Raw genomic sequence first — 72,089 nt, 5'->3', positions numbered from 1 at the left:
TTCAATTTTTACAACCTATTGTTACAATTTTTAAAAGCCTAAAAGAACAGCAAGCTTTACAATTTCAACAAAAGTATAATTCTAATAACTCACGGTTTGCGCCTAGAAGCCCAGCCCGCATGAGCTTCAAACTGTGACGCACTGACCTGCATATCAGACATTATGATGTTCAAAACCCAAAAGAAGATTGATGTGACAATAGCAAGCACTGAAAACCTTATGAATGTACCTCGCTATTGCAGCAGTGACAGAATATTCCATTCCCTGTTTTATAACCTTCAAGTATTCTCTGTTTTGACAACCAAAAAAATTATACAAACTATCACTGTTATAAATTAATGACAATATAAAATAACAGACAAACCTGTCCACGTGCATAATAAGCTACTTCAGTTCCATCTGGAAGCCCATCTTTAGAGAAGACCAACTTATGAAGTCCCAAGTCCCTAAGTCAATAGAAACTGGAGTGTAAACAAGACTTCTGAACTATAACCAGAAACATTCTGGATTAAGAGCAGTAAGTATATTCAACCAAAGAATAAAATACCAACTTCTTTGTAACCCTTCCTTGAGTAGCCTTTTTTGGTTGAGGGGTATGCTTTGAGGTATTGGCAGGGGTTTTGGGTATCAGGACTGGCTTTGACAACCTGTCATTTTCCACACACAAGATAATGAAGAGATATATAAGCAAATGTCCAGAGAGAGATGAATGTACATTAGAACAATAAGCATAAGAAGCAATTCAGTTTTGCTGTTCTTATAGGCTAAATATATTAAATGTTTTGTCACCAATAAAAGTTGAAAAATACTAGACCTAAATAAACAGACGCACTAAACTATAATGATATTGGGGACAAAATGATAGTTTTGCAGGATCACCCTCACAGCAATTTTCCTAGGACTAGTAAAAATAGAAGAGACTCCCTAGGCTTCGCAAAGAAATCAAAGCTACCAGACTATAGTCAGTTCAGACAATGGTTAACACCAAAAGCAAACTGACAGCAGAATTCCTATTGGGTTCGGATGACACTGAAAAGTCCTTAAAAACCGAATATCTAAGTTTTATTTAAATCAATGTTGTAAAAAGCAGACCTAACTGGCGGGTTCAGCGGGGTTAAACCAGAACCAGACTCCTTTCCAGTTCTTGTTTAGGCAAAAACCGGATTTACCTTAAAATCGGATGGATCCAGTCCGACCGTAAGTGAGACCAGTTGAATTGGGTCCGGTTCAATCATCAGTGGAAGAGACTAAAAACAATTATTGTAGAGGGAGGATTCAAAGTGGAGACCAGACACTTGCATGTAAGACGTCATACTAGCTTACCAAACTATTGGATTGTGTCAAAAACTAATGAATAGATAACAAATTTAATGGTAGTATCCCAATTAGATCCAACCTATGGTTGAACCCGGTCTAACCCAATTAGATAAAACCTGCCATCCTACCAATTTGATGGCCGATTCAATTTTAATATCAATAATTTAAATATTATACCACCATAGTACTTCTAAGTTCTAAAACATTTGAGTTGCTTCAATTCAAAGTTATATTATGACATCCCATATTACAAATTGATTTACTGGATAAACATAGTTCAATGCAACCATGATTTGTTGGGTGGATATCACCATACATCACACCTCTAAAAGAAGGAAGTTATGAAAGAGATAAACAACATACCCAACCAAACTGCTACTAACACGAATTGGGGTTGCTTCTGGTCGCTCCGATCCCAAGCATCTACAGCAAATTGGCATGGATGTTATAGCCTCTGACAGCTTAATGTACTCTACATTGACACAAATAAAGAGATTAGAGAACATGTCATAAGATGATAAAAAACATTATCAAAAACCCATAAACGATACAAAAGCAGATGATGGTTTCCCTTGTATAACATCACAAAGACAAGCAAAGTGGACCTCACATTAGTCAAAAAATTGACTATGGTCATGAGGCCGTCCCCACATTTTTGCCTTCACAACCTCATCACCATGCATTCTACAGTCTGCTTTCCTATCATACTAGGTTCATATTTTGTTGGACATTCCACATGATCTATTTGAGCAAAAGATTCAAGTTCCCACAAAAATATTCTTACCTTTGCAACTTTGACATTTTTTCATTCGTTCAATAGAGGTGGAACTGATGGCTCCTTGGATCGTTGCCTCCAACATGTCCAATGGTGCATTACTACACACATTTAGTATATCTCGAATGGTTCTTCCATTTTCCAAATAAATATATTCCGCTGAACGTTTTTTTAAGCTGCCAGCATGCTTCTCAAATTGGTATGGAGAAATTACCTACAAGCCGACAACAAAAAAGAGACTCACCCTTACATTAACAAACAAAAAATATGCAAAAACAAATTTCACAAATATGGTGAAAGTAATGCTCACTTTCATCCCGTTGCATGCACTACAAGCACACAGTATCCCACAACCTTGTATTGTGCCAGAGAGCCCTCCATTCTACGTAAGAATGAAAAAAAAAAAAAAAAGCATAAAAAACAAGCACGGACAGAAACTACATATACAAAGTCAAATAGCTTCAAAGTAGATATACCTTATCAAGGTACTTGACAGGTAAACCCTCGAGCAGACCTGTAGCAAGCAACTCTTTTATAGTGGACGGAAATTTGTCTAAGACAATCTTTTTGGACATCTTTAATTCAAGCTTCTTTGAAGTTGCTGAGTTTATCTGGTTGCTCTCATCCCTAAGTCTCAATTCACCTGTTTCACTCGCCCCTTCACTCTTGGAGGAATCCAGAAGAGAAGAATCTTCGCCCAAGCCATTTGGCACTGGCTCAACGGGCTTGGCCTTGTCTTTTGGCATTGACCGAGTAAATCTCCTCTGATATACGGTATGCATAGGAGTCTGCAGCAGTGACTTGTGATCAGCAGGACTCATTTTATGGGCATCATCACCGCCACTAATGACCATGCCAGTCCCAGCAGCTTTCTCATCTGAAGACGCCTGAGCTGCTTCAGCATTTCCTTCCGCTTTACCTCTCTTATCACCAATACTATCCACATTTGACATAGTTGAAGAAACCTGAGCAGCTGCAGCATCCTCGCACGCCCCACCTGCTACCACATCTTCAGCATTCTTAGGAAAAAACACTTCAACGACAGAATTTTCCTCGGTCTGGTCGCTAAACTGAGATTCAACTATTGCCGTCGCTGCTGTCCTGTTTCCAGCTGCTTCTGTCACGTCACTGGTCTTACAAATAATTTCTGTTTCCACAGTGAAGCTTGCTACCGGAGAATTATTTTCAACTATTGCTGCTTCCACAGGCTCTTCTTCAACAGTTTCTATCTGCGCAAGCTTCTCAGGTGAAGCAACCAGCGCAACAGAACCATCTTCAGTTCTGCAAATACCGTTTTCAACAATTAGAGTCTCAGTCGAATTATCCGACGGAGAAATCAAGACAGCACAATCATTTTCCATTCTATCAATGTCAAATCCGGCGGAAGTCTCCACACCACTCTCCAGCACAGAAGCCTCAACCTCCATCATTACTTTGTCCATCTTCTCCCCGCCGTCAACTTCCAAACCACGCACGAATTCCTGCACAACGGTGTGCCTGACATCAAGATCCGCCTCCGACTTCCTCTCACACGCTTCGATCCTAGCGGCGACTTCAGTCAGGGGCGCACGATCCACATCATTCGTGTCGGCATCATCGACGAAAATGGGGGTTTCAAGGGGGAGGGCCTCTTTGGTTAACCGCTTCGGCGATATTCTTAGGCGCTTCTTCCCCGACCTCGTCCGCCCCATCGAATCCGAGAACTGAGAATGGGACTTGAGGGCGAAGGCGAACTCGCGCTTCAGACCGGACCGGGGACCCGACCGAAGCACGAACTCCTCCGATTTCGAAGTGCCGTTCGCCATTGACGACATAAGTCCGCCGGATCTGTCAAAGGGGATGCATATGGAAGTGGAATACCTACCCTAGAAGACCAAAAACCCTAACTCTTTTTCCGGCAAAAAGAGAAATTGCTAGGGTTTTCTGAGCGTGAATTATCGAAGGCCAGGCAACCAGAGACAAAGGAAACGGAAGGTCCACGCCGCTACAGATTTTGTTTGAGAGAGAAAATAGAAACAGGAAAGGAGACGGAAGAGATAAAAGAGAGAAACGCAGGGTCAGGGCAAATCACGTAAATTCGGGAAATTTTCGAAATCCCTGTTTACCCCTCGAGGTCTCTCGCACCCCTTTATCCTCCCCACTCCCCAGGGTACTCTCTCGCGCGCGCTTGTGCACGCACCCATACACACACAGATCCTCCCATTGACGTCTATTTTGATTTAGCCCTTTGGATAATGGGGCAGTGTAAACAAAACTGGTATCAAATGACCGTTGAAAGCTTGAAAAAGAGGCGGGAGAAGCAAAATGTTTTTGAATTTTGATGAAATCGTCGGGCCAACATTTTTATGTCCTCAAAGGTGAGGGTGTAAAGCAGACTCGACGCCTTTGTTTTCTTTTTATTATATTCTCCTTCTTATTAAATTGAGTATAAATTTATTTTACCTTTATAAAAAAAAATTAATCTTTGGCATAATTTTTATTATATAGTATATATTAAAATTTTAGAATAGCTATCAAACTCCAATTTTAAGATATACAAGAGCATGGGAGCTTTAGTGCATTTGATTTTTTAAACCATGTTAATCGATGCATTGAAATATTTTTAGACTTGCAAAACCCCTTAATCAAGTTATCATCATGTTTAAAAACTTAATGTGTTCATTATGGCATATCGCATGATTGATCATACTCGTGGCATGATCGATCATACGCACACAACTAGTCCCATAAAACATGTGGATCAACCTACTTGGATTGATCAATCAACAAGCCATTTTTTAGAAGTCGGAAATTCAACTAATCAATCAACAAGTTAAGGGAACTTAAAAATATAGTCGTTACACATGGTTGATCTATCATACATTTCCAGGGATCAATCAACACTTTTTACAATATTTTAAAAACGGTTAGTTTGGCTGAAAAACTTATAAATATCCCTCCACTCTAGGACGGTAATGTGAGCATTTATTGGCAGTTTATTGTATTCAATAACTATTTTACTTAAAATTCCTTCACAAATCCATTTGAAAGAAATAGAATTATACTCTTGCAAAAACATATGTTCTCTCTCAAAATCATTGTGCATCCTAGCATTTCAAACTCCAACAAGTCTTCTCTTGTGCATTACAAGATTGGGAACTTGAAAATCACTAGGAGAAAGGTATCTCTCCATATTCAAATGGTGTAAGTTTTCTTTTGCTTGTTGTATTTTTTTTTTTTATCAAGGTTGTTCTAGAACCTGGATTCTAGAAAGAGAAGCTTACTAGAGTTATAATATGGTTTTATCATCTTGAGGGGAGATTGGTATTTGAGTACTTGAGCATTACATGTACCTTAAAAGAAAGTCGAAATCTCTTTAGTGGAATTTTCTAGAGTATGGGTTCTTGTGTGATTACCATTAGGGAGACATCAATGAACAAAAATTTGTCTTCTATTTGTGATGTGTACTTTTATTAATTATTTTATTTTAGTTTTGGTATAAGCACCAAAGTTTAAATTTTATATCTCAATTTATCCCTCTTGAGAAACCACGTGGGCCAACAAGTATTAATTGAATACATTAGGTATCTATTTATAATAAGATAAATTCATATAATAAAAGTTGAATTAATCTACTCATATCCCGTTATAGCTAAACTAAAACTCCAAAGTAAAACAACAATTGGAAAAATTAAAAGAATTGAAAAACGTTTAAACTAAAACACTTCATAAACTTTGTCATTTTAATTCCTCTTCTGTAAGATCTCTTACCATGAGATTTATGTAAGACTCTTTCATATATGTTATTCAATAATCTCCTTCAAATAGAGTTTGTTAACTTTAGGTTACAAAAAAAAAGTTATTGATCTTCATCTTCTTGTAAAAAGATGCAAGGTCTTCATCTCTAGTTCTTCGCTTTACTCGGATATTCCTAATTATTGGTTGCAAAAAAAAAAAATTATCACAATATTGAAAACTCTTCATTATAGGTTGTATCAAATACCATAAAATACCTTTTTCTTGCTCTTTATTCTTCTATTTTTTCCCTCAAGTTAGGGATTGAAAAGACATAAAACCCTATTTGGACAAAACAAGTATTGAAGAAAAAGATCACTTATAGTCAAGCGATAAAACTTCATACACCAGTCAAAACTACCTAAGTTTAAAAAATACTTTGCTCAATTTCAGAGGTGAAAAAATAACCCCAATTTGAAGACATTGAAAAAGAAGTTACTCACTTTTTCAATGGCAGCTAAAAAAATTATCAATTGAGTGCTTAAAAAGACTTTACTCATGTCGGATGTTAAGCACACTCAAGTTTAATACAAATAGTAGGTATATAGACATTACTTTGTATTGAATAGTAGATACAAAGGAGTCTTACATGACTCTCGTAAGTTGAATTCTCACAATGGAATAATTAATATGGTGGAGTCTTATTGGAATCTCATAGGAAAGAGCCTCACCCAAGAGGTCTATCAATGTTATTAATCTTTTATTTATATTACAATTGTTTACTTATCGTTGGATTTAAATCCATGAGATATACATTGGGTGTAATTGAGACATGAGTAATTTAAATAGTACTCAGTTTAACACAATCAAATAATTATTTTCTTCTCATAAAATCCCAGCATGGTATCAAAGTTTGTTTAGCTTTGTAAATTTACATGATGTCAATTTATTGAGACAATGTTTGTCTTTCCATAAATATTGTGTCTTTTTATAATGTCTATTTCTTCTACTGTTTTTTCTTATTAGCCTTTCTATTGTGTGTTAGACAACTTTTTTGTTTTATTTTGTTATCATGAAGGTCTTAACATAATATTTCCAAAATAGAGCAGCAACAAAATCTTCTTTGTTCACATTGGAAACATCTCCAATGATGGTTGTTTTCTCTTCCACAACCCGAAGATTCTTGAGCATGATGTGATTGCACCTAGTTTATTCATCCTTGCATCCTATTTGATCTTTCACAAGACAAGAGACGAGTGCCCTTCACCACATCCATGTCTTGTCATCATGTCTTATGCATTGTGGGCATGTAGGGCTTCGATGCTAAAGGCGTTCTTTGTTCAATCAGGTGGTAACCCACATGGTTTTGTCACTTGGGACAAGGACTCAATTGGATGTCGCTCAACCCTGAGTCAGCTAGTTGAGTCGCATATATCTTTTTATATGGTGACTTGGCAAAAAAAATGTTAAACTATTAGTTAAAAAAATCATTGTGATATATAATATGTTATATATAATTATCTAAACATTATAATTTTAATACAATGTTTAATGTAATGCAGTCCATCATGAGTTAGGACTAAGTACTTGTTTTGGCCAAAACAAAGGGTCAAGTCCTTCTCTATGACCCAAATAATTCAATCCAAAATTTGTTTCAACTCAAGCAAGTTAACTCAAAGACTCAAAAAACCATAAATATAACCCTCCAGCTCTTGAGTCGACCGTATCCTCCAACAATTTTGATTCTTAATTCCCTTGGTCCTCCCCATATAAGAAAATATGCTATTATTAATAGTACATTAATAGTTTACTCTAATATTAACAATTAATGCCTATATTATAATTATTATTAAATAATTAATGCAATCAAATTTATTACTTTATGATCTATTATTTATTATTTAATTCATTAATTATTTTTTCCCATTTTTGTTATTATTATTTTATGTAATGTTTAAGTTTAAGAGCATTCTTCATCATAAATGTTTAAGTAAAACATACTACTATATGAATTAATTAAATTGATATTATTTTATTAATTATTTAACAAATAAAGTAACTATATGATTACAATTGACACATTAAACAAATATAAACATAATTTGTTATTCATATTCATTACTTATAGTTAAAATAATTTTCAAAAAATATAAAAAAATTTAAAAGTTTATAAAATGTATAAAATTTGGTTTATAATATGTATGCAATTATATAAATATAATAACTATTTTGAGACATAACTTAGTGTATTTTGGGGACTAAGTAACTATATTCGTTGATAGATGTCTGTTGTATCAAAAGAGAGAAAAGAATAGTAGAACTAGAACTGTTTGGCTTCGATTAGACCTCTGCATTTCCTATTTATTTTATACTCTTCCTAAACCACAAATAGATTCTTATTAAGTATTCTCTTCAATTTAGACATTATGAGTGGTAGAAGTACTAGGAATGTGAAAATTTCACAATTAGTTGAATATAATGTTCAATAAAAATTAAACGATTGGACAATTCTGTCCATCAAACCTACTTCCATTTACAAAAAGGGAACTTTTGCCCTTACAAGTAGGATCTAAAAAATAAAATAGACAAAAAACAAAAAAATTATTCAAAGATTATGAATATCTTAGCTTTGAAAGTCATCAATTTACCAGATTAAGGTAAAATAGTTTTAATAGAAACTGATTTAATGAGTGCAAAAGTTGTCATTCCTAGAATGATAAATTGGAACAAAATTCGATCTCCAAAAAGGACTATTCCTCAGACAGTCCCCCCTACATTGATAATGGAGGACAAGTATAAAGAACCTCAATAATAGAGGTGTGTTGTTAGTTTTTGATTCGTGGGCTTGTAAGAAGATTGTATTCCACCTTTATCTTTATCTTTTTCTCTGTCTATATAAGGAGAAGTTTGTGTGTTTGTAAAACATCATTTGGAATTTGTTTGAAGTTGTCTCTAAGGTTGATTGCTCATGTTCTTGGTCTTGTAAGTTCTCCTCTATTCTATATATGTCTTTTAAATAAATTATTTGTTTTCGTCTATTTTATTTTTAAGTTCCTATAATTTATTAGTATAAAAGCCATGATTGGCTAAATTAGGGATGCTTATATAAGTATCTTTGAGATTTTAAGATTTCTATATTGTAGCCAGAGATGCATATGTTTTAACCTTCTATTCTAGTTCTGTTGTTCTTCTTCTATTTCTTGAGAAAGTATGGGATGTCACCCAAGTCACGTAGGTAGTAGGCCATGTTGCCAAGGATGACATTGAAGGTCGTGAATACCCGTAAGTCGACAGACATGTACTGTATCAGACAAAGAAAAGAATAGTAGAACCATAACTGTTTGGTTTCGGTTAGACCTTTGCATATCATGTTTAATTTATACTCTTCCTAAACCATGAATAAATTTTTACATAGCTTTCTCTTCATTTTAGACCCTATGAGTGGTAGAAGTACTAGGAATATAAAAAATTCACAATTAGTTGAATATAATGTTCAACAAAAATTAAATGATTGGACAATTCCGTCCATCAAACCCACTTCCATTTACAAAAAAAATGAATTTTTGCTCTTATAAGCACCATGGGATTTAAAACCATGAAACAAATCATTAATCTTGAAGCACGAGATTCCACTCTAAAATTGCTATAGTTAAAAGATATAAATAAATATATTACACAATACTGATAAACATAAATATATTCATATTGGATGCATACAAATTGCATTAAAATCTTTAACTTTGTTAGGCATAAATACATGTCTACAAACAATCCTTAGAGACGACACGTGTTTAGATTGGAAATTGTCACTAATGAGGGTGAAATATTATGCAGTACCATAATCTTATATTATGAGAGTTTTACGTTGAAAATAAAGCCATTCTCATTCTAAGACTATGGCCCTATTAGTGCCTTCTTTTCCTAGAAAAGCAAAAAAAAAAAACATTTTTAGGAAGAAAGGCATTTCTTGGATTCATTAGTGCCCTTTTTTTTTCCTAGGAAATGAATATCTGCCTGGAAACCTTACTTGGAAAATCGAATATTTTTCCAAGTAAGATTTTGTAGCCATCAGACTTCGGAAAGCTACTTGCTAGAAAAACATCAAGTTCTCCTCTCCAGCATTCTCTCTTGCTCTTAACACTCTCTTTCGTTCTCGATCTACATGTACTCTCTCTCCTCTATCTTCACCCCTCCCTCTCTCTCTCCTCTTCACCAGTTCCCCCCTCTTCCGTCCCTCTCCTCTCCCTTCCCTATTCTCTACCCAAGTTCCACCCCCTTTTCATGACGTTATTGCACCTTAAACGGCTAGTCTTTTCGGGTTGTACTCTCGCCTAGGACTTTGAAATGGTATCAGAGCTAGGCACGCCACGGCCCGCGTTCGTATCCCGTGAGAAGCGGCTCCAGAATGGGCGGGGTGGGTGTCAGAGTGGTTCCGTCCACTCTTGTTAGAGTTCGTGGTCTGAGTTAGGTACTTGGCTTTTCACACGGACGGAACCACTCTGACACCCACCCTGCCCATTCTGGAGCCGCTTATCATGGGATACGAACGCGGGCCGTGGCGTGCCGAGCTCTGATACCATGTCAAAGTCCTAGGCAAGAGTACTTCCCAGGAGGTCACCCATCTTAAAATTACTCTCGCCCAGGCTTGCTTAACTACGAAGTTCTGAGTCAGATACCTAGCCAATACAACCCGAAAAGACTAACCGTTTAAGGTGTGGAAAGCCAAGTACCTAACTCAGACCACGAACTCTAACAAGAGTGGACGGAACCACTCTGACATTACCAACCCATTCAGATTCGTCTTTCCCCATCTTCATTCAATTTCTCTCTTTCCTCCATAAATTGCACCTCATTTACTAATTCATATTTTCAATATATTTTTATCTTGATATGGTGATAGAATGCTTATATTTTTTAATGTATTTTTTTTCTTCTTGATGTGGTGATAGAATGCTTAAAGTTTAATGTTTATTTCAGTGCTCATATGAAATATGAATTCCATTAGTGATAGCAAAGACCAATCCATATTGTAGAATTTTTCTTCCTCTTCAAACTTTTTTAATGCTTTGTTTGTTGTTCCTTTGTAGAAATTCTTTATTTGAAGATCTATTCACACGCAAGAGACATTATTTAACTTCTCTATTTTGGATTTTGAATGACTTGGACAAAGAGAATTTTATAGCTAATTACACTTTAACCATCTATCTACAAAGAATAGTGAACAAGACGAGATACAATCTCCCTTTATCCAAACCTAACTCTCTTTATGTCTTTTAAGTTTGGACATTAAATTTTTTGTTTAAAACATTTATTTGTTTCCATTTGTAGCTCTTCCCCTATCATTAAATACTAGTCTTTCCACACTATTTGAACCAATTTACTTTCAAAACACCCACCAATTGTAATTTCTTTTACCAATAGTAGTGTCATTTACTCCTCTTTTGTCATATACACCAACATGGATTCATAAAGAATCACTCAAATTTTGGTTGCTATATATCACTCTAACACGCCTTATAATTTGCATATGTAATCATGTTCACCAAGCTAACTAGAAATGTTTATTGATCTCCATTTAATTAACTATGTACCCTTTTCCTTATGATACAAGAGGGGATTTCAAGAGGAGCTGCGAGCTTAAATACACAAGTAGTCATGTTTTGACTAAAGAAAAAAAGGGCTCACTTTTTACGAAATGTTTAATGGTAATTAACTAGCTAGACAACGTACAACAAACATTGGCAAAGACCAAACCCAAGGGGAAAAGAAGAACAAGAAAAGAACATTAGTTGGTTGTTAATAATCACTTGCCATGTTGTTTCAGCAAAAAGGGTATAAAACCTCCTCATTGATTTTGTTTCCTGCAAACTCAAACCAAAAGCTACATAAGCATTAAAGTTCTTTTTTTTTTCTCAATCCTGTTAATTGCTCAAAGCAAAAGGGCATGCATTGGTTTTCTTCTGACTGATTTTCTAGCATTTGGGATGATTTTTTTTTTTTTGCTTCAATTTATGATCCTTCTAAATTTTGAAATAGATAGAAATATCAGATCCTTGACCATTTACCCCTTTTACAATCACCATGTTAGTTGTTATTCATATACTTTTTTTGTTTGTTTATTATGTGTTGAAATTTGTAGAGAAGAGAAATATTTCACGAACTTAATGTTATTTAAGTACAATGAGCCTCTATTTATAATAGAGGAAACAAGCAAAATCCACTTACGACTAAACTACCCTTATGCTAGTTACACCTAAAGTTAAACACAAAAAGATAAGTCCTAGCATAATAAAACAATTGAACATAAATAGAAGACTAACATAATTAAATACCTTTAAGTGAGACTATTCTTTGAGACCTCCTTTTGTGAGATTCCTGTAAGGCTTCACCAGATTAATTATGATTTTGTGAAACTTCTTACTGTGAAAGTCATGTAAAACTCTTCCATATATGCTCTTCAACATTGTGTAAATTTAAATTCAATAAATAATTTTATTTTATTTTTTACAAATTATTTAGAATTCCTCTTTATAAATTTTTTAGTTAATCCTCAGATTCATCGAATTATGTCAAGAAGTTCTATTGATGTTCTGTTTTTTTAATGAGATAAGGATTGAGAACAGGAGATTTTGGAACTTAACATTGTTGCCATATTTTTTTGTTAATCCTTAGATTCATTTATTATTTTATTTTATTTTCCTGTACCCTATCCAACTAATGTTGTCTTTTTATCTATAAAAGAGTGCAACCATCAACTCTATTAATGGTTGGAGACGATGGCAAATTAGCCAATGTTTGTATCCATAGTTGGTCAATTTAATTCTTCATGTATTGACATTGAAAGTCCACAATGTTTTGAGGAAGATTTGATCATCATCCGCACAAAACATCCTTAGAAAGGCTAAAATGCTGCAAATGACTGCAATAGTTTCTTTCCATTTTTCAGTATTACCATCTTCCTCTATTAGCCATTTGTAGTGTGATTTTTGTTTCATTTATCTCTACTCTTGAATCATAATGGACTCATAATCTGTACAATGCAATAGACATTGTTTCTCTTCATTTTTTGTTGTTCTCGTTTCCACAACCACTTCCAATTCCTGACTTTTTGTGACGAGTGACTTCTTTGGCACAACAACACTTATTTTTTTTTTTTTTTTAAGAATTTACTCTTTACAACAAACTTTTTTATGGGAGATAAACTTGATCCTATAGGTATCTCAGAGCTAAAGAAGTCCTATAAAAGGTTTATCATGCAACCAAACCATCTGAAATAGGAAAGGTGAAGGGCTCCATTGTATCCCTTCACGATCAAGGAAAAAAAGATGGTGATACGAGGATGAGTAGGGAAGAAGTCTCCGATAAAATTGGAGGCGATTGTTCCAAGTGAATCGAGCTTCTCCTGTAGCTATTTTGCCAAATTAGTCTCCTATGGAACTCGAGAAGCCTCTCATTGATGCTGTAATATTTTCAATACAAGATAATTTTTCATGATAATTTTGTATTTAATATTTTTATTAAAAAAATTAGATAAATATGATAATGTATGAGATTGATTATTAATTTTTATTTATTTCTTTAGAAAATATACTAACAAGTCCATTTAATTCTCCTTAGAAAATTTTAAATTTTTCTAAGTAATTTCCTAGTAAGATACTAATAAAATTTTATCCGAAGGTTTTTATAAAATATATATCCTAAGAAAAATATTTTCAGCTTTTCCTATAATATAAATCTCTTCCCAAGGTCACTAACGGGCTCGTGTGAATAACAAATATACAATATGTGATATATGAACTATATTTAATCCGTAAAATTTGCCATAATGAAGAGAAACCCGTGCCGTGAGCTAACAGGCAGACAGCTGACACGTAAGAGTTGGACTCGAAAGTCAAAATAATGCGGCGTTATAAATCTCTCTCACCTGTCTTCGTCTTCTCCTACTTCTGCTTCCTCCTTGGTTTGAACAGGCAGTCTGCGCCGGCGACATAGGGCCACGGACTACTGACCTCTTTTAAAACACCAAGCCATTGGCAGATCAGGAGCTGTGAGGTAGACGCATGACCAGTCTTCTAATTTCTGTTGCTCTAGTTATTTTCAGTTCCCCTCTTCCCCTTTGATTTCATCTTTTATTTCTTTCCATTCTCCCGTTGCTGCGTGCAATGCCTGCATTAAGCTTCTTGCTGGCTAAATTAAGACATCTAGCCGAACGAGGTCGGGCTAGGGGGTACTTCTATAAGAAACTAGCAGCTCAGGTAGAGGGTCGTTTTTCCAGTCTTGGGGCCAAGTTAATTGTACCGTCTTTCGTGCACGTGAGAGAAAGTTAATGCTAAATTTTTTTTTTTTATGATCTGGTTTGGGTAGATGAAGTAGAAATTGGGTGCTTGCATTTGCAATTGTAGAGGCGGTGCGGCATTTTCTTGATGAGCTGGAACCTTCAGAGCTTTCTGTTATTTAAATTATGTCAGGTTTTTCTCACTGTCAAGTTAGGGCCTCATTATGATTAATTTACGTGAGGTTAAATCTTTTGGTGAGTGAGATGAGTGATAGCCTTTTCAAACAAAAGGTGAGTGATAGAAAGAAGAGTGAAGCGAGAAGGTGTATCTGAGAGTGGAGGAAAGCTTAATTCACGAGTCCCTCGTAACTTGTTCACAAAAAAACATAAGTGCCCGAAATCCCCTCCAAACTCTAACTAGTTCTGAGGGTAATTAAGTAAATACAAGATAGCAATAAGGCAAAGAAATATTACATAACATAAGCTCTCTAACATTCCCCTTGAAGCTAGCGGGAGAACATAAAAAAAACATCTCATTTTCAAAAATAGAATAAAATAAATGAAAAAATACCCAGCTTGGAACATGCATCAGTTTGGACTAGACTGTTTTGCTGAAGATATCGACAAGTTATTTCTTGGATGGAAGAAACTTGATGCTAACAATTCTTGCTATCACTTTTTCCCTAGCAAAAGGATAAGTGCTTGTGTTTAGTGCGCTTATGGAAAACTGGATTGTGTACAATATGGATCACAACTTGATTATCACAATGGAGCTCCATAAGATCTGTCATAGGAAATCCCAACTTCTCTAACAAGGACTTTTATCGTAGCTACCATACTACATCAACCAAGCCTGATATTCTACCTTTGTACTAGACTTGGCCTCAATGCTATGCTTCTTACTTCTCCGTGTAACAAGGTTCCCTCCAACAAAAGGGGGAATTGCCTCAATGTTTCTTTTTATCATCTGATCTTACCTAGTCAACATTTGCATTGCCATCTATGATCACATGACCATGGGACTTATAAAACAGCCTTTGTCGGAAAGATTTCTTGAAATAGCTTTAAAATTCTCTAACGTATGCTAATAAGAAAGCTATGGTTTGTGCATGAATTCACTAATAATGCAGAAAGGGAATGCAAATCTGTGGCCTTGTTAAAGTGGGATAGATCAACTTACCAACCAATCACCGAAATTTCTTTGGATCAACATCCTTACGACAAAACACTTCCAGATTCGGGTCCATAGGATGCTCCATTGGCTGACACTGAGCATCCCTGTCTTCCATAAGAGGTTTAAGACAATGCTTGCTTTGGGACGAGATCCCATGACAAGACTGTAGTACCCCAACCCCAAGAAAATACTTCAATAAGCCTAGGTTCTCAGTTTGAAAATTTATAAAAAAACCAGCCTTCATTTTCTATGTTTCTTCTTATATCTGCCATTGAGAATAATGGTATCGACATAGACAGCCATAAGCACCACTCTACCTCTCATCCTCTTAACAATGACAAAATGGTCCATGACACTCCTTTTCAAACCAAATTTAAAGCAACTAACTTGAACTACTCAAACCATACATGCGAGGATTGCTTTAACCCATGGATATACTTCTTTAGCTTACACACATTCTTCCCATCTACCACAAAACTAGGTAGTTGGCTTGTATACCTCCTCAATCAGATCACCATACAAAAAAACATTGATAACATCAAGTTGACGAAGAACCCAATGAAAATACGCAGCCATAGTGATGAGAACTCTTTTACCAAATTCAGCTTTGCCATTGGAGAAAACTTCTCATAATCAATATTGTACAATAATCTATAGGCTTTAAGCTACCAAACGAGCTTTAAGGAGAGTCACAGTGCAATTAGAATTATGTTTCATTTTAAAGACTCATCGACATTTGACACCCTACTTGTCAGGAAGTAGTGTAGTCAAAATCCCATCTTTGATTGTCATAGTTGGAAACCTTTTTTCTTCCATGGTAACACGCCACTTCGGATGATTCAACACTTATGTTATGTTTGGGAAATTAAAACATAGGACAATGTCTGCAGTAAATGTACAACAACTTAGACACAAGCGGTGAGTGGAAATAAATTAGTCGGATGAGAAGTACTTGCTTTCTTTTGAACATAAGAGCATAGTTGCTTCTGTAAGGCAAGGAGTTTGTCATCAAAGGAGGGACCATAAAAAAACATTAGAGGGGGGAGAAATACTTATCTCTGGAGATGCCAAAATGACATTGGTGATGGATCGGGCTATCGAATAACAGTGTTTGGCTTGGGCATTGATGTGGGCATCTCTAACGATTTGATCAAGTGGTACAACTGGTTTGGGTATACGCCAAACAATGTCTTGTTTTTTTTCTGGTTTTAATGAATTTGTCTCTTTCAAAAAAAAAAAAAACTGGTTTGGGTATATACCTGGAGATGCAATAAAATTTGGAGGAGAAAACTTTGAAATAAAAAGGTGAACCTCAAAGTAGGTAACATCTGTATAAGTGAAGAATTCTTTTAAGGTGGGATGATAACAAATGTATCTGTTTGATTACATGAGTATCCCAAAAAGATGCATTTCAAAGAGACAAGTATCAAACTTATTTCATCCTAATGACAAACTGTGACCAAAACAAGTACATCCAAATACACTTCGGGCCAACTAAGGTATGGTTAAGGACATTGGAAGACATGCGACTAATAAGAACAACATATGGCCGATAGAATTGGGGAATATGCATAGATAGTAACAAAGCATGTGCCACTTCCAATAGGTGCCTATTTTTTTGTTCAGTCACACCATATTGTTGAGGTGTGTAAACACAAGAAGCTTGATGCACTTTGACATGCTTACTACAAAAAGATTGATATTGGAAGGAGAGATATTCCCCAACATTATTGGATAAAAAGACTTCAATTTTGGGATTGAATTGAGTATCGATCATGTCACAAAAGGATTTTAAGATAGAAAAAACTTCAAAATGATCTCCTTATTTAATAAAGTCAAATGACACATGTACAATCATCCACAAAAGTAACAAAAATATTGGATTGAGTAACATTAGACAAAATTATTAGCCCCTAAACATAAGATTGAACTAGACAAAACAGACTATTCCTCCTGTCCCAAGTACGTGGAGGAAAGGTGATCTTATAATGTTTACCTAACTCAAAAAAATCACAATTTAAAACTAAAACTGATTGTGAAGAGGGAATTAAATCATCCAAAGCTTTTGAGTACGAGTGTCCAATTCAATTGTGCTAATGGAAGGCTACATTATCAAATGAAGCCACAATTGTAACCACCTGACTATCCAGAAAAATGAAGACCACTATCCCTATGGTTGTCACCAATAACCTGTTCGGTTTGCAATAAGAAGAGAAAAAGGTGACACAACATTGAAGCTTTTGATTCAATTGGCTAAGCGGACGTAAGACTTCATTGGAAAGTGGGAAATGTGCTGTAGGATAGAAGACCCAGTTGCATGAACTCAAGTTTGGGAGCCATCGACCATAGACATTATAAAAGAGTGAACTTTAGGGTTTTGGAGAGAGAGAGAGAAAGTGAGAAAAAATGGTAGAATTCAGAGCGCTAGAAAGGCTCTAGTTGGGGGTGGAGCTTGACGTCCAGGCTTGTTTTTAAAGTTTTGAAATAAAAATTATAAAAATGCCCCTTCACTTAAAACCACTTAAACCCTTATATCTTTTTACATGTTCAAATTACATGAAAATTGAACTAGAGATAAAATTAAACACCTAGAACAAGGTAGTGTAACTGCTAGACTGTATGGTGAGCGCAAAATGATGATATTGCCTTCAATACATTTTTTAACACCCCCCTTAAGTTGGGGCCCAGCTTGCTACAAAATACCCCGAGTTCACTTCTACCAAGTGCTTTAGTAAACATATTTTTAATTTGATCACCTGATTGCACATAGGGAGTTAAAACTTCATTTTTCATCATAACATCTCGAATAAAGTGACAAACTACTTCAATATGTTTAGTCATTTCATGGAATATTGGGTTTCTAGCAATGAATATAGCAATTGATTGTCACAGTACATGGTCATAGGTCTCTCCTGTTATAGGTTCAATTCTCTGATTACAGATCTTACCCACATAAACTCATTGACTATATGAGCCACTGCTGTATACTCAATTTCAGCATTGAGACGAGCTACACTATTTTGTTTCTTGCTTTCCCAGTTTATCATATTACCTCCCAAACAGACATAATAACCTGTGGTAGACTTTCGATCAAGCTTAGACCCGACATAATCGGCACTTGAGAAGGCCTCTATCTTCATGTGATTATAAGGCTGAAAGAATATTCCTTTTTGGGTGACCCTTTCAGATATCTCAAGATCCAATTGGTAGCTTTCATGTGAACCTTGCGAGGACACTGTTAAGTTCTAATATCATTGAGGTGCTCGATCGCTGTTGTGGCACTTACTCCCTTGGAATTAAATTGAGAGACAAAGGATTGGGGAGCATTTGGTGCCTTGTGGGTGTGTATGGTCCTACTAGACATCATGAGAGACATCCTGGAATGACCTTGTGAGTACTTGCAGAGGTGGCCCATTCCTCTGATGCTTGCGGGAGACTTCAATGTTACCCGCTTCTGCCATGAGAAATCCCCGCCCTCTCGGAGAATCACTACCTCCATGAGGTTATTTGTAGACTTTATTGGCAGCTGGGATGTTGATGAGGTTACCCTATCTGGGAAGACCTTCACTTGGTCAAACGGCAGACAACCCCCAGTCCTCTCCAAGCTTGACCGCTTCTTAGCCAACAACGATTGATTTTAGTTATACAGCAATGCCACAAGCAAAGTCCTCAATAGGGTTGTTTTCGACCATTAGCCGATTATGGTAGATACCCACTTCAGCAGTTCCCCTTCCCCCCCCTTTTAGATTCAACAATGCTTGAGGGCGGACCCCTCTTTTGTCTCCTCTATCTAGTCCTTCTGGGAGAGGATGGTGGTGGCGGGCCCGATTGGGTGGAATTTCCCAGCCAAGCTCAAGATGCTGAAGTTGTTGCTGCGATCATGGGCCTCTACGAGAAAAGGCCTCTTCTCAGTCAAGAGAGCCGCTGTCCTTTCTCAGATTTTCACTCTTGACTTTGAAGAGGAATCTAGAAAACTCTCTTCGTCAAAAGTTACTTAGAGATACGCCCTCCAAGGGCAAATGCAGTCCTTTGCTCATAGTGAACTCGTGCACTGGAAGCAGCGTGCAAGATTTAAATGGCTCATTGAGGGGGATGCCAATACTAAATTCTTCCGTGCAGTTGCCTCTGCTCAGAGAAGAGCCAACCGCATCACCACGCTCAGCGTCAATGGTGAGAGTACCTTGGATCGATCCCTTATTTCAGACTCACTAGTGAACTTTTTTGCAGAATTATACTCTGGTGGCCAGCTAGTTCGTCCTTTCTTCGAAAGGGTTCATCTCTAGGCTATTCCTTCGACCGCAGCTAGACTCATTGAGCTCCCTTTCACCAGTAAGGAAATTGAAAAAGCAGCATTGGGTCTTCCTTTAGATTGTGCTCCGGGCCCGGATGGTTTCAATGGGGAATTCTATTGCAGATGCTGGCCCTGCATCATAGACAATATTGCCTGCATAGTCCACTCGTTCTATCAGCATGGCATCAGTTATAGGAGCATCAGAGCTTCATTTATTACCCTCATCCCTAAAAAAGAAGGGGCAGAAATTCCTTCTGACTTTCGATTGATCAGCCTCACCACCAGTGCCTACAAGGTGCTTGTGTGCCTCCTTGCCAATCGCCTCAAGGCGGTTCTCCCTATTGCCATTCATCATGGCCAGAGTGCTTTTATCATGGGAAAAAATATATTAGACTCGGCCATGGCATGTCAGGTGCTCATCCACCATTTCAAGGCTTTAAAACTTCCCAAATTCATCCTAAAGCTTGATTTTGAGAAAGCCTTTGACAGAGTTAACTGGAAGCTTTTGGACATTCTCCTGGGAAAGATGGGATTCGGGGAAAAATGGCGATTCTGGATTCAAAGTTGCATCTTCTCTGCAAGCTACTTCGTTCTTCTCAATGGAACGACCTGTGGTTATTTTAAGGGACCGGAGGAATTAGACAGGGAGACCCCCTTTCCCCTTTGCTCTTCAATGTGGTAGCGAAATACCTATCATCTTTGATCTATTCGGCCAAAAATCTAGGTTGACTCCTCCCCACAACGGACTGTGCAACCTTTGATGTGCCGATCCTTCAGTTTGCATACGATACAATTTGCTTTGGGGTTGGTACTATGGATCAAATCCGAAAACTGCGTATTATATTGGGACTATTTGAACTCGTTTCTGGTCAGAATATTAACTGGAAGAAAACCACCCTCCTAGGCTTATCATATCGACTCACCGGTGCTTCAGGGTATGATTGACTATTTGGGGTGCTCAGTGGGAAATTTGCCAGCTACATATCTTGGACTACCACTCTTTGACTCTCGGCCTTCGGCGACGCTTTGGTCCCCCCTCATTGAGAAATTTGAGAAGAGGCTAGCTACTTGGAGGGGCAAACTTTTATCTACTACTGGGCAACTCACTTTCCTCAAGTCTTGTTTGGCAAGATTGCCAAACTATTTATTATCATTCATGCATTGTCCGGCCTCCGTTTGCAACAGGATTGACGCCATCCGTTGACGTATCCTTTGGAGAGGATCAGAGGACACCTTCAGATATCATTTGGTGAGTTGGAAGGATATTTGCAAGCCCCGCAATCGGGGTGGTTTAGGCATTTGACCTACGAAGGAGATGAACAATGCCCTTTTGCTCAAATGGATTTGGAACTTCAACATCAAGCATAGCAGCCTATGGGGCGATATGGTCAAGTTCTATCTTCAACCTTTGGGTGCCTGGTGGAGGGAGGATGGTGCTTCTCGCCTTCTATCCCCGATATGGAAATCAATTCAAAAGCTCCTCCCAATATTCAGAGATGCAACTTCATTTCACACAGGCAACGGAAGGACCCTCTTTTGGTCGGATGAATGGTGCGGCCCTCGCCCCCTCTCCGAGGATTTCCCTGGGTTCTTTAGGGTGGTGAGGGACCTCTCTTGCTCAGTGGCTGATTCTTGGAGAGATCGCTCATGGAGTCTCACGTTTCGTCGGGGATTAAATGATGAGGAAACTACAACTTTTTGCTCTCTCCTCTCCAGACTCTGCAACACTACTATTCGTGAGTATGCAGTTGATAAACTGACATGGAAGCCCGACATTAATGGTCGATTCACAGTTGCATCCACCTACTCCCAAATTAGAAAACAAGATTATAACATGCATGAGTACAAGGCAAACCTGACATGGAAGCTCTCAACGCCTAGTAAAATCAAATTCTTCGTGTGGACGACCATCAGGGAACAAATCTTCACCTCTGACAACCTCCATAAAAGAGGTTACACTGCCCTCGATCGCACTTGTCCCCTTTGTGGTGTGTGCGACGAGACAGTCCAGCATGTTCTCTTACATTGCGACTTTTCTTGGCAAGTCTGGATGAAGATATTTCAGAAGATTGGTCTCCAAATGGGACTTCACTAGGACCTTTTCGGAACCTTTGAGATGGTTATGGGGATATGCCTTCCTAAGTTGGGCAAGATAATTCTCTTGGCATGCCTTGCGCATGTCCCATGGTGTATATGGCTCAAGCAAAACAACCGGAGATTCAACTCCAAGGCTAGCAACCCGGATAATATAGCTTCTCAGGTAGTGGGCCTTATCTCGAGTTGGCTACATTCTAGGAAGGAGTTTGCTTCTCTATCGGGCGTCTCCCTTCGAGAAAATTGGGGCTTGATCGCGCACATGGCGGGCCCCTGTAGGAATCCAGTTATGGCCACCTGGGATCTTCCCCATTACGACTGCACCAAACTCAATTTTGATGGCAGTGTTTTAGGCTGTCCTGGGCCGGCTGGAGCTGGTGGTGTTTTCAGAGACAGCAATGGAGACCCTATTCTATCCTATGCAAGGCCGGTGGGTATTGTTAATTCAAATACTGCTGAAGTGAGTGCTCTTTTATTTGGCGTCCAAATCTTTAAAGAGCGACTTCATGGCAAGTTCATTATTGAAGGTGACTCAAAGACTGTCATCAGCTGGTGTTCAAAAGATAGCTCCCCTCCTTGGCGCCACTGGCCAATCACTGATTGTATTGCTGATATTGTGTCATCCATTCATTGTAATTGGAACCTCATTCCTAGATTAGCCAATTATTTGGCTGATAACTTGGCTAAATTCGGAACCTCCTAGCAATCTCTCATTGTTTGGGAAGGCTTCTCCTCTTGTAATATGCTTGTTTGAGCTCTCATAATAAAATTCAGCATCATTTAAAAAAAAAAAGTTGTGGGGCCTAATTAACGCCTTATGTTGAGTCGGTACACGGATCGACCTTCGTGGTAAGGTCCCTGTGGGGGTTGGAGCCTCCGAAAGGTCCACGATATATTGGCTGTTGTTTCATTAAGGGTAGTTTGGGGATTTCACACTTGTAATTTGGTTTCCTTAGTTTTCTCTTTATATTTGGGGGCGCCGTTGTTAGGGTTTATTGTTAGAGGAGCATCATTAGTTGCAGTTGAGAGAGGTTAGAGAAAAAAACACGAGTACGTGCGATTTCTCTTGTAAACTACTTCATCATCATAGTGAAATATTGCAGCGACAGAAGATAGGACGTAGTCTCACCTTGAGGTGAACCTGTATAAATCTTGTGTTTTTCGTGCATGATTATTTTTTCTTCTGTGACTCGTCAGTATTGAATTAGGGCATCTAATTTCTAATAGACATTCCATGAACTAACTAACAACACTGATAGCAAAGGATATGTCATGACGAGTTCCAGTAGCATATATGAGTTTTCCATCTAACTGACATTATATTGTGTCATTGCGATGTTCATCACTCTGTTCATCACTCTATTCATCACTCTGTTCATCACTCTGTTCATCATGAAGGTCATGTCCAACCTCCATATGAGTTTCAACAGGCTTAGCACCCAACAATCCATACTCATGTAACATGTTTGTGATATATTTCCTTTGAGACAGTACCAAACCGGCGTTGCTTCTAGCTACTTCAATACCCAAAAAGTATTTTAGTGACCCTATGTCTTTAGTCTGAAATGCTTTGCCAAATGTGCTTTTACCTCTTCAATGCATGTTACATCATTGCTAGATAATATAATATTGTCTACATATACTAGTAGTATCACAATACCAGATGATCTCCTCATGACAAAGAGTGAGTAGTCATAGTGGCTTTTGACGAATCCAATAGACATGACCACTTGACTAAATTTCTCAAACCATATTCGGGGACTTTGTTTGAGACCGTATATTACTTTTTTTAGTCGGCATACTTTGTTAGTCTCCCTTTGAACAACATACCTAAGAGGTTGCTTTGATAGACTTCCTCAACTAACTCACCATACTAAAAGGCATTTTTAATATCAAGCTGACACAACAACTACCCCTGGTTGACTGCAACAAACATCAAGATCCAAATTGAAGTAGACGGGCAATACGGAAAAATGGTCTCAAACACATCAATCCCATATGTTTGTGTGTAGCCCTTGGTTACCAATCGAGTCTTGTGCTGTTCAACAAATTCGTCGGCTTATACTTCATAGTATATACCCATCTACAACACACAATTGTAGCACTAGCGGGTAGGTTACACAACCAGCAGGTGCCCTATCCAATAGTGTTTCCATCTCAACATCCATAGCTGTCTTTCATTGAGAACAAGAAAGTGTAGCTTGCACAGACGAAGGAATAGTACAAGAGGACAAAGACAACAAATTGTCTGTATCGGTCAAACAGAGAATTAAGCGATACAAAGTGAGACGAAGATACTGAGTACCTTTTCTAACAACTTCCAAAGGGCTAGGGGCATGTGTAGATCACTTACCTCAGGATCAGTAGATAAAGTGGGTTCTTGTTCCGGTGTGAGAGAGGGAACAACTTTATCTTGAGTCACTTTTTGTCTGTGATATACTTGTAGCGGCTTCTTTGCAATAGCATCAAGAATCGAAATAGGAATATCTTCCATAGGAATAGGGGCAATGTTGAAGATGTGATGTAATTAAAGTGTCATTGATGTAATTAGTTTATGTTTCTTGTCTCTTCTTCACTCTTACTAGGGTGAAGGGTATAATTGTAATATTGTACTTTTATCATTTTTTTTTTTTTAAATGAACTTTTATCATTTATAAATTGAGTTTAAGGGGGAGGGTTTGGACCAAGTCCATAACTCCATTCTTCCTCCTCTTTTCTCTCCAACGTGTGTTCTCTTCTTTACCAAAGATGTAATCCATGGAGTCTTGAAAATCAACATGGTATCAAAGCTTTGATTTTCAGGACTCCTAGCTATGATTTTGTAGAATTTGGCATGAAGGAACTGCATGACAAAGATAAGTTTATCTCTTGTTCTTGATTCTGAAGTAGTTGATACTTCATGCTTTAGTTTTATAACTGCTTATTACTTCTAATCGGATGCTAATGTGCTCGGTATATGAGTATTGTATGTTTATAATACGCCAACCATTGAAAAATTGATTTGCCTGTTGAGACTCTATCAGCTCATCGCTGAATGTTGAGAGCTTAAGCACATCAAAGCCTAAGCACTTAAGGACTGCTTATTCATGTCTTGGAGAATGTTCTTTGTAATCTCGGAGAGCTGGAGACTGACTTTAAAATGCAACATAGGCTATTCCTTTTGAAGCCATTTTGTCTCAATTCCAGAATGCTTGATCAAGGAGTCCTGGTACCCGTTTTACTGGTTGCTTCACCTTCACTTCTGCACTTCTGCTCATGAAATGTTTCGGAACAAGATACGGAGGACTCTTCGGAACTCATCACTTGTACATTCCGGTCTGAAAACAGGGCATTCAATTCAATACCAGCATAGAGAGAACTTACGACTGTGAATTTTTTCCCAGCACCAGAGCATGCGGAAGTTGCTGGACTTGGCAGCAAGATTTGGTTGGTTGGCATATTGGCATATTTTGCTGGACAAAAAACTCTGCTCACTTGACTTGGAAAGATAACCAATCCAACAGAAATTCCATATTCGTAACTCTGATCGGCTAGTTGGCTTATCTATATCGTATTCTGCTGGAAATCTTCCAGCTGATAGCATACCTGGAGGGAATATTTGCTGCAATCTCGTATCTTTTTGGTATTGCCGTCGGAAGTCGACTTCGTTACTATGCTGGCAAGTTGAGATTATTTTTGGAAAATTGTTGGCATTTCTCCCTTCTGGAAGTCATATTGCTCTGTTGCTGTTTATCCAGCTGTTGACTGCTGCAAATTCGTGTCCAATTTCCATCCTGAGCCAACTCCCCAGTATTGCTCTCTGCTTCGTTGGCGCTATTCTATTTTTGGAAGAGTGCGGGTGCCTTATCTTCCAGCTGGTGGCTTACTATCTGGTGCTGAGTTATTTGCCGGAGTTATCTCTGCTTGATAGCCATTTATCTTCGGAAGTTATCCAACAACTTATACGCTTATAGGAGATTAACACTAGGGAGATTGTGACAATGCTCTTACTCAAATCAGAGACAATTTATGCAGCACAGAAAATAGGAGTTCATGGCATGAACATAAGTAATGTTCATAATAGGCGATGCAACAAAGACACAGCTAAAAAAAATAAAAAATTCTTTGCAAGTGGTGTACATGGAACAGGAAGCAAGCAAACCAGAGCAAATTTATGCGGTAGGAAGCAAGCAATGGTGAAGCCCTGTAAAAAAACGAGACTCACATGGGAAGTAGACACAGCAGTAGTAGTACGACCTATCCCATGTATACAAACAAGCAAGACACTTATCTTTTTTGACAAATGGTCTTGCAACTATCCATGGTTGAGCAATTTGCGTATGGGATTTGGAGTGATTTGGAGATTTTGGATATGCAGTTACATTGCTTCTACCTCCTACTCCCTTCTCCTTAACGACACAGTTTGCGGCTATTTTAAGGGATCTAGAGCATCAGACAGGGTGATCCATTATCCCCCCTTCTCTTTAACGTCATTGTTGAGTATTTATCCTCTTTGGTCTATTCGGCAAAAGGAGTAGAGTGGCTTAGTGAGATTGCCAGCCACGAGGAATTCGACATACCCCTGTTGCCATTTGCTGATGACACCATATGTTTTGGCATGGGCACCCTTGTGCAAGTCTTGCGGATCAAGGCTCTTCTTGATCTCTTTGAGCTCACATCAGGGCAGAAAATAAATTGGAGCAAAATCATCATCCTTGGATACCATGTTGATTCTGATTTACTTCATTCTATGGCTGACACTTTGGGATGTGCTGTTTCCACTCTCCCTACTATCTACCTTGGGCTTCCTCTGATTGACACTAGGCCGTGTCTGGGGCTCTGGGATCCTATCATTGAGTGCCTCGAAAGGCGGTTTATCCACCTAGTCGGGAAGACTTCTATCAAAGACTGACCCTCCTTAACTCTTGCATTGTGGGTTTGCCAAATTATTTCCTCTCATTCCTATCTTGCCCTGCCTCCATTTGCTGTCGCATTGATACCATCAAGAAGCGTTTCTTATGGAGAGGAGCCAACAATGAGTTCAAGTATCACTTAGTGCGATGGAAAGACATGTGTATGTCTTAGATCTTTGGGGGCCTCGGTGTTCGGCAAACTAAGGATATGGGGCAGGCCATGTTACTCAAATGGTTATGGAAAATTAATTCTGTATCAGCTGCTATGTTGAAGCCCATGGTTCTCACAAAGCTTCGGATCACTCAGTCTTCTTGGGTTCTGGATGGCAGATGACAGCGCCTATCTCCAATCTAGAGATCCATTTTTAGCCTCCTTGCTGTATTCCTTTAAGCAATCCACTTCTTTGTGGGTAATAACACTAGTTTGGATTTCTAGTCTCATTGGTGGTGCGGGAACAAACCTATTATCACCTTCTTTCAATCACTATTGCAGCTCACAGTACACCGTAACTTGACTGTGGCTGAAGCTTGGGGCTTTGGTTCTTGGAAGCTGCATTTCCGTAGGGTCTTTCTGAGTAGGAAGCCTTGGCTTCTTGCAATCTTATTGAGAGTCTTAGCAATGTAAAAATTAGGCCCCATGAATGATTTGGCTACCTGAAGCTAGTGGGAGTTTTTCTATGGTGTATAAACACATTATGGGATGGACGGGCCCCCGCAGTGAGCATGATGTCGCTTTTGTTTGGTGCCTTATGGCCCCCCACAAAGTCAAAATCTTCTTATGGAGTGTTTGTCTCAATAAAATTCTCACCGCTGACAATCTTTGAAGGTGTGGAAATGTCATCCCTTACCTTTGTGCCTTTTCTGCAATCTTTAGGAAGAAATTGTTAGCCATCTTCTCCTTCATTGCCCCTTAGCTTGGCATGTTTTTACCTCCCTCCTTGGCAGATTGGGACTCCAGTTTTGTTTCCCTCATGACCTGCTCGGAATGTGTCACTTATCCCTTGTGTGCCTCAACCCCTTACTTGGTAGACTTCTTCTATTGGCTCGCACCACCCACATACCCTAGTGCCTCTGGAGAGAAAGGAATAATCGTCGGTTCAACTGCAAATCCAACACTGTTGAGGAGGTCATTTGCACTAGCACTGGTCTTATTTCTAACTTGGCTCCGTACCTGGAGGGAATTTGTTAATCTTGTGAACATCCCTCTCAGCACTAATTGGAGTGAGATTGCTATGATGACTAGCCCTTCTAGAGCTTGTGCTAATTGGATGGCAGCAACCCCCCCCCCCCCCCTCCACCTCAAGGTCATTAAGCTAAATTTTGATGGAAGTGCTCTTGGTTGTTGTTTTGGGCTTGCGGGTTACGGAGGTGTGTTTCGTAATGCGGATGGGACCACTCTTCTATCCTACTCTGGGTCTCTTAGTGTGATTGACTCCACAATTGCGGATCTCTCTAGTGTCCTACATGGCCTTATTCTCCTCTGCGATCGATTATGTGGGCATTTCATCATCAAAGGAGACTTGGGAGTTGTGATTGACTGGTGCTCTACCCCTTTGGACCCTTTGTGGCGACATTGATATTTTGTTTTTGGATATTTCTGAAATTGTATCTTCTATTTCTTGTATTTGGTTTCATGTTCCCTGATCAACGAATTTTGCTGTTAATTCTTGTGCTAAATGAGGAACCATCTTGCAATCTCTTGTTGTGAGGGGAATGCTTCCTTAATGTTTTTGTTGTTTTTCCTTTGCTCTCAATAAAATCATCACCTTTTGAAAAAAAGGACGATATCCTCATAAAGTAGGCAAGTTGAGAAGTTACCTGAAACCCTAGAACCCCTGGTCTAATACCATATCAAGTTCTAGGACCTCATTAAGACAAATTTACATGAGATTCAACCTTATAGTGAGGGAGGTGAGTGATTGAAAGAAGATTGAAGAGAGAAAGGTGTATGTCATAGAGGAGGAAGATGAAGTTGAGAGGGAAAGAGAAGAAGAATGTGAAACAAAAGGGAGGAACACTTAATTCACGATCATCCCCAAACTTATATCTATGTACTGCTCACAAAAATACTAATTGCCTCAAATACTCTTCAGACATTAACTGTGAGGGTTTTTAAGTAAATATAACATTAAGCAAAGATATATTACATGACATAATCTCTCTAACACATGCCAATTCAAGAACTGGAAAATGTAATTGATGGTCTAATTCTTTCGTTTTTTTTTTTTTTTTTTTAAGCTAGTGATCAGGAATTGTTTTGTGTAATATCATTGTGGGGAATGTGTATGCAGTATCACTGAAGACGCAGCACCTATTCATCTTTCTTCTTTTTGAACTGCTTTTTGTGCATCAGCACACCGTTGTGGACATGTCTTTTCTTTTTCCATGACATTATTTGGTTGTGAAGATGCTAGGTCTTGTGGAGTGAGGACCTATGAGTTGTACCTACTTGTAGCACAGCTGCTCCAATACCTAGATCCGCTGCTCCAGTACCAACATTTAGCCTGTGGGCTTTCATTGCTGAAATATTATCAAAGGGCTATAGAACAAACTTGAGTTTCCAAAGTACCTGAGTAGTTTGTTACTACACATTAAGAAAGTTCTTTACCTGGTGCTGCATTCTGTGAAGGTCATTGTAGCTAGCAATAGCTATTTGCTCCAATGTGCTAGCGTCTGTAGCCATGTATCAAGCACATTGTGTGTAATTTAGTTTCTACAAAAGGCCATTTGCTCACTTATCATGGTCATGATGTAGCAGCCATGCCTTACTCATCTTCACTTGCATTTCTGCTCATGGAGCTAAGTTGGAGAACAAGGTCATGTTTTACCCAAACATGAGAAAACTGAATGGAGATCTTCTTTATTGTTTTAACTTTCATATATCTTGTAGGTATTTATAGATTCCTAAAGTGTATGTGGAAGTTGGTCTCAGTCCAATGTGGATATTGGATTGCAATGTCCTTTCTCTTAAGAATAAAAGAAAAATGTCTGATACCATTGTTCTTGTACTCCTGCATTGATCCTTCGGGTATTTCACATCTTGATCATTCTTTTCATATTTTCAGGCTATATCAAGCAAGGTATTAGGCAACAGTTGAATGGTTAAGTGTGAGTCTCTAAATGCCTCTTAACATTTCTATGCTTGGTATTTGAGACATCCTAACATTTCAACTGTGATTTTCTCTTTTGTTAACAGGTGATCAGTCCTTTTTTTCTCCATTTACTGTAGGCGTGACATAGAAAAAACAAGAAGAGATTGTAAGAATTGAACTTGTGGAAATATTGACAAGAAGGGAGCAAAATAAAGTAATTTGATCCATGGCAGATGCATACTGCCCAGATTGCAAGAAGAGCACCGAAGTGGCTTTTGACCACTCAGCAGGAGACACAGTGTGCACTGAGTGTGGTTTGGTCCTGGAGGCTCACTCTATTGATGAGACTTCTGAGTGGAGAACCTTTGCAAACGAGTCAGGTGACAATGATCCTGTTCGTGTTGGTGGGCCATCCAATCCTCTTTTAACTGATGGAGGTCTTTCCACTGTCATCTCTAAACCAAATGGGACCCAGGGCGAGTTTCTTTCTTCCTCTCTTGGCCGTTGGCAAAATCGTGGTTCCAATCCTGACCGCTCCCTTATACTTGCATTTCGCAACATAGCCACCATGTCTGATAGGTGTGCTTTTTATTGTATTTTACTAATAATGTTGCTTAGTTAAATACTTTAAATGCACAGCTGGAAACCTTTTGGACTATGGTGTCACAAATGTGCTGATCCAAGTCATTTTGCACTGCAGGTTGGGCCTTGTGGCTACTATAAAGGTATGATAGTAGGACTTGTCCCAGTGCATGGCCATATAAATGAAATCTGTTGGTCGACACAATAGCACTCCTTTTTATATTTTAATATTTTGAGTACAACACAATAGCTCTCAGTCAGCAATTGTTAAATCAAAATTTACATTGGCGTCAAAGTTTAGTACCACTGGTTCGTTTCAATAGGGAAAATAGCTTGCCTTAATTAGTGATTAAAAGTCCGGAAACAAAGACTGAAAAGATAATGGACGTAGAGTTTAGAATGAAAGTGAAACTCATGGGAAAAGTAAATTTATCACCATCTTTCTTATGCTTGCTCAAGTATTTCTTCCATATTCTTGTTTATAATATGGTCTTTGTTGTCAATTAACCATGTGAATTGTCAGTGAAAAAGTTTGAAATTTAAGAGTATATAGAGAGAAATTGAGAGGGAGATAAAAAGAGGAAGAGATGTGAGAAACGAGTTCTGGAAAGACTCTCCTTAGGGGTGAGCTCGACCCTCATCTTGGATTGAAGATTTTCAAAGATAGACTTCAAGGGAAGTTGTTGATTGAGGGATACTCTAAAGTGGTAATAAGCTGGTGCTCTAATTCAGCCTCTCTCCCGTGGCGGCATTGGCCAATTACTTCATCTATTGCAAATATTTTATCTTCCATTTCTTGTACTTAGAATCATATTCCTAGGTCAGCCAATTCTGTGGGTGATAGGCTAGCTAAATTTGGAACCTCCAACAATCTCTCATTGTTTGGGATGGTTCCCCATCCTTGTATCTTGCTCTTTTGAGCCTTTTAATATAACTCAACACTATTTCAATTTTTTTTTTTTTTTTTTTTTATGGAAATGCTCTATACACCTTAAAAATCACTTAATACTCATATCTCCCTACTTGTTCAAATTACATGTAAATAGGACTACTGACAAAACTAAACACAAAGAATAAGCAAACGTAACTATTGGACATTACAATAATGCAAAATGATGATATTGTCTTTCAATAGATTTTCTAACACTTCTCAAGTTGGAGCGTAATATCATAAGGCCGAGCTTGCTACTAAAAATCCCAAATTCACACATGCCCAGTGCTTAGTAAAAATATCTCCAATTTGGTCACCAGACCGCAAATAGGGAGTTACAACCTCCTTTTTCATTACTGCATCTTGAATAAAGTGACAAACTATCTCAATATATTTAGTTCTTTTACGGAATAGTGGGTTTCCCCCAATCAATGTAACTGTTCGATTGTCATAGAACATGGTCATGGGCCCATTATGTTGTAAGTTCAATTTTTTTACCACAAATCTTACCCACATCAACTCACTAACTGGATTAACCATGACTCTATACTCTACTTTAGCACTGGGACAAGTTATAACATTCTGTTTCTTGCTCTTTCAGTTTATGAGAATATCTCCTAGAAAGACATAATAACTTGTGGTAGACTTCCGTTCAAGCTTAGATCTGACATTATTTGCATATGAAAAAGCTTCTATCTTCATGTGATCATGAGGCTTAAAAAATAGTCCTTTTTGGGGTGCCCCTTGTAGATATCTTAAGATCCACTTGGTACCTTCTAGGTGAACCTTGCGGGGGCACTCCATGAATTGACTAACAACATTGACAACGAATGATATGTCAGGACAAGTAATAGTGTCATATATGAGTTTTCCAACTAACTGATCATACATTGTCTTATCATGGAGTTCACACTCTGTCCATCATGAAAGTCATGTCTAACTTCCAAAGGAGTCTCAACAAGCTTAGCACCTAATAACCCATACTCATGTGCATGTAGCATGTTTGTGACATATTTCCTCTAAGTCAGTACAAGACCTACCTTGCTTCTAGTTACTTCAATACCCAAAAAGTATTTTAGTGACCCCAGGTCTTTAGTCTGAAACTGTTTTACCAAATATGCTTTTACCTCAATGCCTGTCATTTCACTACAAGATTATATAATGTCATCTACATATGCTAGTAGTACCACAATATCAGACGATCTCCTCATGGCAATAAGTGAATGGTCATAGTGACTCTGGCAAATCCAATAGATATGACTACTTGACTAAATTTCTCAAATCCTTTTACCACATTAATCATTGAAAGTGGTTCCCTTTTAGAATGGGATAGTGGATACATGGCTCCTTCGGACCATTAGCTCTGCAATATCGGGTTTCCAGCCGATATACCTAATTTGATTTCTTTTGAAATTTTGAACTATCAATGGTAGATTCCGCTGGTTGGCCGAGGGGGATGGAAATACAAAATTTTTCCATGCTATTGCCTCGGCTAGGAAGAGAGCAAACCGTTATTACCATACTTTGGAATTTATATAAGATAGCATTTATGTTAACATTTGTTGTATATATACTTACATGTATATAGGTTAATTAGGGATTAGTTGGGCTGGGTTGTATGGTATTTAGCCCATGGGCTGTATTGTAATTGACCTAAAGCAGCACTCCCATTTTTCCAGCCTCTCTTGTGTCTTCCTGTTCACGGTGAATTTAGAGCTTGGAGCTCTTGTTCTTGCCTGTTCCGTCAGGCTCCTTTGGTGGTGTTTCTGTCCACGGAAACTCAGAGCTTGGAGCTCTTGTTTTTGGCTGTTCTGTCAGGCTCCTTTGGTGGTGTTTCTGTCCATGGAAACTCAGAGCTAGGAGCTCTTGTTCTTGGCTGTTCCGTCAGCCTTCAGTGGTGGCCATTGCTGCTCTCTCCAGCAAACTCTACGGCTTGTTATCTGGGATGCAAAATTGCTACGCCTCCCTGTACGTATCTTGGCCTTCCTTTGTCATCTACTTTGCCTTCCAAAAGATCTTGGCATCCTGTTATTGAGCGATTGGAGGGCCGTCTGGTATCCTAGAGAGGAAGATTTTCTCAAGGCATGTAAACTTGTTCTCATAAAGTCTTGCCTGCACGGTATCCCTTCATAGTTTCTCTCTTTATATCGATGCCCCTCTTCTGTCTGCAAAAGAATTAAACTGCTCAAAAGGAGATTTCTGTGGGGAGGACTGAACGGCGAAAGGAAATATTGTCTTGAAAAATGGGCAGAGGTATGTAAACCAAAAACTCTTGGTGGACTTGGGATCCGTGATACTGCTACCACTAATTCTGCATTGTTACTTAAATGGATTTGAAAGTTTAATTTATAACCGGATCTGATCTGGAGGAAATTAGTTGTTGCAAAAGCAAATAAATTAATTGGTTGGTGGACTGAGGGTGGGAGATGTAATCGACTGTCCCCTGTGTAGAAAAAAATTGTAATATTGTTACCTGCTTTTAAGAAAACTGTCAAATGCTACTCTGATACGGGAAATGTAACAAAATTTAGGTCAGACTGGTGGGCCAGCACTCACAACATCAACATCAGCCACAACTTGGTTTTTAACTTGGCCGGAATTTTTTTTTTTTTAAATGATGCTGATTTAAAAAAAACTTGGCTGGAAATATTGAAGCGTCCATCTCGGACCAGCAAACTGATTCTGGAGGATGGAACTTCAATCTCTGAAGATCACTTATGGACTCAGAGACCCTGATGGCATCCAATCTCATCACTATTCTATCCTCGGAAAGACTCAGAAATGTGCCTGATACTCTCATTTGGACACCATGCACTCAAGGTAATTTTTCAATTTCATCTGCTTACAATTTCTTGAGCTGTCCCAGTCCTCCACTAACCAAACATCCTGCTGCCATTGCATGGACTTTGCTTGCCCCTCCTTGTGCAAATTTTTTTATCTGGTCCGCATGTAGGAATAAAATCCTCACATCAGATTCCCTAATCTGGTGAGGAACCCCTGTCTATGCCCTGGCCAAACATCCCCAGAAATAGCCACCCATGTCCTCTTACATTGCAACTTTGCCCATTTTGTATGGACTAGCCTCCTCAACAAAATTGGTTTCTAGTACCGCCCCTTTCAAAATCTCTCATCTACCATCCTCTCAGTTACTAATGCTAGCCTCCCCAAACTCGGAAAATTATCGATCTCTTGTTGTGTTGGACATATCATTTGGGCATTATGGAAAGAAAGGAATAATCGCGAATTTAATTTAAAATTTATTCCTGGCGATGCACTCGTTGAAATAACTATTGGCCAAGTTACTGCGTGGATCCTTCTGCGTAAGGAATTCAGAAATCTAAAGGGATCTAATTTTCGAGAGAATTGGCGAGTAATTGCTGGCATGTCTTATCCACCTCGCCCCCCAACTATGGAAATTTGGTCTCCTCCCCCAATGAGTTACTTTTTTTTTTTTTTTGAAATGATTCTGAATTTTATTATGAGAGCTCAAATGAGCAGATTACAAGAGGGGAAGCCTTCCCAAACAATGAGAGATTGCTGGGAGGTTCCGAATTTAGCCAATTTATCAGCCAAAGAATTGGTTGATCTAGGAACGAGGATCCCATTACAATGAATGGATGACACAATGTCAGCAATATAATCAATGATTGGCCAGTGGCGCCAAGGAGGGGAGCTATCTTTTGAACTCCAGTTGATGACAGTTTTTGAATCGCCTTCGATAATCAACTTGCCATGAAGCCGCTCTTTAAAGATTTGGAGGCCGAATAGAAGAGCACTCACTTCAGCAGTATTTGAATCAGTAATACCCATCGGCCCTGCATAGGATCTCTCCACTGCTGTCTCTAAAAACACCACTAGCTCAAGTCGGCCCAGGATAGCCTAAAGCACTGTTGTCAAAATTGAGTTTGGTGCAGTCGTAAGGGGGAGGATCCCAAGTGGCCATAACCGGATTCCTACAGGGGCCCGCCATGTGCGTGATCAAGCCCCAATTTTCTCGAAGGGAGACGCCAGATAGAGAAGCAAACTCCTTCCTAGAATGTAGCCAACTTGAGATAAGGCCCACTGCCTGAGAAGCTATATTATCCAGGTTGCTAGCCTTGGAGTTGAATCTCCGGTTGTTTCACTCGAGCCATATACGCCATGGGACATGTGCAAGGCATGCCAAGAGAATTATCTTGCCCAACTTAGGAAGGCATATCCCCATAACCATCTCAACGGTTCCGAAAAGGTCCTGATGTATCCCCATATGGAGACCAATCTTCTGAAATATCTTCATCCAGACTTGCCAAGAAAAGTTACAATGTAAGAGAACATGTTGGATTGTCTCGTCACACACACCACAAAGGGGACAAGTGTGATCGGGGGCTGTGTAACCTCTTTTGTGGAGGTTGTCAGAGGTGAGGATCTGTTCCCTGATGGCTGTCCACACGAAGAATTTGATTTTACTAGGCGCTGAGAGTTTCCATGCCAGGTTTGCTTTGTGCTCATGCATGTTGTAATCTTGTTTTCTAATGTGAGAGTAGGTGGATGCAATTGTGAATCGGCCATTAATGCTGGGCTTCCATATCAGTTTATCAACTGCATGCTCACGAATAGTAGTGCTGCTGAGTCTGGACAGGAGAGTGCAAAAAGTTGTAGTTTCCTCATCATTTAATCCCCGAAGAAATTTGAGACTCCATGAGCGATCTCTCCAAGAATCAGCCACTGAGCAAGAGAGGTCCCTCGCCACCCTAGAGAGCCCCGAAAAATCCTCGGAGAGGGGGAAGGGGCCACACCATTCATCCGACCAAAAGAGGAGGGTCCTTCCATTGCCTTTGTGAAAGGAAGTTGCATCTTTGAATATTGGGAGGAGCTTTTGAATTGATTTACATATCGGGGATAGGAGGCAAGTAGCGCCATCCTCCCTCCACCAGGCGCCCGAAGGTTGAAGGTAGAACCTGACAATATCGCCCCATAGGCTATTATGTTTGATGTTGAAGTTCCAGATCCATTTGAGCAAAAGGGCATTGTTCATCTCCTTCGTAGGCCGAATGCCTAAACCACCCCGATTGGGGGGCGTGCAAATATCCTTCCAACTCACCAAATGATATCTGAAGGTGTCCTCTGATCCTCTCCAGAGGAAATGTCGATGGATGGCGTCAATCCAATTGCAAACGGAGGCCGGACAGTGCATGAATGATAATAAATAGTTTGGCAGTCCTGCCAAACAAGACTTGAGGAGAGTGAGTCGCCCAACGGTAGATAAAAGCTTGCCCCTCCAAGTAGTTAGCCTCTTCTCAAATTTTTCAATGAGGGGGGACCAAAGCGTCGCCGAAGGTCGAGATTCAAAGAGTGGTAGTCCAAGATATGTAGTTGACAAATTTCTCATTGAGCACCCCAAATAGTCGGCCATACCCTGAAGCACGGGTGAGTCGATATGATAGCCCAGGAGGGTGGTTTTTTCTAGTTAATATTGTGACCAGAAGCCAGTTCAAATAGTCCCAATACAACATGCAGTTTTCAAATCTGATCCATAGTACCAACCCCAAAGCAAATTGTATCGTTTGCAAACTGAAGGATCGACACGTCAAAGGCTGCACAGTCCGTCGTGGGGAGGAGCCAACCCAGATTTTTGGCCGAATAGATCAAAGATGATAGGTATTCTTCTACCACATTGAAGAGCAAAGGGGAAAGGGGGTCTCCTTGTTTGATCCCCCTGGATCCCTTAAAATAACCGCAAGCCGTTCCATTGAGAAGAATGGAGTAGCTTGCAGAGGAGATGCAACTTTGAATCCAAAAGCGCCATTTTTCCCCGAATCCCATCTTTCCCAGGAGAATGTCCAAAAGCTTCCAGTTAACTCTGTCAAAGGCTTTCTCAAAATCAAGCTTTAGGATGAATCTGGGAAGTTTTAAAGCCTTAAAATGGTGGATGAGCTTCTGACATGCCATGGCCGAGTCTAATATATTTTTTCCCTTAATAAAAGCACTCTGGCCATGATGAATGGCAATAGGGAGAACCGCCCTGAGGCGATTGGCAAGGAGGCGCGCAAGCACCTTGTACGCACTAGTAGTGAGGCTGATTGGCCCAAAGTCAGAAGGAATTTCTGCCCCTTCCTTTTTAGGGATGAGGGCAATAAACGAAGCTCCGATGCTCCTATATCTGATGCCATGCTGATAGAACGAGTGGACCGTGCAGGCTATATCGTCTCTGATGAAGGGCCAGCATCGGCGATAAAATTCTCCATTGAAACCATCCTATAAATTGAATTTTGACGGAAGTGCTTTTTGATACCCAGGCCCAACGGGCTTTGGTGGTGTTATTCATGACGGTAATGGTACTCTTGTTTTCTCTTTCGCTGGGTCAATCAGAATTTCAGATTCAACTACTGCCGAACTCTCCGGATTACTTAATGGGCTTCAGATCTTCAATAATCATCTTACTGGGCCCTTTTGCATTGAAGGAGATTTGAAAATCGTCATCAAGTCGTGTGCAAAGACAGCTCTTCCTCCATGGCGTCTTTGGGACATGTTTTATGATATATGTAATTTAATCTTTTCTTTAAACTGTAATTTTAAGCACATTCCTAGGTTAGCTAATAACTTAGCTAACGCTCAGGCTAAATTAGGTGTTTCATTCCAACACCTTGTTGTGGAGGAAGGCCTTGTTTAGCAAGTTATTGTAATTTTTATTCTTTTTAATAGCTTATACATCTTCATTGAAAAAAAAAATGATAATTACATATTATCTTCATATGCCCAACATGTATTTTGCTGCTATTTAAACTTATTTGGGTTTTGACCCTATTTTTGCCGACTTATCACTATGTTGGATAAATTGCATCCAGCAACCTCGCGGTTTTCAGAGGTCCGTAAGCCGTACATGCGAACCAATGCGGCTCCATAGCTGCTTCAGCAAGGTTGAGCACAACTCCGTTTCGTTTTCTACCTTGGAACGTAACTGAACACATTAAGATACCAACATTTTCCTTGTTAGACATATTCTACTCTATCGGTAAACTATTTAAACAGTAATCATAAAGCACTATTCAATAACTACTATTCAAAAAATACTATTCATAATTACTATTCAAACAACACTGCTCATACATGCTACTCATAAATAACACTGTTCATACATACCAAATACAATAACACATACACAAAAACTACTACATTACTCCCTTGGTTACCGACCGGATACCGGTCGGTTCCCTTTTCTAGTTAGCCATATAGGCTTAAAATGCACGTATCGTGTTGTCACTGGAAATTGCCTTCATCGTTGGAAATTGCCTTTTTCTTTGCTCCGATTCCTTCTTATGTTTTTGATTCGATGATCTGTTCTGTGTTGAAGCATCGAATTTATAGTTTTGGTTTTGGATCTTTTTCCGATAATACCCTTTAAAGGAAAGGTCCAGAGAAAAAGTCAATGGGAATTTCTTACTTTTCTCGGATACCATTCTTACCCTAGCATTATTGGCTTTCAGCGCCAAAAGTAGGAGTAATTTAGTCTTTGTATTCTCTGACGTTACATTTACTGAAGTTGAAGAATCTTTTTTCCAGTCGTTATGCTGACGTATTGCTGACACCTTTATTGTATCGGTAGGTCTTTCACGAGGATCTTCCTCTCGCAATGTTTGCTGGAGTGTGGTGATTGCAGAAGGCTTCTTGAGCTATCTTGCGGAATTTTTCCTTTTGTATTTTTGCTGCCCGGAAAATTTCCAAGTCGAATTTTGCATTCGACCTCTTCAAGGGCTTTTTGAATAGGAGCCGGAGTCTCTTTGAAGCTTTTCAACAAAACGGTCACTGGTACTAACGCTTTGTAGACGAAAGACTTCTTTAATATCAGCTTCTGCAGATGCTGAATCACATTTCGGATGCCGACAACTCGTCGGTCACACCACATAGCTTCTGGGCATGCTTTTGCCTGTGGCGTTACTTTAGGATTGAACTGTGGTAGTTCTCCGTCTTTTTCAAGGGTTTCGATAGTTATTACCGAAATGTTTGGTAAAAACTTCTCTGATCCAGTTACTTCAGCAATTGCCGATACGAATTTAAGTCGTATCCTCTTGCTTTTTATTACTGAGCAAAATGCCTTGCAGGCCCCAGTAATTTCTTTTGGCAATTTCTCCAGTGGGGTTAAATCCGTCACATGCAGGAAAATCTGACCAATAAATCCATAGTCATATCACATCTAGATATATTATGAATCCATTTATGGATAAATGACTGTCCTATTCCAACGTTCACTAGAACTAGTTGTCATAAAGGGAGTGTGAATCCCTAAACCAATTTTTTCATTCCAATTCTGGAGTTGAGATTGGTGATTGACTCTCTTTTAAACTTTCACTGGTAGATTGTTGAGGTCTTAGCAATAGTTCTTCTGACATGATGTCAGTGAGTTTGAGTAGTCGTATTTTTCGTAGAAAATCAAACTCGCTCTGCACTTGCTTTTCTGGTTTACCCAAGCTTTTCAACCTAGTGAACTCAAAAGGGGTTACTAATTGTGCTATGAAAAATTTCTCTTTCGTTGGCACATCCATTTCCTTTAGTAAATGATCCATTATCACAACTTCTTTTTGAGCTCGAGGTTGGTAGGTAGAAGCCCCTAATTCCTCTGTCTTCTGGGAATACTGAGTTATGATTTCCTATTCATGTTGAGCATGACCGGTAGAAATCCCGGTTTGACCTTTATTCATTTGAGTAATACAGCCATTCGTCTTCATGAGTGTAGTCGTTGTTGCTTCCTTTTCTGGCTACGGAGATCCGGTACTAGTGCTAGAGGAACTTGGCGAAACATGCCGTTTGTGAAGTGCTTGAAGCTCTTCGGTTAATAGCTTAACCTTGAGCTGTAAGTCCTTCGCTTTAAACCCATAGCGGGCACAATTCTCATCTATATCCCCACGTTTTGAAAGAACCAAGAGATTGTTGAACAGAGATTGAAGGGTAGAGAGCAATATCGTGAGAGTCGTTATTTCCGCTAAAAGATCATTCGGACAGTCGCTAAGTGGATCCATCGTCTTTTTTCCTGTCTATAACACAAGCAAATTCTCACGTGAAGGTTTCAGGAAAATAATTCTTTTCTCCTTTAATATGTTCCACAGTAAAAGAGAATTGAAAAAACCATTGTTGCCAACGGAGTAATCTACCGTGACAAAGTGAATCTTCAAAGTTTCGTTTCATAAAACCTACAAAGTTTTTACAATCTGTTTGTACTAGAAATTCTTTGGGTGAAAGATGTATAAAGAATTTTTTAATACCTTTTTTTATAGCTAAAATTTCTTTTTCGTAAGAATGATAAGTTATTTTTGCTGATTTGAATGTTCTAGAACTGTATGTACATACCTTTTTTGAATCATTGTCTTTACATTTTAGTACAATTGCCCAAGTGTGATATGAAGCATTTGTTTCTAAAATAAGGTTGGCATTTGGATTAGGTAATGTTAAGGTTGGGAGTTTAGCTAACATTTGTTTGATCCTAATGACTATTGTACTGTTGTCGGAAGTCCATTCCCACTTAACTGTCTTTTTTAACTTCTGCTGTAAAAGTTTTCGAATCTTTGCTAAATTCTCAATGAATTTTTCAACTTATGTAAGACGTCCCAAGAACCTTTGAAGTTGTTTTATATTCTCTATATCATTTGGAAATGATGATATTTTTTCAAGAATATGATTTTGGATAATTATTTCTCTTGAGGAAATATGTAATCCTAAGAAATCTATCGTACAAAACATTTCTGTTTTCTTTTTGCTAAGGGCTATCCCAGCAGTTTTTAAGGCTTCTAAAACCTTTTTTAATTGTTTTGTATGTTGTTCCCTAGTTTCAGGAAAAACTAAGATGTCATCAACATACACAAGGCAAAATTTAAAGAATGGTTTGAGGATATAATCCATTCTTCTTTGGAAAATGTTTGGAGCTTGTTTTAACCCGAAGGGCATAACAAGCCAGTCATAGTGTCCAGATGGACAACTGAATGCAGTCAGTGGTATGGCATGTTCCTTAAGACGAATTTGCCAAAATCCTGATATGCAATCAAATTTGGAAAACCGTTGTTTTCCTCTGATGGATGCTATTAACCATTCCTTGTTAGGGAGGTAATAACCATCCATTTTGGTGGCTTCATTAACCTTTTTATAGTTAATGGCCATCTTGGTTTTTCCACGTTTAATCTCTGCATGATTTCTTACTAGAAATGCAGGGGAGGTATGCGGAGTGTGACTTGCTCGGATTAATCCTTGGGAGAGCAAATCGCTTATTTGGGTTGAGAATTCCTCAACATCCAAAGGTGTATATACCATTGGTTTTACTCGAATTTCTTTATCTGGATCGATAAGTTTGAGATCGGCAAATGGCTGTTGTTTGAACCACTGTTCTAAGCGTGTTTTCAGAACAGGTTGATTCAATAAGTGTTTGAACTTCTTTTTCGCAGGTTTCTGCTATGAGGAGGGATTCTAAAAGTGTAATCTCATCACCCCGCTTGTTGAGTTTTTTAAGAGAGTGTGTATGTCCAGAAATTGCATAAGTCTTGGAGGGCTTTATGGCATAAGCAAATACTGCATCTCCATTTATTTCTTGTCTTGTTTGACATCGAAGACGATAATATTTTGGTGTTTGTTCAACAGGTGCTTGGAACATTAACCATTCATTTCCTAGGACTAAATTGGCTCCTGAATTAATTGATGTTCCTACACTGAGTAGTGAAGGAATTAAAAATCTTTCGCCTCCAATGTCAAGGTGAATTTTTCTTGCTTCACAGGGAAGCGTCAGGCTTTCTTTTGAATCAATTGTGACTCAAGGTGGTTTGGGAAGAGGTTTCCATGGATTTTTTGGAAGTAAAGCATGTCGGGCTAGACAAAATATACTTCTTGTATCGACCAGAGCATGAATATGAAATTTGATATATCCGGGTAGTTTTAAAACAACCGTGATATAAGAATTTCCAGTGGCTACATGCTCAACATTTATTCGGATACTCATTCTTCGGGTCTAGAAGAGTCCGACATATTTTAAGAATTTTCCATTTCGGATGATTTTGTGTTTATATGAAGTTCATAAACTTTATCTTCGGATTGTATGTCATTGTAATGACATATTTCCAATCCTTCCGTTTCGGCAAGTATCATATAAGTATTGTATTGCCATTTTTTCTTGTCATTAGGACAATCTCTAGCAAAATGTCTTTTCTTTTTTATAAATCCAGCATTTGCATTTGCCTGAAGGTTTCCCTTTGGGCAATATGGATTGGGATTTGTTTTCTGTAGAGGATTTCTTTTTCAGAAATATCTCTTTTTTGGGGAGTATTTATTATGAAAACTTCTTTGAATTTTAAATTTCTTTTTTGAAAACTTCTTATGATGCTTTTTTTCTTTTAAACTATTGTTCTTACAACCATAAGCTCCTTCACTCTTGTTCTGTTTTGAACAACAAAGTATTTGTTTATACGCACGACTGCTTTTCTTTTGAAGTCGTTGCATTTCACATAGATCGCAAGCTTGTCTTGTATAAATCTATATCTTCTTCCTTGAGTATTTGCTCGTAGGAAGACTTCCATGGAATTTTCTGGGAATTCCGGATTATTTTGCCAATATTTTGCTACATAGTCCTTTTCATAGTGAGTAGCAAACGGTTTTGGCAACTTTGAATAGAAGATGGTCAGATAATGTTTCTGATGTTCTGTTTTGAGTTTGTAGCAATAACTTGCAAACTCGCAATAGTATTTTTCATAGAAACAAATATTACATATTTGTAACTTGTTGAGTTTTTGTAGCATCTCTGGACTTGTTCAAGATTTGAGACTTTCATTCATGGCTTCTAGGGAAGGGTGAATGCCTAGAAACTCTTTTGATACTTTTGCTACTATAGCCTTTAAAATTGCAGCAATGGATGTAGATCCTTCTGGTTTGGTCTTTTGGTTTTTAGGAAGATTATCCCACCAATTGGCAACATTGCCTTGTAGGGCATGGGTAAAGAAGTTATATGCTGAATCCTTATCCCAAGATTCATGCATATTTGCAGCATTGCTCATGCTTCTTTCCCAGTCTTTAAGGATTTTTTCTCCATTTTTGGGCAGTCTAGATTGAGATAAAATCCGAAAGGATTAATGCTATCTATAGGATGATGTCCTTTATTAGCTTTGTTTGGATCAACAAAAGTATATTTTGTTGAATATCTTTGTCCTCCTACGGGGACTTTGGAATGAAAATATCTGTTTTGGAAATTATCCTCAACAACAGAGTCTCTTTCTCTAGAAGATTCAGCTTCAAAATTTCCTTTAAGCATTTTAAATCATTTACCAAGATCATCTGCAAGTTTGTCTTTTGCAGAATAATGCCCTTTCTTGGCAGTTTCAATAGCAACGTTGTCTTCAGAGTCCTATGGTTCTTGGTCACTTTCTTGTTGCTTTTCTTTTTGTTTATTAGAGGATGGTTTTTCCTCTTGAATATAATAAATTAGTTGTTTACCGAAAGTATTATATTCGGCATAAACTTCATCGTCTGTAGATGATGTTATACTTGAAGCTATCTTGAAACCTGATGGTTCGGCATTTTTGTTTCTAGGTGCTATGCACACTAATTTTTTAAGCCGTCCTGTTATGTCAGGGAGACCTAAAGGTAGTGGAGTTTCTAAATCTGTTAGATAGAAAAACTCTTTCATTTTTTGGAGTCCAAGGGGTAAAAGGATTTTTATACCTTGAGTTCATTGTTTTAGAACCTAAGTTTTCTTTTAATACTAAGATTTCTTCTAAGATGTCTTGTATTTTATCTTTGTTTAGATTTTCTAAACTTTGTTTGAGTTTTGTTAATTCTCTAAAGAAAACAGGACTTGTCCCTTCATCTACCTTTTCTAGAATTGATTCTAGAATATTTTGGCATTTTAAAACTTCTTTGTGTCTGAATTCATTATACAAGAAGTTTACTTTGGTGTGAATGTTGTCTACTGCGACTTCTATTTTTGTTAGAGTCTTGCAACAAGATTCTAATGTTTGTTGGGAATGAGTAACTATTTTTTGTAAGTCACTATTTTGTACATGAGCCAAAGCTCTTGTAAACTGATTATGTTTCGTCATCTATATGGAGTGGAACATAGGCATTTGGCCTGGGGTTTACTATTCCTTCGATTCTGGAACTAGTAGAAGCTCTACTGGTAGAGGGTCTATTTGGTTCAAGGGAAAAGCTTTTCTGGTGTTGGTGATTACTAGTTTTTCTTCTATCGCTTTTATGGTTTTTAGAGATAGAGGTAAATGTCTTGGTGCCATTGGTTGGACTACCCATTCCGTTGGTCAAGTTAATTCTTTTGGGTAAAGTTCTTCGACCGTTATACTTCTTGAATATCCAATGTTTTTGGATAATTCTGTTATTTTCTTGGAATCTTTAACTGGAACTTTTCCAGTATTGAGTCCTCTTGCTACTACACATACGAGTATGCGCATAACTCTTCTTCTTGGTTGAATTCCATTTTTCGACCATTTATCGGTATAGATTTTTAACAACAGTATCTTGGATATATTTGTCATCAAGATCTATTTGAAGATTGGGCTAGATTGTAAAGGATACGGGGCTTAATCCTAAATTTGCTCTTACTCCTCCTAAAAGAGCTTTTTTGAAATTGTTTTTTACCGAATTATCGACAATTGCTTCAATAAAAGGTAAATTTTTATGGATTCGTATTAAGGGGTCTAACCCTATACGTACTAATCCATAATGAACATATTTAAATATTTTTAGCTTTGCTAAGTCAGATTTTGATAATAGTCTATAGCAAAAGGTACCGGAATCAATATCTTGGATTTCTACTGATAGTTCCTTTTGGAAGACAAAAGATTTCTTTTGGAATTCAATCCAATCTCTGTTATAGATTTCAGTAATCCTTGGGATACTAATTGTCCATTTTTGTCCACCCTGCATTAAATTAGGATGTTCTTCGTATTCTCCACTAGTTTCATGATGAACATGAATATTTTTTTGGAGCGATGTATAGTCAATTCCTATAGGTTCCGTCATCTTAGGAATTGTAGACAAGACACAATCTCATCTAATTTTTGGAATAAGACTATCAATAGTCGTTTCAATTGATGAATTGATTTCTGCAGTTTTTAATTTTCATCTATTTGTATTATAACAACTTGAATTTCTTCTTTACTAGGTTATATTTTTAAAACTTTAGCTTTTAATTCTTTAATTGGTTCTAAAATTTGAGAATTTTTAAGACCATATATTATTTTTTTGTGTCAACATACTTTCTCTTCCTGAACGACACACCCAAGAGGTTGCTCCATATAGACACATCCAAGTTATCATACAAAAAAATATTTTTAATATCAAGTTGACATAGTGGCCACCATGTGTTGACTGTGACAAATATCAAAAGCCAACTGAAGATAGACAAGCAATAGGAGAAAAAGTCTCAAAAACATCGACCTCCTATGTCTGTATGTAGCCCTTGGCTATCAATCTACCTTGTATCTGTCAAAAGATCCATCCTGCCTATACTTCACAATATATACCCACCTATAGCTAACAACTATAGCACCAATGGGCAGGTCATACAATTGGTAGGTTCCTCTGTCCAGTAGTGCCTCCATCGCAAAGGGCAGCTTGTTGGCCCAGGTGGCTTCTCGAGAGGGAGTGAATTGAGATTATGAATTAAAAATTTAACTAAGCTAAACGTTCATATAAGTTGTGATCAATTTAAACGCATAAATCTCGCTGTGCATAGAAAAATGATATAGATAAACACATTTAACACACATGCACACAAACAAGGGAGATTTTTTTTTTATCGATGTTCCCCTGTTGGTAGTCACTATCCAGGAACCCTTGTTTGGAAAATTTCCACTATATGCTCTAATAGCTTGATTTTTTTTTTAAAATAGTGCTGAGTTATATTTAAAGGCTCACAAGAGCAAGATTACAAGGAGGGGGAGTCATCCCAAATAATGAGAGATTGTTGGGAGGTTCTAAATTTAGCTAGTCTATCAGCTAAAAAATTGGCTGGCCTAGGAATGTGATTCCAAGTAGAAGAAATGGAAGATACAATATCTGCAATAGAAGAAGTGATTGACTAATGCCGTCAAGGGGGAGAGGCTGAATTAGAGCACCAGCTTATGACCATTTTAGAGTCTCCCTCAATCAGCAACTTCCCTTGAAGTCTGTCTTTGAAAATCTTCAACCCAAGATAAAGAGCATTCACCTCCACAGTGGTAAAATCTACAGTACCCACTTGCCCATCATAGGAGAAGATAGTCTCTCCATTGTGAGTTCCTAATAGCTTGAAATTACAAAGAGTTTTTGGCACTCTTAAGCCACATGTGATCTCAATTACACGATTTCTAATCTTGCAAGAGATTCAATACAAAGGACTAGACTACGGCTTTAGTCAAGCACTCCTCTTCTAGATTCCTAGTTCTAGAAACTAATTCCTCTAGCTTTCTAGGCACTTGAGAACCTATAAAAGAAGAAATGAAAATACAAAAGTAGAATAAAAACTTACAATTTCTTCTTAATGTGGGAAACAACCCTTCTCCAAATGAAAACCAAGCTTCCAGATGTTTAAGCATAAATGATTGAAGTGAAGGAGCTTGATGGAACTAAGTATGCTTTGGAGTAAGATTTAGGAAAATGAAGGTTTTTCTCTCAAAGAGGGTAAAATTGGAACTTTGATACTTAAATTAATTTTGCAGAGTTTGGGTATGCAAGTAAAAGCTCAACTCATCGTCCTCAAGATGTTTGAAGGGGTATTTATAAGTTTTCCAAGTAAAGCTAGCCGTTTTTTGCAAACGCGTTTGCAAAAAACAGACTTTACATTGATTGATTAGTATAAATTGATTGATTGATCAATCGAGTGTAACAACTATTTTTCTGTCAGAATATGTCTTATTGATCGATTGTATAATTGATCAATATCTTCCTGTTGGATATGATATTTTAAGTTGATTGATCATTGCCACAGGATGATCGATCAATCCAAATTCCCTCTGGTTGTGTAATGCAAGTATAATTGATTAATAAATTTCCTATGATCGATCATGCTTTATGTCCCTGATTGACAAGATTCTGTTTGATTGATCAATCGTGTGGGATGATCGTTCATTCCATGTAAATTTTGCTTGCCTAGACAATATTGATCGATCAATCCAAATGGGATGATCAATTATTCATTATAGCATGATATGGCCATGTTCTAGATGTTCGATCCATCAACTAAGGTTGATCGATCTTGCTTTATAGTCTTAGCATGCACACTTTTGGATGATCGACCATTGGCAGAGGATGACTGATCATTCTAGTGCCAGTTCTACTAAATTGACTTTTAAAGCATGAGAATGAATTCCTCTTAAGTGCTCTAACATATTCTAGAAGATATGTATGGTGTTCCTAAACATGTTTATAAACTATGTATGTCCTAAACTTTTTTCACAAGTTCTAGTGATATTTTAAAACCTTTGTATGTGATGATTTTGAGCATGGTTTTGAAAACATGAGGTGTCCTAAAGCTCCAATATATATATATGTGTGTGTGTGCGCTTAAATATTAGAATTTTGGATGGCAAACTAGTTACATGACTAGAGTTCTTGCGATTTCTAATTTGGACTCGATTCTAAGTCTTCAATTCTTCACTCATTTTTTTTTGTAAGTTCTTCTTCTCAGCAGCAATCTTCAAGGTCGTTTTGCTTTGGGTCTTGACTTGGTGACTTGATTTATCATTCTCTTTGCTTGAGCTTTGTCATAGACCGCATAATGTAGGTGTTGGAAGGCTTTGTGTCTAATCACACTAATAATGCCATTAGTGTGATTATACTGTTAGTTGTACAATTTGAAACTACTCATTTTGTTATCATCAAAATATTAGAGACCAACATGATTTTTCCATAGGTCTAACACAGCCTGCGCAAATGAAGGAATAGTGCAAGGGAACAAGGACATAGCAAATTGTTTGTATTTGTCAGATAACGACTCAAAAGAAACAAAGTTAGACAAAGGATGATGAGTACTTTTGCTAACACCTTTTTGAAGGGCAATGGGCAGGTGTAGACACTTACCTCAAGATCAATAGACAAAGAGGATTCTTGGTCCGGTGAGAGAGGGAACAAATGTATCATTAGTCACTCTTCTTCAGTGATATAACTTTAGTGGTTTCTCTGCAGTAACATCAAGGATCGGACTAGGAGCCTTCTCCATAGGAGTGGGGGTAGCAACCTCAGGAATAGAAATGGGTGGAGACATCTATAGAAGATGAAGAAAAAAAGGGAGTATCCTAAAAATGTCACATCTGCCATGATAAATGTCTTCTTAGTTGATAGACAAAAGTATTTATATCCTTTCAGTTTGCATGAGTATCCCAAAAAAATGCATTTGATTGCTTGAGGGGACAATTTGTCCCTATAGGTACCAAAGACATGTGCAAAACATACACCCAAAAATACAAGGAGACAATGAAAATAAAGTGATTGATAGCAATAACAACTGTATAGGAATTTTTCCACCGATGACTGAGGAAGGCATTTTGTTAATGAGAAAACACACAATGAGGACAACACCACCCCAAAAATTGCGTGGATGGCACCTGGGAAGTGGCTGGTTACTACGAAATCGAGAGAGGAAACGGAAGAAATTTTGGGGAATAAGAAATGGCTACAAGAAGAGGAACTATTTGCGACGGAGTGGGAAACAACTCCGGTAGGGCAGCCTCTCGGCCCTTGGGTTTCAATCCGTGGCCTACCAATCGAACTATGGAAGGAGGAGGTACTCAGTAAAATTTTTACTTCCTTCAGAAAGATAATACAATGGTCGGAATCCACGGCGGATGGCTCCAAACTGGATGTTGCGATGGCTTTCGTCGACCCCAATTGTCAATGGAGAGAGGCAGACTACCAAAAACTGAGCTTGGGTGAAGATTTCGTATGGCTAGAGATGTCTTTCGGGGAGCTCGGTGTACTGCGGCCGCCGGAAGGTCGCCGGATGCGAAAGAGAAACACCATTCCGGAGACTCCAGCCAGCGTGACTCCGGGACGAGGTAACTTTGCGTATACTCAACGGAGTTTCTCCACTTCAGGTGAGTCAGCGTCACTCCCGAGTCATGACTCACACAAAAGCTCGAATGCGAACTCAGAGGGGAGTTTTTCGAGAAGCACATCGATCCCGGAAAAAGAGGTACGTCTATCAGCTAAAGTTAATTTGATTTCTGATTCAAAGTTTGAAAAAGGGACTCTGCAGCCGAGGCTTTTAAAATTATTTCGAAACCCCAAAAAGCTACCGAGGTTAGCATGTCTGGGCTCTCTCCCGGGTTACCCCACACAGCACCCAACACATCACTCACGGACTCCAATGAGCAATGCACTCATTCCCTCCTCACTTTAATTCAAAATTCAAATCAAAACAAGGAAAAGGGTGTACCGAGTACAGATACATTTTCGGAAATCGTGTCCCTTCAAAATCCAAAAATAAAATGCCAGCGTATCCCGATAAAAGAGCCTGGTTCAGAAATCGAGTCTGACACTTCACGCCTCTCGGATAATACTGGTGTTTCAATTTTTTCAAATTCCAAGAATACCCTCTCCCCTATCTCTGCGTCTTTCTTTTCATCCAGACCCAAGTTTACCCAACAGAAACTTCCCTCCACTCATCCCGAGATTACAGAAAGGCAAAAACAAAAAGAGAAGATAAATTTGAACCTCGAGCCAAGAGCCTCTCATGCGCGTCAGCCCGAGGAACCAGTAATCACATCGGGCTTTGACGCCTCAAGCTCAGATTCAGGAGAAAGTCACGAATCCGTCTTTTCCCCCGACTTTTGTCTCTTTCGGGGAATGGAATGATCATTCTCAAGGAGCTACTCTAAGTCTTCTTCAAATTCCTGCCGAGCAAGGATCAGACACGCAGAGAAAAGAAAGGTTGGCGAATTTCACCGAATTATCAAGCACTCAAATGGAGACTGATCAGGCAGAATACCCAGGCCAAGGAAAACTCCCTAACAGGGTTCCAAGCTCTCCCCCTCTACGGAATACTTACCAGAGAAGTAGAGGAAATCTGGAAACTAATTTATCTCAGAGAGAAGCTACTAGCCTTGCTGTAAAAAAGAATATGGATCCGGCTCCTTCTCCCACTGACAGAGCTAAGCGTATTGTGAAGGAACCTCACATGGAGAATAAAAAATATGATGAAGAGACATGGAAAAATATGATGGAATTGGCACGCCTAATGGGCGTGATGTATCTAGAACAGCTGAATGGGGACATTGCGGCGTTGGGAGTTCATGGCCGGGGTAGCAAATGATCTTGCTGTCTTGGAATGTCAGAGGGATTGGCACTACCCGGAAGCGCGACATGATATCAAGTTACCTATCTCAATTCAAGCCTTCAATTGTCATATTCCAAGAAACAAAGTGTCAAAACATGACAGATGATATTGCCAAAGAACTTTGGGCGTGCCCCTCAATTAAGTGGGCAGCGGTGAATGCTATTGGCCACTCCGGAGGTATCTTTGTTGCATGGGACACGACAAAGTTTGACTCTATTAATATCATGGAAGGTCGTTTCTCTTTAGGTATACAGTTCAGAGATCTCTCCACTGACAGAATTTGGTGTGTGGGTGGAGTATACGGTCCAACTAGTTACAGGGACCGTAGCCTACTCTGGGAAAAGCTTAGTACGCTTCTGGAGAATTGGAATTTCCCATGGCTCCTTGCAGGGGACTTCAATGCCATCAGATACTATCATTAGAAGAGCCCCCCGGCTTCCCGCATTACAGCCTCTATGCGAGGCTTCTCAGACTTCATTGGGGGGAATGGTTTGGATGAGATTCCCTTATCCGGGAAGAATTACACATGGACAAACAGTCAACAGCAACCCGTTTTATCTAAATTGGATTGGTTCTTGGCGTGTAACAACTGGCTGTAGATGTTTGGAAATGTTACTGGAAGAGTTCTGAACAAGGTAGGCTCAGATCATTGGCCTATCTTGTTGACATCAGTTTTTGAAAAATGGGGGCCCTCACCTTTCCGGTTTGAAAACTCTCGGTTAATGGAGGAATATTTTGAGCCTCTTATTGATGGTTGGTGGGATGAGGGTCCGAGTCTTGGTAGAAGGGAGTGGGCATTCCCCCTAAAACTGCGCTTCATCAAAGGAAAAATTAAGGAGTGGGCCACTAGTCGTCATACCTCTTTGGTTGCTGAGAAGGGTTCCCTCATATCCCAGATTTCGGCTCTGGACTTGGTGGAGGAACAAAGGTACTTAACTTCCGATGAATTTTCGCTTCGAGTCTCTCTCAATTTTAAGCTCAACACTATTCTGCTCCAAGAGAAGGTTCGATGGAAGCAAAGAGCCAGATTCAAATGGCCAAAAGAAGGAGATGCAAATACCAAATTTTTTCATGCCGTCGCTTCGGCAAAAAGGAGATCCAATCGAATTACCTCATTATGCATTAATAATGAGGTAACGTCGTGTCGGATCTCAATGACTAACGAGCTGGTTAAGTTTTTTACAGAGTTATACTCGGAGGAGTGTACCAGCAGGCCGAAGCTTACACATTAGCTTTTCTCGCATGTCCACAACAGCGGCAGCACTAATTGAATCTCCTTTTTCTTCGGCTGAAATTGAGCGGGCCGTCCTGGGCATGGAGAATGACAGGGCACGGGGCCCAGATGGTTTTAATGGGGACTTTCTGAAAAAGTTCTGGGCTCGTCTGAAGGAAGATATAAGTGCTATGATCCACGACTTCTTCAGAAACGGCATCACATACCGCAACATTGGCGCGTCATTTATCACATTGGTTCCGAAAAAAGCAAGTGTTGAGAAACCTGAGGATTTTCGCCCCATCAGTCTTGTTACGAGTGCATATAAAATCATTACGAGAATCTTAGCACATCGTTTAAAGGCAGTGCTCCTCATCGTCATCCACAGAGGTCAAGGCACTTTCCTTAAGGGGAGAGAGATTCTAGATTCCATAATGGCTGCACACGAGCTTATGGACCATTTCAGACGTAATCAGGACCCAAGAATCGCCCTAGAGCTTGATCTTGAAAAAGCTTTTGATCGAGTTAATTGGATCTTGCTTGATGAAATAATGGAAAAAATGGGATTTGGAGAAAGATGGCGATTTTGGATTAGGAATTGTGTGGGTTCAGCATCATATTCCCTTATACACAATGGCTCGGTATGTGGATATTTTAAAGGAACCAGGGGTATTCGCCAAGGGGAGGACCCTCTTTCCCCGCTCCTATTTAACATAGTAGCAGAATTCCTATCCGCTATGTTCTATTCAGCGGTCAACCTTGGATGACTATCTCCAACAAGTCCGCACCGGGCTTTTAATATTCCGATTCTGCAGTACGCAGACGATACTATTATTTTTGGAGTTGGAGATATGCACAGTGCTAGGAGGATAAAGGCAGTATTGGGACTTTTTGAAATAGCATCTGGGCAAAAAGTTAATTGGGGGAAAACATCTCTTATAGGATTTAATGTGGACCAGGAGAACCTTGCAGAGATGGCAAGTTTATTTGGTTGCTCTACTACTACACTTCCTGCAAAATATCTTGGTCTCCCTCTCTTTTATGGGCGTATTTCTCAGAACTTATGGAACCCGATGGTGGAAAAAATTGAAGCTCGGTTAGCAACTTGGAAGGGGCAGCTCCTCAGCAAAGCAGGTAGACTGATACTCCTCAAGTCATGTATTGCTGGCATCCCAAACTATGCGCTGTCCTTTATGCCTTGCCTATTTTCGGTATGGAAAACCATGGATAAATTGAAAAGAAGATTCCTTTGGAGAAGTTCGAGTGACTCCTTTAAATATCACCTGGTTAGATGGGATGAAGTATGTTTGCCTAAGAAATTAGGTGGACTAGGGATTCAGAAATCAAAAGAAATGAACAAAGCCTTGCTTCTTAAGTGGATATGGAAGTTCAACACAAATTCATCAAACCTTTGGAAGGATATGGTTCATACCAAGTTGGGCTGGAATTCTTTATGGTGGATGTTTGGGGGAAATCGGGGCTATCCTCAATTTGGAGATCTCTTTATTTACTTCTTCCAGATTTCTCCTTAGCTTGTAGATTCTTTGTGGGCAGCAGCAGGTCTCTTAAATTTTGGGACGATTGGTGGACAGGACAGGAACCGTTGAGAAACTCTTTTAGCAGTCTCTTTCTTATCTCCACTCAAAGGGAGATAACAGTGGCAGATGCTTTCGAGGGGGGTGAAATATAGAGGCAATGGAAGCAAGTCGTTTACTGGATTCTTTGAATCATGTCAGGATGATGCCTTCTAATGCAGACAAGCTAATATGGTGGCCTGACAAAAGCGGCAAATTCTCAGTTGCATTTGCATACAGACACATTAATGGTTGGGACTCAACGCAGAGCGAGCATGATATATACTTTGTGTGGCGTCTCTGTGGCCTTCCAAAGGTAAAATTCTTCATGTGGAGTGCTTGCCAAAATAAGATCCTTACAGCGGATGTGCTTCGAAGAAGGGGTCACCCCTCTATAGACCTACTATGTCCTTTTTGTAACATTGAAGAAGAATCCGCCAGCCATACCCTGCTATTATGCCAGTATTCTTGGAAGGTTTGGACCTCTATCTTTTGCAAATATGTATCTCTGCAGATCTGTTCTGTTTTAGCAAGTCAATCTATGGCTATCCCCTTCTTGGGCTCGGTAAAATGATGCTATCAGCATGTGTCAGTTTTGTGCCATGGGGGCTTTGGAATGAACGGAATAGGAGGCGGTTCGAGGCTAAATTTGAATTTGAGAAAAGTGTAGCGGAAAAAGTGACGGGCCAAATATCCACCTGGCTCCTGACGAAAAAACCTTTCTGCTCTTTCAAGGGCACTTCCATTCGTGAAAACTGGAGCAACCTAGCAAGGATGCATTTGGGGACCAAGATTCAAGTTATGAAAGAGTGGGCGCCCCCGGAGGTTGGGTACTTAAAATTGAATTTTGATGGTTCTTCTCTCGGCAATCTGGGGATCACAGGTTTCGGCGGTGTGATTTCGGACTCATTTGGCAATCAGTGTATTTCTTATGCGGGTCCATTAGGCATCTCCGACTCAACGTCTGCAGAGCTACATGGTCTTCTCAATGGGCTCCGGATTTTCAAAGATAAATGCAGTGGCCCAATTCACATTGAAAGGGATTCCAAGGTAGTCATTGGATGGGGCCATGGCACTTCCTTTCCGCCATGGAGGCATTGGGAAATTTTCTAGGAGATTTTAGAGATTACCACATTATTTTCTTGTATTTGGTCTCACATTCCGAGATCTGCAAATTCGGCAGCAGATGTGCTTGCCAAACAGGGAGCATCTCTTCAACATCTTGTTGTTAGGGATTTGCTCCCTATCTCTTTGTAATTTTTCGCCTTTTTAATGAATTACATCTTTATAAAAAAAAAAAAAGATTTCAGTACATTTATATGGAGAAGCATGGTGTGAGCTAGTTTCATAAAATTACGATTTTTACGTGGAACAATACCATTTTTCTGCGGTGTAAAAACACAAGAGGACTGGTGTATGATACCATGACCTTGACAAAATAAATCAAACTTTTGATTCATAAACTCCAGGCCGTTTTCAGTGTGAAGTACACGAATAGAGGTATCAAACTGATTCTTCATTTCATTATAAAAGAGTGTAAATGCATCAAATACTTTAGATTTCTCCTGTAGGAGATACACCCAAGTACATCGACTAAAATCATCAATGAATGAAGAAAGTCTTGGCAGTGGACAAGGCTCCCAAACATCATAATGAATAATATCAAATGAATGATTGCTTTGGGATTGGCTTGGAGGGAAAGACTTCTAGTGATGTTTTCCAAATTGATAGGAGTCACACTGAAAGGGAAGACGACGGAAATGCTGGAAAGAGCTGAATCAATTTTGCAGGATATAAACTTTGTAGGAAGTACTTGAATCAACTTGATAGATGACATAACTGTAGCTGCCACTATAGAGGTGAGACCACAAAGTGCATTGCTTATAAAGTATTTGGTGAGTGACTCTACACATAATATAATCTACCCCTTTCATGCATGGAACCAATCATCCTCTTCGTCGTAAGATCTTGAAAAATACAGTGAGAAAGGTAAAATGTTACAAAACAATTCATTGATTTGGTAATTTGATTAACTGACAACAGAATGAGAGGGAATTTAAGAACAAATAATACAAATCGAGGTGACATAAATGTTGATAGAACCAATGTGCCCATTCCTTAAATTGAATAAAAAGATCCATAAGCCAAAGTAACATGTTTAAACTTAGTTGACTCTTTTAAATTAGAGAACAAAATGGACATACCTGACATGTGGATAGTAGCTCTTGAATTAAGGATACAATGGAGGATGGATGGACATGAAGAGCAAACGTACCTGAATTAGCAGTATCATTGTAGGAGTGGAGGACTGAGCCATAGAAACAGAAGAGGAGGCAATAGTCAATTGTGCCATACTCTGAAGCAACTGTTGCATTAAATCAGATGCTCTAGGTATAATGTTCAGTCTAGGCTTAGTGTACAAATCAGTGCTCTCATGAGCAAGAGAGTTGGCCCATGTAGGTTTAACAAATTTCGCTCAACACTTGTCAGAGAAATGATTGTTGTGGCCACAATGCGCACATTTATTGTCCGACCTATTATCACCTCCGCTTGTATTTCTACCTTGACTATCTTTTTCTTTGCCTCTAGTACTTCCACCTCTATCCCTAGATGTCTCTGAGGAACCCAGAGTATTTATTGCTGATACTGAAATACTAGTCACATATTTACTTCCCTGGTCTATAATAGCATTCACTGCTCCCAATACTCTGCTAAAAGCTGTGGATAAGGATTGAACATCTTTTGTGGCTAATGGTTGTGCCCTAACAGGGTCAAATTCTGGCCCTAAACCATCCTGAAATTTTGCAATGTGTACTTGTTCATGCTGTTTTCTTGTTTTCCTTTCATCAATAGTAAAGGGATGGAAAACACTTATCTTCTGCAGTATACTAACTCACTGTAGTATTTAGCGACAGACTTCTGACCTCTTTGGAGCTAAACATTCTGACATACAGTTCATAAACATGTGACGAGTTACTCTCTTGAGCATAAATAGACTCTAAGGATACCCACATCTTCTCAGTAGTGGCACAGTTCATAACTTGATTCTTTAATTTGGAATCAATGTTGTTAATCACCCAGGTCATAATTTGACTGTCCTCGGTTTCTCAATCATCATTCAAAAGGATGAGAGGGTCGTCCCTAATGAATTTAGACTTCTTCTTGGCCTTCAAGTATAGTTTAATTGATCTTGACCAACCATGATAGTTCTGACCTCTCAATCTCTCAGAAGTAATAACCTCACGACAATCAGCCGATACAATACAATTCAACCCCACTTCCCGCACACTTTTACAAATCACAGTTATGTGGGTACCACTTCGAAAATTAAGGTTAGGGCAAACATTGCAATGTGTGCCAACCACAAAAGTTCACCAGTCCAATTCTATGCAATTAAATTTGCATAAGCCACAAAAAACACCAATAAATAGGGCTGGCTTCAGTAGGGTTCTGGATGATGCAAGCTGAGGACCCAGTATTGGGGTGCACACAACGCAAAAAGAGTAATTTTTCATTCAATAAATCCTCATTTGGCAAATAGTATCAGAACTGCCAAACAGTAGTAGAAGCTATCTTATGGCAGAAGAAGAACACAAAGGTTCAGATTTTTATTAACCAGTCAAGGCAGATTTCGAATAATCCCCGTTCTAGGAAGTCGCAGGCTACAAGGGAGAGAATTGGAGAAGAATAAGGCCTTCCAACCAAGATCTTCTGTTCTGATACCATGAAAAAGTGTGAAATTTAAGAGTATAGAGAGAGAAATTGAGAGGGAGAAAAAAGGGGGAAGAGATGTGAGAAACGAGAGTTTTGGAAAAACTCTTCTTGGGGGCTGAGCTTGACCCCCAGCCCTTTTATTAGTGATTTACAGTTCAAATTACAGAAATGCCCCTATACACCTTAAAAATCACTTATACCCTTATATCTCCCTACATACTTCTTCAAATTACATGAAGATAGGACTAGGGACAATTCTAAACACATAGAATAAGAAAATGTAACTGCTGGACATTACAGTAAGTGCAAAATGATGATATTGCTCTTCAATGGATTTTCTAACAATCAGTTATTTCCTTGTCAACTTTTATATAATAAAAATCAATTACAGCATTTGCCAATAGAGTCTGCAGTTCATGGATGATAATAAAATCTAGTTATTCAAGCATTTCTATTAACTCTCTAGAGGAAATTATTTGATCTTTTAATTGTATACCAATATACTATCCGTTTATTCAAATTCTTGAGTTGCTCTGTGTTTATTTTGATAAAAAACAAGGATTTTACATTTTTTTTAGTAAATCCCTTGGTTTCACTTTGTGAGAGGGGGCAAGTCTTTTCCCTATGTTTGCTTTTGTATTCTCGTTCAGAAAACACATATATGATGCTTTTGTAATTACATTAAATTGTTACTTTTTCACTTTTGATAAAACTTCAAGTCTCCTGTGCTTGTTGTATGCTTGAATAGAGGCGTTAATTAATATATTTTTCTGGTGAAAGCAGCACTTGACATTGTGCTAAGATGTCTTTTTTCCTTTCATTGTGTTGGTTCAACTAGTGAATGCTCTGCAATTCTCACTGTGATTTTTGTTAATTAACTTTTTTTTATGAAATTTAGAAATAATGTTTAATTTCAGTATGTGATAGAATTTTTTTTATTTGTGAAAAGTTAGAAATAACTTTTAATTTCAGTAGAAAGCTTTTGCTTTTTATTTCCTCTGAACATATTTTAGCCTATTTTATGTATTGATATTTCAAATTCTCTGTAGGACCGGGCAAATGAGATATACAAGAAGGTGGAAGATCTAAAGTCTATCCGAGGTAGAAATCAAGATGCTATTTTGGCTGCTTGCCTGTACATTGCTTGTCGACAAGAGGACAAACCTCGCACTGTAAAGGGTACACCTTAAGCTTGAAACGACATCTGGATGCCTCCTTTTTTATTATTCAATATTTCTGTAAGCTTGCTACAATTTGTGACTCCCAAATAGAGATTTGTTCTGTTGCCAATGGAGCTACCAAAAAGGAAATTGGCCGGGCAAAAGAGTACATAGTGAAACAACTGGAGCTTGAAATGGGTCAATCCATGGAGATGGGAACAATACATGCTGGTGATTTCCTGGTGTGTTCGATGCCTCTAACTTGCTGTTACAATTTATCATGGTTAGAATTGCTGCCTTAAGGCATTAATAAGAAAGGGGAAGTTTTCATGTAACTGTGTTAGTTTATGAAGTGCAGTTTTGATTCATACACTTTCATATTTGCAGAGAAGATTTTGTTCTCATCTTGGAATGACTAATCAAGCAGTCAAAGCTGCTCAAGAGGCAGTTCAGAAGTCAGAAGAGCTTGATATAAGGTATTGCCAATTAGACTTCTAATGTTGGGGTTCTTTGTTACTAACGAGTCATGATCTGCAGTTATAAATGAACTTAGTGGTCCAAATAATTTTGCCGAGTAAAGAGCTTTAATTTTTTTCATTTCATGACATAATGATTTTGTTTCTTCATAAAATAGCCTGTTGATATTCCACTGATGTTTGATTGGATTATTTCGAATCTGTGGAAATAAGTAACCGTGTGTACTTGTTAATTCTGCAGACTTGTAATTGGAAAAAAAGGAAATTTATGTTTTACCTTATTTTTACTACCATAGCAAATTACTAATACTAATCTATTCTGTCATGAGTGTCATTGTCATTATATTATTATAATTGAATAATATTTATTATTATTATTATTGTTATTGTTATTATTTTTTCTTTCTGCCTGTACTAGTACTGGTTTTCCTGTTCATTTTTTTAAATGAATTTTCCTGTTGATTTTGCTCATCCTATCATTATTAAACTCACTGTTGATATGTGTGTTTAGGTTTTATGTGGAAAGGCTTAGGCTTTGAGGAGATCTCTACTGTTTAGAAATACTTAAAAATCAACTAACGATAGAGGAGAATTGCTAAAAACCCAAGCTCTTAAGTTGCTTATGATTGAGGAGATTAAAAGAGAACACAGTACAGTACATTTGGTAGGGAGCTAAAATATTTAGGACCTTCCCCGTGCTGTTCAAAGCATCTTCCCCTCCTGAGCGTTTTGTTCCTCTATTTAGTCACTATATTTTGTACTCCCACTTCGTTGTGCTCTCCCTAGTTTGCTGAGAACCTCTTCTAATAAATTTGCTTTCTAATTGTTAAAAAAAAATTAATGAGATATTAAGGACACATTATTCTTCAGAAAAATAAGAGAACTACATAGCTTGGCTTATTTTTGTTTATTTCTGAAAATTACACTACTTGGAAGATGCTTTTATTCGTTTTAATTTTTAAAGCAATTGATTAAGACTCAAAAAGCTTCAAAAACTCTTTCCTTTATTGCTTTTTTCAAAAAGAATAAAAAAAATGTAAGAGAGATTTTTTTTTTTTTTTTTTTTTTGCTCTCAAAACAGAAAGGGAGCTGGAGAATTGATAAAAAAGCATGCTGCAGTCCCCAAAACCAAACTTGGAAAATCACTGGATTTATGGTTCCTATCCGCACTTAATTCCCGTAGGATACTTAACCATGCGTATTGCAGGAGGAGCCCAATATCAATAGCTGCAGCAATTATTTACATCATTACCCAGTTGTCCGATGACAAGAAACTTCTTAGAGGTTGGTTTGCTCTATCTTTCAAGTGTCAAGGATAGTTTATAAACCAAACTATATCATATTAAATGAGTACAAGAAAAATCATGTCTTCTAAATGGTCTGGAACAATGCCAATTTAGTCATTGAGAAGAGTAGTCTTACTCTTTAAACTAGGATGGGTTAAGAAGTCTAAAATAGTTTTGTTAAGTCCTGAAATAGTGCATAGTATTCTTCTAAGTCCGAATTATGTTTTCTTATTGCAGATATTTCACTGGCTACTGGTGTGGCAGAAGGAACAATTAGGAATTCCTACAAGGATCTCTACCCTTACGCCTCAAGGCTAATACCAAGTTCTTTTGCTAAGGAGGAAGATCTCAGAAATCTTTGCAGTCCTTGAGATGTAATGTGCACACTCAGACTCCCTCCCTGGGGTGATGGCGATACAGTAATAACGTTTAACAAATTAATGATCACAGTTCCCAACAAAGTCTTCAAATCAGGATGGTTCTTGCAAATCTCAAGCTCTCTTGAAGTGATCTCCATGAAGGACACAGGACACATTTCGAGAGGCTCTTCTAAGTTTCTACCTTCTCTTTCCCATTGTTTGTGCCATGGGGGCTCCTTCCATTAACGGGTCAATAGCAGGGTTAGGGGCAGTATAAAGTGAGTCTGTCTTTTTTTCTAGTCTTGTTACATGTTTGTGGAAATGGCGAACTAGACACCTTTTCTCTTTGTTTCTGTAAAAACTAGGTAGTACAAGGTATATAAGAGAACTTTGGCTCTATTTTATTTTCCAAGCAGATGGTGCGTGCAAAAACAGAGCATAAGGGGAGGGGGTATTATCCTCTTCTTCGTTTTTGCTTCTCTACACATAAAACTGCGTGCTTAGAACAGAAGAGAGGTAAGGGCGCTCTGCATTTCTACTTCTTATAAGAGAGGTTAGGGACTGTACAAAGTGAGTCTTATCCTTTTTCAAGTCATGTTAATGTTTGTGGAAACCGTGAACTAGGTACTTTTTCTCTTTGTTTCTGTAAAAACCAGGTAGCACAAGGTATATAGAACTTTGGTTCTGTTTTACTCTTCAAGCACACGTACGTGCAAAAACGAGCATTAGGGGAGGGTAGGGGTACCGAGCTCGAGATCCGGATTCGGCTCATTTAAATTAACCAGCCGAGTTCAACCCAATCCAGGTTTGGCTCGACGACTCGCGAACCGGCTCGTTAACGAGCTGAGTCGGGAGCGGGAGTGAGAGCGAGGGGGGGAAGATGATTTCGCACATGTGAGATCATAAAGTTAAAAAAAAAAAAAATTCTTTAAACTCTCCTTCCTCATGGCTCTTGAAGAAATGAAAAATACATTTGAGTAGAAATAAGTTTCTAGGGATTATTAGTGTCTCATGTTTTTTGTAAGTATTTTTTTAATTAAAAATTCTTATTAAAAAAATCATATAATTTTCTAAGTAAGATTTTTTTGCCAAGATGAAGTAGAAAATTGTATAGAAAATTTTTGAATAAGTATTTGACAGTTGATGATGTAGTACTTTTAGCATGAGGCAATTTTTATTGCAATTTTTGTTTGATATTTTATTTAATTAAAAATTTATCGATAAGTATAGTAATATATTAGATTGATTATTAATTTTTATTTATTTCCCTAGAAGAGGCAATAAGAGGTCCATTTAACTTTTCTAAGAAAATTTTAAAATATTTCTTGTAATTTTCTAATAAGTCATTAATAGTAATAGGATTTTATTAAAGTTTTTTTTTTGGAAATATCTATCATAGGAAAAACATTTCTAGTTTTTCCTAGAATATAAGTTTCAACCAGGGGCACTAAGGAGGCCATAGTAAATTTATGAAAAAATTCAAAAATTACAAAACTAGATAGACAACATTTGGAGTAAAAAAGATTAATATTGGTTCGTTTTAATCCATTATTGAAATTCAATCATGAACCTCCCCTATCATTCTTTTTTTAAAATGTATGCATAATTTTATATATAATGTATTTGACATATATTTTATATAGAGTATTAAATGTATGTTAAACTCGAACTCAGGTAGAGCTCGAGCTCGAACTTAGTTAAAATTATTAGGCTCGAGTTCGATTACAATTTTAGGTTCGAGGCTAGGGTCGGCTCGAGCTCGAGTTCAAAATATTTAAATCAAACTTGGCTTGAACAAGGTTCGGACTCAGTTGGATTCAATGCCACCCTTATGCCCAATTTTAAGTAGAGGTCATTCCCAATTTTATGTAAAATGTATCTATAATTTTTATACAATTTATTTAACATGTATTTTTTGAAAAGTTTTAAATGTATGTTGAAGCTTGAACTCGGCTCAAACTCGGTTAAAATTATTAGGCTTGAGCTCGAGTTCGAAATATTTAAATCAAGCTTGGCTCGAACATAGGTAAGTTCGGGCTTGGATCGACTCGATACCATCCCTAGGAGAGGGGGTATTATCCCCCTCATACTCTCTCCCCTCCTCCCCTACTGCCTTTTTGCTTCTCCACTTATAAATAAAATTGTGTCCATAGAACACAAGAGAGGTAAGGGTTCTCTGCATTTCTACTTCTCATAAGAGAGGCTCAGATTTGTTGGAGTGCTTGTTTTAGTTGATTGTTGCAACTTTTGGGCTAATGGATGGGGACGTTTTTTCTTTCACTTATTAATGCATGCTGAGGGAACGTGAAAGTAAATTTGAATTCACTCCCACTTACCCAAAATTGTTAGTGCATCGAAAGAGAGAAAGTGAAAGTGAATGAACTATGTAATTCACTTTCACTCACTCCCGTGTAAAACGAGTGAAAATGAAATATGAGGGTTCACCCTCAAAATTCACTTTCACTCACTCCAGTGTAAAACGAGTGAAAGTGAAATCCGAGGGTTCACCCTTTGAATTCACTTTCACTCCCTCTCTCTCGACCCTTCTCAGCCTCACCCTTGTTAAATAAAAAAACTTGAAATTTCTTATGGAATTGAGTTTCAACCATAGAACAAAAAGAATCAAATACAATAAATACTTTTGATCTATCTTTCATTATATAACTTGGTAATTCTAGAGAAATCATCCACAAATATAACAAATTACTTAGATTGACAGATGTTTGGTACATTTACTAGTCCCCACACATCAAAATGGACCAAAGAAAAAGAACTTGAAGATACTTTATCTTGCTTGGGTAGAAACACAAATATGTGACTTCCATGCTCACAAAACTCTCATGATAACTTGCTAAGATGTTTAAGCGAAGGAACTGGTGTTTTTAAAATGGACAAGGATGGATGGCTAAACCTAGTATGCCACTAAATTGCTTCTTGATTTGTTTTTGCTATAGCTGTTAAAATTGTAGTTCGAGAAGTAAAAACCCTCATCTCTCATGGCCACCACCAATGACCTGGTTCATTTTAATGTCTTGTAAGACGCAATATGAAGGGAAAAAGGGTTTCAAAATAATTCTATTTTTTGGTTAATTGACAAATAGATATGAGGCTTAATGGTAACTATGAAACAAATAAAACATTAGAAAGTGATAAGGAAGAGGATATGGTAGGAGAACCGATACCTTGATGTTTGGTTTGGGACCCATCTATAATAAATACAAATCGATCTGTGGCACAAGATGAGAATGAGGATAAATTTTTAATTGTACAAGTTTTGTATTTTTGTTGCTTAGTTGTGTATCTTCTACCTAGTTAACTCCGAAAAATTATGGTCACTGCTAAAAAAAAATTATCCTTGGTCAAATTTATTAAGTTCTACCATTATATTCTTCCCTAGTTTTTTCAAAACAAAAGGTCACATTCTGGATTCATTTGGAAGTATGAGTGTTGCATAACAACCTCCTTCAAGTTAAAGTTATTTTCTTGTAGTATTTATTCAGTTTATAATCTTGTGTTTTCATCATTTCAGAGCAATGCCTAGACCCACTACCTTAAAATTATAGGAGTGTGCTCAACATCCAGCTCGAGTCAAGTCTTTTATTCTTCACCCAAGAGGTGATTTGTGTTTAAGGTACCCTTAAAAAGTGAGTACTCTCTTTATTGTGCCCTAAATGGAAACTCATTATACTCAAATTACATCATGTATGTGAAATTTTTCTCTTTTTCATAAATTCAACAAGTTGTCATGGATGGAGAGATCCAAGCTATGTATAAAAATTGCACCTGGGATTTGACCTCTCTCCCAGCCATCAAGAAACACATAGGGTGTAAGTGGGTGTTCACACTGAAGTATAATTTTGATGGGACTATTTTCGGGTATAAAGAGAGGTTAGTCGCTAAGGGTTACATGCAATTTATGCAATTGATTATGATGAGACATTCTCTCTTGTGGTCAAGATGAATTATGTTTGGGGTCCTTATATCTCTTGCTAATAATTTTAAATGGGCATTATATCAATTGGACGAAAAAATATTTTTCTACATGGTGACCTTTCAGACGAGGTATATGATTTAACCACTAGGTTATGTCGATTAAGAAAGGCCATCTACGGGCTCAAACAATCTCTAGGGCCCTGGTTTGATAAGTTCACTAAGGTTGTTACTCGACTTGGGTTTCAAAGGTGTGAAAGTGATCATTCTGTATGCATAAAAAACACCACTCGAGGGAATATCCTCATGGTTGTATATATTGATGACATTGTTATTACGGAAAGTGACTCTAGTGGTATTTAGAAAGTCGATGACTTGAAAAGGGATTTCTAAACAAAAGACTTAGGACTCCTAAATTACTTCTTGGTATAGAAGTCTTTCAATCCAATCTTGATATAGCATTGTCACAAAAAAAATATGTTCTTGATTTATTATAAGTAATAGGAATGCTTGGGGTGTAATCCAACTAACACGCCTATGGTGCCAAATGTAAATATCAGTGTAGAAGGTAGAGGTGATGTTGAGGTTGGGCGGTTTTAGCTATTAGTTAGAAAACTCATTTATCTTGCAGCTATAAGATCGGATATATCCTATTCACCAAGTGTTATTAGTCAATTTATGCATCAACCTCAATAATCTCATTGGATAACATTGGAAAGAATTCTTTGGTACTTAAAAAACATCCTGGATGAAGGTTATTATTTAAATGCCATGGACATACTTATGTTGATGGCTTTGTAGATCTAGACTAGGTTGGTTTTCTAGATGATAAAAAATCCACCTCTATCTATTGTGCAATAGTTGGAGGAAATTTAGTTCCATTGAGAAGCAAGAAACAAAATGTAGGGGCAAAGTCAAGTGTAGAAGTTGAGTCTATGGCACATGCAATAAGTGAGCTATTGCGGCTCAAATCTGTTACGGTCCCGAATCTGACACGTGGATTCTTTGGGAGGATTTGGGGTCTACCACGGGTTACGGGTCTTCCAAACATTACCGTAGGGGTAGTAGGAAGATATGGGGAAGACAAAAACGCAGATCAAGCCTAAGGGAAGCTTGAAAACCCTAGAGCTCGTTGAGGAGAACTCTAAGCCTCTTTACGCTAGATTTAACCTAATTCTTAATACTTCAATGCTTCCTTTTCTCATTACTCTTACCCCTTAAATAGGGTTCACTCTGTTAGGGTTTAATAAAATATTACAAAAATATCCCTATGAATAAAATATTCCAAGAATATCCCTATTAATAAATAATTCCAAAAATACCCCTGTGACCTAAAACTGAAATAAAATAAAGTAAATTAAAGAAAACACTAAAATAATAATGTTATTGCGTGCATAACATTACACCCCCCTTGGAAGACGAGCTTGTCCTCAAGCTCGGAAGTAGTGTCTGTATGTCGACGTCTTCACAGGTGCTGAAGTAGCATCCGCGATAGCAATGATGCCCCTCTGTTTGCCCACTTTTTTTTTTTTTTGGGGCCTGTCCGAGTTAACTTGGGTTGACTCGGTTCAGGAACCCGGTTCAGCGTGCGACTTAGCGGACCGGGCCGATTAAATTTTCCTAAGTTAGGAAAATTTAATCGGGAGTCGTCTTCTTCCTTCGGCACTCCCGAACTGCGGCCAGTGGATCCTTTCCTCACGACACCGACGAAGTCCGGCAATGGACGTCTCCTTCCTCTCTCCCGGCACCGACGGAATCGCCTGATTTTTCGGTGATGAAGAGCAGCCCGTTGGGGCTTCGCTTCGCCGATGGGAGAGTTGCCGAGACAGAGAGCTCTCAGAATATCGTCGACGGTTCTGCTGGAATGTCGCCGACGGGTCTTCTGCTGAATTGTCGCCGATGGTCTTCTGCAGAAATGTCGCCGACGATCTTCTGCTGGAATGTCAACGGTTCTGCTGTTGGAATGTCGCCGAACAGGGCGGAATTGTCGCCAACGGAGTCTCGTGCTGCTCCTGCGGTGACTAGCAGCCCTTGGAGGCTTTGTCGATTGGAATTTTGCCGAGACAGACTCTCGGAAATATTTCCCGGTCGGAATGGTCGGGAAATTTTTCCCCTCCCGTGCGGAATGGACTATGGCTGCGTGCATAACATTGGCTTGCCGTGAGCAGGGGAGGATTGATTTTTGTTGCTTTTCTGCGTCCGCCTCTTGAGACGAAATTTTTTATTTTTCCGGCCATGGGCCGTTCTGCCCGTCCGAGATAGAGATTTGAGGCTGTATGACATGTTTTGCTGCAACAACGAGTTTCGCCCTTCCATAACGTTCAATGGAAGCATCTAACCGTACTCGTATTTCCTCCAATTCCTTACCCATAGCAATCCATCTTTCTTGTGATATAGAATAACCCATTGTGTTCCCTCTCTGATACCAGTTGTTACGGTCCCGGATCTGACACAAGGATTCTTTGGGAGGATCTGCAATCTGCCATGGGTTACGGGTCTTCCAGGCATTACCGTAGGGGTAGTAGGAAGACATGGGGAAGATGAAAACGAAAGATCAAGGCTAAGGGAAGCTTGATAACCTTAGAGCTCGTTGAGGAGAACTCTAAGCCTCTCTACGCTAGATTTAACCTAATTCTTAATACTTCAATGCTTCATTTTCTCATTACTCTTACCCCTTAAATAGGGTTCACCCTGTTAGGGTTTAATAAAATATTACAAAAATATCCCTATGAATAAAATATTCCAAGAATATCCCTATTAATAAATAATTCCAAAAATACCCTTGTGACCTAAAACTGAAATAAAATAAAGTAAATTAAAGAAAACACTAAAATAATAATGTTATTGCGTTCATAACATTACACCCCCCTTGGAAGACGAGCTTGTCCTCAAGCTCGGAAGTAGTATTTGTATGTCGACGTCTTCACAGGTGCTGAAGTAGCATCCGCGATAGCTATGACGCCCCCTCTGTTTGCCCAATTTTTTTTTTTTTTGGGGCCGGTCTGAGTTAACCTGGGTTGACTCGGTTCAGGAACCCGGTCCGGCGTACGACTCAGCGGACCGGGCCGATTAAATTTTCCGAAGTTAGGAAAATTTAATCGGGAGTCGTCTTCTTCCTTCGGCACTCCCGAACCGCAGCCGGTAGATCCTTTCCTCACGGCACCGATGAAGTCCGGCGACGGACGTCTCCTTCCTCTCTCCCGGCACCGACGGAATCACCTGATTTTTCGATGATGAAGAGCAACCTGTTGGTTTCGCTTCGCCGATGGGAGAGTTGCCGAGATAGAGGGCTCTCAGAATATTGCCGATGGTTCTGCTAGAATGTCGTCGATGGGTCTTCTTCTGAATTGTCGCCGACGGTCTTCTGCGGAAATGTCGCCGACGATCTTCTGCTGGAATGTCGACGGTTCTACTGTTGGAATGTCGCCGAACAGGACGGAATTGTCGCCGACGGAGTCTCGTGCTGCTCCTGCGGTGACTAGCAGCCCTTGGAGGCTTCGCCGATTGGAATGTTGTCGAGACAGACTCTCGAAAATATTTCCCGGTCGGAATGGCCGAGAAATTTTTCCCCTCCCATGCGGAACGGACTATGGCTGTGTGCTTAACATTGGCTGGCCGTGAGCAGGGAAGGACTGATTTCCGTTGCTTTTCTGCTTCCGCCTCTCGAGACGAAATTTTTGATTTTTTCGGCCATGGGCCGTTCTGCTCGTCCGAGATAGAGATTTGAGGTCGTATGACCTGTTTTGCTGCAACAACAAGTTTCTCCCTTCCATAACGTTCAATGGAAGCATCTAATCGTGCTCGTATTTCCTCCAATTCCTTACCCATAGCAATCCATCTTTTTTGGGATATAGAATAACCCATTGTGTTCCCACTTTGATACCAGTTGTTACGGTCCCGGATCTGACACGTGGATTCTTTGGGAGGATCTGGGGTCAGCCACGGGTTACGGGTCTTCCAAGCATTACCGTAGGGGTAGTAGGAAGACATGGGGATAACAAAAATGAAGATCAAGCCTAAGGGAAGCTTGAAAACCCTAGAGCTAGTTGAGGAGAATTCTAAGCTTCTTTACGCTAGATTTAACCTAATTCTTAATACTTCAATGCTTCTTTTTCTCATTACTCTTACCCCTTAAATAGGGTCCACCCTGTTAGGGTTTAATAAAATATTACAAAAATATCCCTATGAATAAAATATTCCAAGAATATCCCTATTAATAAATAATTCAAAAAATACCTTTGTGACCTAAAACTGAAATAAAATAAATTAAATTAAATAAAATACAAAAATAATAATGTTATTGCGTGCATAACAAAATCGTTCATGACTGAGTTGGGTTTCCCTATAACTAAATCTATGCAACTTCATTGTGATAATCAAGCCTCTATTCACATTGCAACTAACCCAATGTTTCATGAAAGAACGAAACATATTGAGATAGATTGTCACATCGTTCATGAAAATTTGCAAGCTGGTGTGACATCCATGTAGTACATCCCATCCAAGAATCAACTTCCAGACATCTTGACTAAGATCATTGTGGAAAAACCCCTACCAAAGATATGTTCAAACCTGGGAATCTTTGATGTTTTCTCACTAGCTTGAGAGGGAGTGTTAAAGAAGATAGTGGCATTATATTGTAATTAAGTGACTGAGTGGCATAGGATGTAATTATTTAATAACTTATGTTCCTTTTCTTTAGTCATGTATTAGGGTTTTTACCCTCTCAAACTATAAATATGAGGTGAGGGGGAGAGCTCAAAATCATGCTCTCATTATTCCTCTCTTGAAACCCTAGTTCTCTCACACTTGTGCTCTCTCTTCTCCTCTCCTTGCTCTTTTCTCTCTTTTCTCCCTTCCTCTCCCCCTAAAACATACACCTTCTAGTGATGAAACCCTAGAATTTAACACTTTTTATCAAAGTACAAGAATTTGGTTGACTGGTCTCTTACATTGCTGGAGTTCTTGAGTACTAGACTTTTCAGTTAGACTCTACTCTTCAATTTCTTCATGCTAGAATCTTCTCAGGTGTATCTTCTTCAAGTGAATTGACCTTCCTTTTGGGCTTGAGGGATTCTTGGAATGACTTCTTCGGTTCTTCCTCATGGATCTTTAATGATGAATCTTTAATGTATTTACATATCCCTTTCCCCCCTAAAATGCTTGATATGTCATTTGTACATTTGCATAAGTTTTGTTCTCATCAAAATTATTGAATTTCTTGGAAAGAGAAATAATTCATTGACCTATTATAACTTAGTAAAATGAACCTACATTTATAATAGAGGAAATAAGTAGAATTGGATTACAATTAAATTACCCATGTCCTAGTTGCACCCAAAGTCAAACACTTAAAGATAAATCCTAGAGTAATTAAAAAACAGAACAAGAATAGATGACTAACATTACTAAAACACATTTTAATTGAGACTCTTAAGTGTGACTTCTTTCTATGAGGCTCTTGTAAGATTCTGCCATATAAACCGTTGCACTGTGAGACTTCTTGATGTGAGAGTATGTAAGACTCTTCTATATTTATTTTTCACCACTCCCCTCACACTTGTTCTTCCATAAAAAAATATGGGTGATAATAAAGCATCTAAACCAACCTCATAGGATTTCAAACAAAATAGTGATAATAATCCCTAAAAAGGTTAATGCTTATCACTCAAAGGACAATGATAAAAACCCACTTCAGTGTAATAATAAAAAAGTCCTAATGGACTTAAAAAACACTCATGTATAAAAATGGAACCAACCTATGCAATGCTCCAAGGGGTTGGCCTAAAAGGGTAATTGAGAGTAAAATAAAGGATGGAGAAAGGTAACTGAGTAAGAGGGTTAGGATGGATGAAAGGAGGAGAAAATAAATACCACGGTAATAAGAAGGAGATTGTAACGATATAACTGAAATAACTTAAAAATCCTATTGGACCAAGAATGACCTCAAGGGAATTTCTTGGTGGGAACAACTTTTTTTGGAGTTGACGATGTGGAAGATATGTGACTAGTACAAACAAGAAAATCAACACTAGAGAGGAGGCCTCGAGCCAAACCACTTGTATGATCCTCAAAACCAGAATTAATAATTTTATTTGAAATAATTTTGGCAACATGCGTTGATAAAAGTCTTGAAAACATGTTGTTGGCTTGACAATGCACACTTGGTTGAACTCCGGAGGCAAGTTGGTGTGAAGGACTCTTTTTTGTGTTCCTCCTCCTAGACGAAAGCTTGGTGGAAAACCGTATCATGATTCCAAGACATCTAAGGAGCTAAAACAGCTCAAAGATGGGATGAGCAGCATGAAAAGGATCCACTTATGCTGATATTGGAAATTCTAACAACTTCTTCTTAACAATTGTAATCAATAGTTGATACACATGCCACCAAGTCAAGACAACAACTACTCTTTCTCATTCTTCCTTCTTTGACACTTCTACTGCTTAGACATATCTTTCCAAGAACTCAAGCTCCATATTTTAACGTTGTATGCTTCTCCTCCACTTTTCTTATTCTTCCTTCTTCGAAGTTTCTACTGCATACACCAATTGTACCAAATCTTTCCAGAACTGAAGATCTATTTTGCAACGTTGCTCTCTCTTCATCTGTAGCTAGCTGAAAAAAAAAATTGCATCATCCATCAACCAGTGGAAATTGCCTTTTTGGAGGAAAGCATCATCTCTTATCATGCAAGCTTACAAGAAGCATGACAAAGGAGACTTCACCAATAGTTCAGTATCGTGTTTCGTGTCTTATGCAAAGCATCCCCAAAGTCCGTTGTTGCGAAGGTACCACACACAATAGCACACAACAAAAGAAAATGGAGATGAATAGCCACTATATCTATAGGCTAATACCAACTACTAAGTGGACCTCATGGATATCAATAACATAAAGAGGGTGACAAGACAAAAGTTGTTGAGAAGTAAAGAAAAGGGACAAAACAAAAGTAATGACTACCTCCAATAGAACTCACCTGGTGATGAGAATAAAGACAAATATATCCTGGTATCCATTCCAGTTCTTTTACTTTGTCTTCATGCTTTTCTTCCCAATAAAATGAACAACTCTGAACTTAGGTGTTAGCAACAATAAATAGAGCAATTATGAACTTGGCAGCATGATATCCTCCATTCATAGAAATTTGAGAAAACAAAAGAACCAAAAAACTAAGGGTAGTTGATGAGACTTCCTTCCAAGAGATTTTTGTAAGACTTGGCCATATGAATTGTTACTCTGTGAGACTTCTTGCTATGTGAGTCATGCAAGATTCTTCTATACCTATTCTTCAACATTCCCCCTCACTTGAAGGTGAAGAAAAGCAACAAAGTTGATTTTATTCTTGAGACGTAGAAAAAGGTTCTGGAAGGTAGTGAAAGAGAGCACCATAGTGTTTTTAAGGGATAATTAGGGTTGAGTGCTGGCTATGGAGGACAAATAAAAATTAGACAAGGGTATAAGAGGAACCAAAAAAATGAATAAAAAAAATAAAAAATAAAGTAAAGAATAAAAGTCAAATTAGAGCTTCATCATATCTATGGTTGACTAAGTCAACTCATATAACTTGCTCTTATACCATGTTGAATTTCGGGGAAAGACAAATAATTCATTGACTTATTATAACTGAGTATAGTGAGGCTCTATTTACAATAAAAGAAATGAGTAGAATCAGATTACAACTAAACTACCCGTGTCCAAATTACACCCAAACTCAAACACTTAAAGATAAATCCTAGAGTAATTAAACAACTGAACAAGAATATCAAATTAAAAAAACTAAAACTCTTTTTAACTGAGACTTCCTTCTGGCTCTTGTAAGACTCTACCATACGAGTTGTTTCTTTGTAAGACTTCTTATTGTGAAAGTCAGAAGAGACTCTTTCATACTTGTTCTTTAATATCAAGGTAAAAATCAACCTAAGTCAACATCCAAGCGACACTTACATGAAATTGCCTCTAAGGCCAATTG

The 72,089-nt window shown here is 38.4% G+C and overlaps 2 protein-coding genes across 2 annotated transcripts in view; one reads left to right on the top strand and one right to left on the bottom strand.

Annotated features, from left to right (window-relative positions):
- The window catches only part of LOC137944407 (uncharacterized), a 13,362-nt gene extending 9,281 nt beyond the window's left edge, over nt 1-4,081 (bottom strand). The window contains exons 1-8 of the mRNA XM_068790085.1: nt 2,569-4,081; nt 2,403-2,474; nt 2,102-2,306; nt 1,681-1,789; nt 552-647; nt 365-446; nt 230-289; nt 94-146 (exon numbers count right to left, since the gene is read on the bottom strand). Coding sequence (XP_068646186.1) covers nt 94-146; nt 230-289; nt 365-446; nt 552-647; nt 1,681-1,789; nt 2,102-2,306; nt 2,403-2,474; nt 2,569-3,906 — 2,015 coding nt within the window. The 5' untranslated portion in view covers nt 3,907-4,081. The remainder of the gene's footprint in view (nt 1-93; nt 147-229; nt 290-364; nt 447-551; nt 648-1,680; nt 1,790-2,101; nt 2,307-2,402; nt 2,475-2,568) is intronic.
- A 9,686-nt stretch (nt 4,082-13,767) lies between these two features.
- On the top strand, nt 13,768-60,604 carry LOC137944148 (transcription initiation factor IIB). Its single transcript, XM_068789697.1, has 9 exons — nt 13,768-13,858; nt 29,598-29,640; nt 29,729-30,203; nt 30,325-30,349; nt 57,958-58,087; nt 58,180-58,310; nt 58,456-58,544; nt 59,752-59,828; nt 60,068-60,604. Exons 3-9 carry the CDS (start codon nt 29,851-29,853, stop codon nt 60,199-60,201), a joined length of 939 nt encoding a protein of 312 aa, XP_068645798.1. The 5' UTR covers nt 13,768-13,858; nt 29,598-29,640; nt 29,729-29,850; the 3' UTR covers nt 60,202-60,604.
- The last annotated feature ends 11,485 nt before the right edge of the window (nt 60,605-72,089 follow it).

The sequence above is a fragment of the Aristolochia californica genome, unplaced genomic scaffold (assembly GCF_029961685.1).
Source record: "Aristolochia californica isolate CCGP_79_NKW_82.1479 unplaced genomic scaffold, dmAriCali1.0.hap1 SCAF_11, whole genome shotgun sequence".
In the NCBI taxonomy this organism is placed as follows: Eukaryota; Viridiplantae; Streptophyta; class Magnoliopsida; order Piperales; family Aristolochiaceae; genus Aristolochia; species Aristolochia californica.
The sequence above is the reverse complement of the archived record's forward strand: the minus strand, read 5'-3'. Positions and strand labels throughout refer to the sequence as shown.

What these genes read in the sequence shown, in the direction of transcription:
- LOC137944148 (XM_068789697.1), top strand. Translation starts at nt 29,851, where the DNA reads ATGGCAGATGCATACTGCCCAGATTGCAAGAAGAGCACCGAAGTGGCT. An exon ending in GCCTTGTGGCTACTATAAAG is followed by an intron (nt 30,350 to 57,957) that starts GTATGATAGTAG and finishes AATTCTCTGTAG; the next exon opens with GACCGGGCAAATGAGATATA. An exon ending in CAAACCTCGCACTGTAAAGG is followed by an intron (nt 58,088 to 58,179) that starts GTACACCTTAAG and finishes ACTCCCAAATAG; the next exon opens with AGATTTGTTCTGTTGCCAAT.